At 40.1% G+C, this 71,260-nt stretch overlaps 5 protein-coding genes across 7 annotated transcripts; all 5 read right to left on the reverse strand.

Annotated features, from left to right (window-relative positions):
* Window positions 1-406: 406 nt before the first annotated feature.
* On the reverse strand, window positions 407-17,695 carry stk40 (serine/threonine kinase 40). Of its 2 annotated transcripts, none has more exons than XM_018700017.2 (11): window positions 17,467-17,695; window positions 13,829-13,955; window positions 13,269-13,354; window positions 12,507-12,650; window positions 11,234-11,458; window positions 10,891-10,943; window positions 6,723-6,838; window positions 5,115-5,259; window positions 4,634-4,753; window positions 4,299-4,383; window positions 407-4,024 (listed from the first exon to the last, which is right to left on the reverse strand). In XM_018700017.2, exons 2-11 carry the CDS (start codon window positions 13,944-13,946, stop codon window positions 3,806-3,808), a joined length of 1,311 nt encoding a protein of 436 aa, XP_018555533.1. In that variant the 5' UTR covers window positions 13,947-13,955; window positions 17,467-17,695; the 3' UTR covers window positions 407-3,805. The 2 variants fall into 2 exon arrangements, with proteins under 2 accessions (XP_018555533.1, XP_018555534.1); XM_018700018.2 differs by lacking the exon at window positions 17,467-17,695 and adding an exon at window positions 14,138-14,156.
* A 2,241-nt stretch (window positions 17,696-19,936) lies between these two features.
* oscp1b (organic solute carrier partner 1b) lies at window positions 19,937-27,545 on the reverse strand. The gene is made up of 10 exons (XM_018700077.2): window positions 26,469-27,545; window positions 24,641-24,795; window positions 24,173-24,340; window positions 23,161-23,241; window positions 22,939-23,042; window positions 22,352-22,480; window positions 22,002-22,071; window positions 21,588-21,727; window positions 21,394-21,457; window positions 19,937-20,997 (listed from the first exon to the last, which is right to left on the reverse strand). The coding sequence occupies exons 1-10, from the start codon at window positions 26,578-26,580 to the stop codon at window positions 20,878-20,880; spliced, it is 1,143 nt and encodes a 380-aa protein (XP_018555593.1). The 5' UTR covers window positions 26,581-27,545; the 3' UTR covers window positions 19,937-20,877.
* A 2,940-nt stretch (window positions 27,546-30,485) lies between these two features.
* Window positions 30,486-35,776, reverse strand: mrps15 (mitochondrial ribosomal protein S15). Its single transcript, XM_018700078.2, has 8 exons — window positions 35,518-35,776; window positions 32,516-32,584; window positions 32,347-32,422; window positions 32,174-32,222; window positions 31,922-32,006; window positions 31,758-31,816; window positions 31,072-31,263; window positions 30,486-30,810 (listed from the first exon to the last, which is right to left on the reverse strand). The coding sequence occupies exons 1-8, from the start codon at window positions 35,648-35,650 to the stop codon at window positions 30,703-30,705; spliced, it is 771 nt and encodes a 256-aa protein (XP_018555594.1). The 5' UTR covers window positions 35,651-35,776; the 3' UTR covers window positions 30,486-30,702.
* A 910-nt stretch (window positions 35,777-36,686) lies between these two features.
* Window positions 36,687-46,940, reverse strand: csf3r (colony stimulating factor 3 receptor (granulocyte)). Of its 2 annotated transcripts, XM_018700084.2 has the most exons (18): window positions 46,773-46,919; window positions 45,374-45,553; window positions 44,270-44,379; window positions 43,338-43,412; window positions 42,845-43,132; window positions 42,024-42,156; window positions 41,722-41,888; window positions 40,728-40,897; window positions 40,406-40,556; window positions 40,030-40,112; window positions 39,721-39,928; window positions 39,442-39,630; window positions 39,120-39,221; window positions 38,658-38,804; window positions 38,435-38,575; window positions 38,227-38,323; window positions 38,061-38,139; window positions 36,687-37,514 (listed from the first exon to the last, which is right to left on the reverse strand). In XM_018700084.2, exons 4-18 carry the CDS (start codon window positions 43,399-43,401, stop codon window positions 37,032-37,034), a joined length of 2,502 nt encoding a protein of 833 aa, XP_018555600.1. In that variant the 5' UTR covers window positions 43,402-43,412; window positions 44,270-44,379; window positions 45,374-45,553; window positions 46,773-46,919; the 3' UTR covers window positions 36,687-37,031. The 2 variants fall into 2 exon arrangements, with proteins under 2 accessions (XP_018555600.1, XP_018555599.1); XM_018700083.2 differs by lacking the exon at window positions 45,374-45,553 and having other exon boundaries at window positions 46,773-46,940.
* A 7,923-nt stretch (window positions 46,941-54,863) lies between these two features.
* On the reverse strand, window positions 54,864-56,297 carry LOC108899440 (uncharacterized). The gene is made up of 3 exons (XM_018699878.2): window positions 56,181-56,297; window positions 56,026-56,084; window positions 54,864-55,885 (listed from the first exon to the last, which is right to left on the reverse strand). The coding sequence occupies exons 1-3, from the start codon at window positions 56,207-56,209 to the stop codon at window positions 55,113-55,115; spliced, it is 861 nt and encodes a 286-aa protein (XP_018555394.1). The 5' UTR covers window positions 56,210-56,297; the 3' UTR covers window positions 54,864-55,112.
* Between the last annotated feature and the right edge of the window lie 14,963 nt (window positions 56,298-71,260).

Here is a 71,260-nt window from a genome sequence, read left to right on the forward strand (position 1 = left end):
CCTTCCTGTTTGAGCACATCTACTTTGGTCTGGTCCAAAACCCTGACTCACCGCAAGACTGAGGTGGTTTAGACGCACAGAGAGTCGATTATTCTATATTCTGTTCATTCTTCATACAGGTTTCACCATTTGATGCCTGAGACCACATCATGTAAAAGCTCATGCAGATGGCTGGCACAGAGGTACAGCTGAACATATTCAATAGATTGTATTGTCCACATCTGGTAGAGAAATATGAGGAAGCCAACAAAGAAGAACATTCAGCATTATATCCAGTAAGCGCCAACATTAAATACTGTATAATGCCTCCAATGCTCACTTCAGTTTAATTTTTTAAGAGAGTGCGCCACCTGGTGGTAATGAAAGGAAGTAACAGAATAGACAGACATGAAGAGACATGACAAAGTTGAATGTTTCCATATCAAAGTTTATTGCTGACATGCATGTAGAGATCTGATGAAGTAGAAAAATATGTTTTTTATACAAACGTGTTTTCATCTATACAATTACGCAGTTTTCTGTATCTAGATGCCCATGTCCGACCAAGCAGCTTACAACACATTATCCCATTGGGTTTAAACTACACCATATTCCATATACTACACTTAGTTTCCGGTTGAAAGAGTCAGTATTATATTGGTAATATACTGACAACATCATAACTTTAGAACCAACCCAAAATTCTGAAAAACTGAACTAAATTATACTATTCATCCAATTGGGGGTATATAATATAAAAATTCTTGCTCTGGATTTAACATTTCAGACCCGAATGAGTAAATTATCTTCAAGTTCTCCATCCATTGCTCTGACACACCTTGCAAGTTCAAAATCATGCAACAGTCACGTTTTACACAGAGTTTAACCTCACACTATTTCCATGCTTTTCAGTCCACATTGCAGTCTACCAAAACGACTCTGTAAAACAAACATTGAATGTGGTACAATCCACTAGCTAGAAAGTGAAACACTTTTGGAGTGGGGGTGTGGGGGGCAGATAATAACATCTACATCAAGGGTCTATTGAACCTCTAGTTTCTATTCTGTAGTTGGGCATCATGGAAGATGGCATAAGACATTTCCACAAACGATCACTTAATGTCAGCATTCAGCAATGGCTACGGTGTTCATAAAACACCCTTCTCTGATGAACCTAGACTACTACAATACTGCTCTATACCCATGGAATTCACATTGAGGTGGGAGAAAGCTGACAGCTCTCTTTACATATTATTTTAGCCTCCAGATGTGGTGGTTGATGGCCAACGTGGCCTATAATGCACGTCAATCGGCATGTGTTGAAACAGAGTTGGTGTCTCACTGGGTGGAACTACATACAGTATGACTGGCGCAGTCATGATGGTACATTATTTACATACTGACCAGAGAGTGCAGCCTTGTGTGGGGAATTGGGGGTAATGATAGGAAAAAAAGCACTACAAAACCCTCCCATGAATCAAGATAATGTGCGAGCATCATTTTGTGTTCGGTAAAAAATAGAACTATGCAAAAGTCAGTCTCGTTATTAGTGTAGCTTAAGTTGACCACAGGCTTAGTGGCAAAATGGCAAGAAAATGATTTAGAAATCCAAAATGGAAAACAGAAAGATGCTACTCATTTATGAATGTGTCTGGAAGGATCAAACTGAGATGGTTAAAGTAGAATCAATGTTGGAGCTAACAACACTTCTTAAAGCTTTGAGAGCAAAGAGATTTGGGGCCTGTTTCACTGGCATAAGTTACACCTAGTCTAGGAAACGTAAGAGATATTTGCATTTAAAAGAAACTTTTTGACTGTGATACAAGCCCCAGTGGTTTAAAGGGGAGGTGGGGGGTTAGACTAGTAAATAAATAAATCAACATGAAATTACAAGAAAAAAGTAGATGTGAAGACGTTTGAAAATATTCCAGAGCCTATGTTCATGCAGTTGGTTTGAATATAAATAGGAAGAGATCTAGAGAGCCTAAAGCAGGTACCAATATGCAAAGGCAAGTTTCAGTGTACAGATGCCTAACAGTCACTGGTTAGTAGCTTTGCCATGGTTTGAAGAAACACTTAAAAAGAGAAGAATGCATTAACAGCCAAGAAGACCCAGCAACTAAACTTAAAACAGAATGACTTTGTATTTTCATTTCTCTATTAAATATTACAGTATCGATTACCAGCCACCAGCTTGTCTCTCAGAGAGCCTTTATACTGAGATAATACAAGCATGTATAAGTTGAACCAGAGAGAGGGCTTGAGAATGGCAACAGATATGCAATATTTTCCAATGTTAAGAAAGCATTCATGACCCTTGCTAAAACATTCAGTCAAGCCCGCAATCTCTTTGAAAAAGCCCGCTCTGGTTTTCACAGTGTCTGCCACTGAGGCAGGCCAGATAACAGAACACAAAGACTGGAGGATAGCTTAAAGGGTCTGAGACTGTCAGAGGTTAACAGCTCGACAGCTCCACAGACTCTTATGCCTGGCCCGAAAAATAAAAACACACATACACACTCATGGATACTGCAGACGTATCAAAGCGTAGAATGAAAGTTCACATTCATACTGAAAAACACTTGTCCCATGATCTGTCTTGATAAAAAGAAACAGGGAAGTTGGAATACCTGGAAGCCATTTGATTCTGAATGAGGCTGTGGGTACCAGTTTCCTTGGCTAAGAGTAATTTTAAGACATGTTTTTTTGGCAATAGAAACATGACAGTGCCTGATCTTCACTGTAGTGGCACTGAGGAAGCGTTACCATCATCGTCACCATATGCCTTGGCAGGGAGGATCCAACAGTTTTTCCCCATTCAGTTCTTGGCATTTTGACTTCCAGGTACCTCACATTAGCTGCCTAGATGCTAAAAATAGATTTCCACAGGGGTGAGCAAAAGCTGGGGACAATGCATTCTGTAAATATCAAAGGATGCTTGTACTTTGATATTTAATATCTTCAAAGCGAAGGTAGGGGTAAAATGCTACTTATTATGGTAAATATGATAAAAAGCTTATTCAGATTTTTCGAAACCATTGAAAAGGTTTCAAAGCATTATCACTCTGACAGAAAACATTAATGCTTTATGTCACTGGTGGTATCAAGACTCCATTGTTACAATCCCTTGTCTCAGAACAGTGAGCATGGTTTACCAACAGAGAAGAGAGACAGAGAGGTAGATTGATTTGAAGTCAGAGTTACAGACAGGAGCAGTCTGGATCACTATTGATACAGGAAACAGTAGAGAGGAAGAGGAAGGAGTGAGAGGAGGAGGGTGGAATGGAGGTATAGAGAGGTGATGGCTGTGATCAGGTGATCTGACTTGAGGCAATACCATTAACCACTGGGAAGAGAAAGGGTTGCTACATGATTCTGGTCCTGTATTGCTCAGGGAACCAGAGTTGATGAGTAAAGTGTTTCAGTAGGGGTGGGAGGAGGAGGGGCTAAGTAGTCTCTTCAACACTTGAGACAGAGCCTTGGGTTAGCCCCATGTTGTGACTGTGCCATCCCGTTTGTTGCACAGTGAGATCTGACTGGTGATGACCTGAGGGCAAAGAACCTTTGGTTCAGATCTTCCTCCAGGCCTTTCCATATTTCACTAGAGGATCCAGACATGAGGACTGAAGTTCTGGGTTGGCAGTTTGTTCTAGTACCCTCCTCATGACTGCTCCACCTAGCTTGCCCAAAGCTCACCTATGAATTGGGCCGACTGTACCCTGATGCAAGTTCAGCTTTGGGGCTTATCCTCCTCTGTCCTCTCTGGACTCCGCAGGTCTCTTTACTACCTGGGGAGACCAGAGAGGCTGGGATGGATGGCTTGGGACTACTTCCGGAGGAAACGTTGTGCCAGGATGGCAGCATCTAGCGGGCTGACAGGCTGGGCGTCGTGGCCCAGACGCCGCACAGGTGGGATGCTGCCAAATTGGCGCTTGGTGAGAAAGCTCTTGGCCTCGTGGATAGTGTTCTTCTCTTCAGCCAATAGCAGCTGCTGGCGCATGTAATTCTCAAACTCATACTGTGAAGACTCTTCTATCACCTTGGCCTGAGGGGAGAAAACGTATTCTGTTTAATGTGCTGCAACACCTGGGCTGAATGAAATGGTTTCTAAGGGTATCAAAGAGTTTATGTAAATGTGAGACAAACCATATGAAAAAGGTGAATTACATCAATCCATTTCCATTGTTACTCATAACTGCATCTGACTATTATACCAAGTGTTAATTCTCTATCTTAAGTATCTGTATTTGAACTATTATGGGTTTATCCAACAGGCTCCATATTGAGAACTGTGATGCCACGTTTCTCTACAAATTTACCTCTTGCAGATGTTCTGGATGATTGATCTGGTCATCAATATCTGGCACCACCTGCAGAGGGCCACTCAATGATGAAACCGATTGCCTGTCATTAGGAAAACATAAGAGGATAATTGAACTTGTCAGTGTGGTTAAACGCAGCATACTTGTATGTATACAAAATTAAAGTGCATACAAATACAAATTATAAACGCAAAGCCAACCAGTAGAAACTCAGGGCACCTAGGAGCAGACATTTTACACATATTCATTTGTCATTCATTACAGGCATTTCTAAGCTTCTCAACAATAAAAGATAAATAGTTTTTCTACAAGCCAGCAGGGGGAGCAATTACCATGAGGCAATGATGGCACTGAGCGACTCCAGCACCTCTCCTGCAGTCAGCCTCTGCTGAGGGTCCAGCACCAGCAGCTTTCGGATCAGGCACACTGTGTTCTCTGACACACGACCATCCCTGTGAGGAGGTGGAGGGAACAGGAAGGGACAGTTTTATTAGTAAAATGTGACTACTGTAAGTCACAAGTCTCCAAGGCCTTTACTGACAGATTACACTGCCATTGCTTGAAAATGTGGTAAATTATCTGCATATATTTTTCATTAAGAGAGATTTTTCAGTATAACCAGTTAGAGTTTAACAATTATGTTTGTTATTCTGCTTCTAAGAATAAAATTGAGAATAAATGTTAATCAGAACAAACTGTGTGCTTTTACTCTGCTATCTCTGCAGTGACTGTTGATAGAGCAGTTAAATTCTATTGCTTTGTATACATCTCTACCAAATGTGGTAAAGAAACATGGACAGGACAAGTTCTCACTCTGGGATGGAGTACTCTGCAGCCTTGATCTTGCGGAATAGCTCTTGAGGTATGCTGTCATAAAAGGGGAACTGGCCATAGAGCATGGTGAACAGGACCACGCCAAGAGCCCACATGTCACTAGGTTTGCCACGGTACGGCCGACCTGGAGACAGGACAGAGAGGATCGGGATGTGAGTTTGATATCAAAAACATGTAACCATAGTCTAGTTAAGAAGCAGTTAAGTAATAGAGGTTGAAATCTATTTGTTTAATGCAATGACAGTTTCTGCCCTGTGTGACTCACAGGGACAGGGGTGATCAACCCTTCAACTAGTTCAATTCCTGTCAAGTCACTGGGTCTAATGATTAACAAGATGAGCAAACACAAACACAAGCAATGACTCCATATCCATTATATTTCCTAGAAATTTCCAGCACACTGCTGACTTAAAATATGAGAACTGTTTTTATGATTAACCCTGAGCCACTAAATCAGCCATGGATCAGCAATGAATAAAGTGGAGCTGGTGAGGGTGGAGCATCATAGCTGTGCATGACCATAGGCAGTGTAGTTACAGCCAGGCAGGCGGCGGCGGCAACAGCAGCAGGCAATTATGTTAAAGCTTGTGACACACACACACACACACACACACAGACACAGGCGGGGGATGGGGATGGGAGGGGAAGGGGGTAGATGGGAGTAGTTTCCCTCCAGTGAGTCATCAGTGCATGAGTCACTGAAGCTCTGTTTAATTGTGTGCCTGTCACGTTATGCTGATATACACGCCCGGGTTTTATCTACAGTTTGAGTGGCTGGAGGTGAACAATTTGAAATTATTCTTCTTAATCTTGTAGACTGTCCAGGATGTTGCTCTGGAAATCAATGATTAAATGGATAGAACTACCATAGAGGTGCATGCTCAAGCATCAACATGACTGGTGTGCAGCACTCAGGTTTGCACATCTGCTTTGACAAATGAGCACTGCGGAGCTGAACAATAAAAATGGATTTCCACTTTTTTTCAGACAAAATGATTCACACAAAGAGGAAAGTAGCCTCCTCTGCAGAAACATACCATGAGAAAATGCAACATCACTGTGATAACACAAAAACAGAACGAAAAAAAGCTATTCCTAGCTTTTGTCACTCCGAGATTGCAACATAACTTCTTTCTCGTTGCCTAATAACCGGGAAATTGAACACAAGACTGACTGGGAAACATTATGCAATGGTCTACAAAAGAATCCCGGGATCCCATCTGGACCCAGATCAACCAGAGTCATGCTTTTAACTAGAACTTTCTCTCATATTAGGAAATACATTAGACAATTGTGTTTCACTTTCAGTTAATCCACTTCACAATCCTATTCCACTTCTAACAGTGGACAGTGGCAAATCCCAGGCTGTGAGAAAGGTTTTCACACCTGTGCACAGATGGTCAATTGCTGCAAAAACAAGGTGTGACTGCTGGATTGCCAGTTTTTGAAAGTGACAAAAACTGGGTGATGCACACCCCTTGTGACTGAATGTCAGAGACAAGATTCAGACTGTCTGAAAAACCTTTTGTTTAATGTATATTGTTCTTTAAAAAGAACATGATTGCAAAGTATTGGTTTTTCACTTACCACTTAATACATCAGGGCTGATGTAGGCTGGACTTCCTCTCTGGTCTTTCAGCAGGTCATCCTCACTAACCAGGTGTTTTCCCAGGCAGAAGTTGGTAATAGTAATTCTATGAGTTCTGTAAACACACGCAAAAATGCAAACACACCTGATCAATACCTCATTTTGAATCAGTTAAATCAATTAGATAATGCCTCACGTATTTCCACTTCTAAAGAACACCAACTTCTTGATTCTCTGCTGTAACTTGATATAACCATGGAAAATACAGGCAAAGCAGTCTTACTCATCATAACAAAATGTATGTTCAGAATGTAAAACACTGCATTCTCACAGCCAAAAGCATGAAGTAAACACAGGCTGACAGAGACAGGGAGAACTTGCTAGCATGCCTTGTTTTTTTAATAATCTCACGGTTCACTTGGCCTCAAAATACATCAGTATCTCATGACTACCAGATGCAAAACAGAGTATGCACACCCAGTCTTAATAATAAAAAAAAAAAACAGTCTCCCATGACTTCATGTTATACTTTCATTAATTTCTCTGATTCAACATATGCCGGTTAAACTCCTGGAAAATAAACTCTGGTCTTGATCCTCAGTAGTTCATAACAACAAAGAATAATCTTAATAGTCTACATTTTATTTATTAAAACCTACACCAATCACATGTGAGAGAAATCTTTTGAGACAACCACAAGATAGATTGTGCAAGAGTGGTTGCAACATATCAGAAAGATATCTTTACATATTTTTAATATGTAATGCTATGACATCTGCAGAGGTATAGAAGGGATTTTAAAATAGCGTTTGTTCTTTAAGCATGGATTTCTTATGCAGCCTGATATGTGTGGGCTTTTTGATGTGAGGGCCTTTAAATGCTACAGAAATACATTGACTTCTCTTTAATGTACTTCATGTTCTTATCTCCCTCCGAGTTCTTGTTTTTGTACCTTCCTACAAAAACACTATCTAAGCTATCTAGGCTCTCCATAAAGTTTATTATCACAGACATCATTGTTTTTAGATTGCATCTTCGTACATTGGGCCTAAGACATTTCGAAAACAAGACCACTCCAGACAGAAAGGCGCTTCAAAGTCTGAGAGGACCCACTGCTGTTACCAGTGACGTTTGATTAATTTGGTTTCCGTGGAAACAATGTGGCACTATAAAACTTTTCTCTGAGTCATCAAGGTAAAATTATTTTGGCAGAGTGAAACCTAACAGTATTAAAGCTAAAGGACTATGGACTGTAGCTGTAGCCTGTTCTAGCAGAGAAAGAAAATAAAAAAGCCACACTTTGACAAACATATGAGTCAACCTGTGGTTTGGGATAATTGTCTCGATGACTCAGCCTGCATGGTGATGGGCTGGCAAATGAATATAAAAAGCTGAAGATGATTTAAAATATGTACACAAATGCACAACTTCAAGAGCACCCACACAATCACTCCCATGCTGAACATGCACACACGAAAATGCACTCATAAGCACATGAGCGCACACAAAAGCAGCCATGGTCTAGAGCCTGGGTCCTTCTCTAGATCACGCTTCTCACCCACATCCGCTTTCTAAAAAGCCTGAGGTCAACAGCTTCCCCTATTCTCTCTCACTTTCACACCCTGCTCCATCACACACACACACACACTCACTGCTCCCATTACAGCGTCTGGAGCCAATTCCTGTCAAACACTCAATTTTCAACCAAATGCTCCAATCTCAATCTTCCGTTAGAACATTGAGTCCACATAATTCCCAGCTACTTGTGTGATTCAGCCACTTCAACAGCTTTTGTGATCCAAGCCTCTATAACCATATAGTGGCCTTGTGATCTGCAAAAGGATGGGCCAGAGGAACAGAGTGTGATGCTTCAAGGACCCTCAACATAAAAGCTTCCTTTATGGAGGAGTCTGTCCTTTTGTCTGTGTGCATCACGACCCAGGTTTCTATTCTTGCACCGGAGACTGGGTAAATGAAATTGCATGTTTGCCTCGTGAGGCAAGGGTCCCGGGGGAGTGAAGAGAGACCACACCATCTCTGCTTCCTGGTCACGTGACCTCGGGTAAGTCAGGAAACCAGAAACCCAATGCCCCGATGACTTCTCCTCCCTGTCCGCAACATTTTGCTGAAAATACACCAGCTGACGAGAAAGGAGGTTAAATGCAGGGCAACTTCTGCAGAGACGAGAATCATTTCTCAGAACTGATATGAACTGACGAGTTGGAGGGTTTTGCTAAGCTTTGGTGTGGAAAATGTTTTTATGCTATATTCTATGGTATGTATTACTGCATCATGGCTACTGCTTGTCTAATACCAATTAATGCCTCCTTCACTGGCATTTCATTCCTGATAAGCACAATTGAGAAATTTCACAGTCAGTCAGTAGCGATAATTCACCCCTCAGTCTTGCTGACAGGACCACAGTGAGAAAAAAAAACAGAACAAAATCTATGAGTCTATGAGTGGCCATGTCCCCTTAGAAATGTAACAAGAATGTAGGAAGTTAATACAGTTTTGACATACGTCGTCAACAACCCTGCAGATTGATTTATGACATCCTGCTTTCATAACAGCTGGCTGTACAAGAGGAAATCGCATTATTCTTGCATAAACTGCTGAGCTTGTTGATGGCATCGGTGCATTTCCCAGAGTGATGATGAGCAGCAGGGGAAGGGATTTTGGGATCGGTGTGCCTCTAAACTGACTGTGTCTTTCCCATACTGACTGTACATTCATAGACAACAGGGTGGAGTGGCAAAGGAAACATGCAAGAAAGAAAAGCATGATGCATAAAGGGGGAGGAAAAAGTGAAAAGAAAAAGGGATATGACAAAGGGTACAAAACAAAGACAGCAGAGGAAGGAAAGGGACTGGGGTGTACAAGAAAATAGAGAAAAAGCAGAGTAAAGAGTAAATAAACGATGACTATATGTGTGCGTGTGTGTGTGTGTGTGTGTGTGTGTGACGTGCATTGCGGTGTGAGTCAGCTCTGAGCTATGGGGCCTTTGGCAGGCCTTTCCTTTGTCTCCAGCTGGGACGGAGTGTTCTGCCTGTCTGCTCCTCTCCCCACCACCCTCCTCCCCTGGCCAAAACACTCTCCTGTTTCATCACTACCACTACTGCTGCTGCTGCAGGTGGTGGTGGGGGCAATGAGCACTGGTGCCTGAGAAGCACAGTGTGAATGCGGTAAAAAGATAAGCTGGGGACATGACATCTCAAAGCACGTACTCAGACATGCAGATCATGCACAAGAAGTCACTGAATAGTCTGTGGGCTAACTCTATGATTACACTCACTTGTGCGTGATGCAAGCATACGAGATGTTTGGATGTGAAGGTGTGTGTGAGCAAGCGTAGGTGCAAAGACAGTGTTTATCTGTTAGTCATGTCCCTCCAAATGAAAAGACTGCCTTTGTGGAATGATTATTAGAGTTTCCAAGAATGTGTGTGAGGATTTCTGCTGTTCAGAGACAACTTTCCACAGGATTAATGCAAAATCTGGCAAAACTTTCTCTGAACCTGGACAAATTCATATCAAAAAGCAAATAGCAGCTTAAATAGCAGTGCTCTCAATGGTGAGAAAGAGTGACTTTCACCCCCCGAATATGCACACACCATCTCTCTCAAACACTCTGTACATAGGGTGTTTGGACAGGGCTTTTACAGATGAGTAGTTTTCCATTCTGCAGGGCCTATCTGAACTGCAGTACTCTGTGACCTGAGGTGCACTCAACAGGGTCCTGTGTGCTATGTAACATTGCTTGTGCCCCCCAACTTCAAACACTCTCCCACTGAGAACAAAGCAATGGCATACTCTTTACTCTCTTTTGCACCAGAGTCCAGTTCACATTCTGCTTCCAAAAATCCAGCCGTGGGGAATGAATCATCAGCCTTTACTCAACACACAGGCACAGACCCAGGGTCAGGCACAAGAGAGCAAGGCTTTAGGTTCCTGCGACTGATCTCACTCTTGGTCTGAGAATGTGACCCCTGCTTGGGTTTAAAGCCAAATGCACACTGGATACAGGCTGCTGAGGCCTCTCACACACGTGAGCCGAGGCAGAATGACTTACTGGCAGGCTAAAATGGCTTGACCCTGAATAATGAGAGAGGTTTTTTGCCAGCTAACTGATTGATGAAAGCCAATGAGTGAATGAATTTCATCTTACCGTTTGTTCAGCACCATGTTTCCCAGCTTGAGGTCTCTGTGCACAATGTTTTTCTGCAGGCAGGAAAGAGAGGAAAAAAATTGTTTGGTCATATCGTTACAAGTGAATCATTGGTATCAAAAACAATCTGCTTGTCTCTGGGAGTGGCACACGAACATGGGAAATGAGTAATCAGAAAGGATGTGCAACTAGAAAACAATAACAAAGCAATTTCTCTTCCAGTTGACAAAAACATTGTAGTATCTAAGCCTCCTTCATTGATGAAAACAGAATACTACGTATTCACAGTTTCTTGGATAGTATGATCTTGACAGCAGAGTACATAACACTAACCTAGACTCACCTTATGAAGGGCCTCCACCACACGCACCACATCGTAGAAGATGACGATGGCCTCTCGCTCACTCAGTCGCTTCTCCTTTATGACGTAATGCTGGAGGTTTATTAGATCTGCTGTCTTGTCGCTGAAGTCATGAGCACATAGGCAGTCAAGCACAAGGCAGATCCGTTTCTTCATCTTGCGCACTTTGTTGGCCTCCGTGTCCTCCACTATTTCATAGGCTCGATCCTGGGGAACAACAAAGGGCACTTCTTTTGCAAGTGGACAGAGTTGTTGATATATTTCAGAAGCACTTTCCACCAGCGTCCAATCAATATAAGTTGAGGCATCCATGAATGCATCAAACTGAATGGATTCCTGTACTACACCGGCTGATCAAGCTGATTCATTCAGCTTAGAAAGACATAGATTCAAGCAGGGCAGAGGCTATCAATCAGCAGTCAGCATGTAGCCAATGTGAATAAGACACATCTACTCCTCCACACTGGGTGGTGGAGGATGAATAACAAAGGTCATTCCTCTTCTTCCAACTCCAGTCTTAGCAGAGTCACCACTTCTTATTGATTTCTGTATCAGGTTGTCAGTTTTTTTTTAGATGCAGTCAGCACCTCTAAAAGTGTACATTATTAACTGCTTCTCTCACAGTGGAGATGCACTATAATAATCCAATCAATATATTGCAGCCCTAAATGAATCAGAGTGCATGGCTCAATGCTGCTATTCTGAGAACACCGGCAGAGTGGAACAGACAGGATGTGAAAGAGAGACAAAGAAGGAATACAGAAAGAGGGAGAGAGAAGGCAGATGGAACAATAACAAAGTTAGAGGAGGAGGCAGACGGGAAGACAGGTGAGGGAGGGGAGGCTCATTGTGAATGGATTAGACTGTGAATAGAAAACGACTGCAGATAAATATGGCTATTAATGGTACTCCCACTTCTCTATTGAAACAACCCTGATAAGGAAAATATAAGCAGCTGGCTGGACTAATGACAAGCTTACCTCTGCTATTACTGAGCTGATAAGAGCATGCTGTTACTTGTACTTAAATGGTGACACCATATTCTAAACTGACTACACATTAACAGATACTTCCCCATGGTGGTGTTGGTGTGTTTATCAGTTTGAATTACACAGAATGCTCTCCCACACAATGCTGAGTAATACACCATAAACTATAAGAAACATTTTTTGCCCTTGATATAAATTATTTATCAGATGATACACATCAAAAGAAATGTAACTTAATTGCAAAATGTGTGCAGGTCTCTGTCTACCTGGAAGAGGCCATGGTGGTGGACGACCCCATCCTGGTTGTGCAGTAGAGAAAGGAGGGAGTACTCTGTGTGCAGCAGCATCTTCCCCTGCCTCTCTTCTTGAGTCTCGCCTGCAGAGTCCACTCGCTCCTCCAGCGTCAGGATCTGCCATAACCACACACAAGAGCAGGGCAAATGTTAGAGGTCACAAGACGAGCTCATACAGGATCAGACAGCGGAAAGAGAGCTTTGACCATTTAGTGAGTAGCTAATCTTCAATCGGTTTAGCATTTAACAAGGAGTTACAATCTGTTGAATGGCGATGGCAAAGCAGGACTGCAGCTTTAAAATACTGGCTCATGTACCAGTGCGAAGTAAACAAGCTGGGCAAGCAGACATTGAGGCGCTGTAGTCACGGGTAAGAGAGGGGGGTCACGAACTGACTCACTGCATGGTCGTCAGGGTTAAAAGTTAACATTCTAGGTGGGGCGCAACCTTCCTCCCTCCTTTGTCCCCCTTTCTACTAGTCTTCCGTTGTGTAACAGACACTGGATAGCCCCTATAAACAGATTGCCCGGCTGATGTTTTGTTGTTTGCGTCAGACTGAAACAGGGGGCCATAAAGCTAACATCACTAAAGGGGGGGGGTCAAAGGTTCAGATGTCTACTGGAATATCATAGCTTTGTTTTGACAGATATACTCAAGTTTTAATTTAAACATGCTCTTTACTTGCTTTGTGAGAGAGAAAAACACATACAAACTTGCCAACCCCAACAGACTTACTTTGAGCTGATAGAAGTCATCGGTGCCATCCTTTCTGGCTAGACACTGCACTATGCTGGGCACTGGTGAGTTGCCCAGGCGAGGCCCTGCAAGGATAAGAAAAGGAACAGCTGCATGACCAAAAGGCAGGCTACACGCCAGTGTGTGCTCTCATTGCAACTCATTAAAGGCTGCATGTGCATGTACCCATTAACACCCCGAGTGTAATGTTTTCTTTGGCACTCTGCATTGCAAATAGTGGAGGAGTTGTGTAGTAGAAAACATAAAAGGCTACAAGTATGGGAGACAAATACATTTTCCAGAGGGAGGAAATAACCCTGCTCAGACTCAGACCCTTCTGGCCGATGTCATGGGGATCGGCTAAATTCTTCACATTCTTGTCTCAGGCGTGCGTACACACACAGACACCCCGCGACACACACACACACAGTTTACCGATCTCCCACACATACTTGTAAATCTAGACAGGTTTACAAAAAAAATGCACTCTAGATGCAGTCTCAGCCACACAACTATTTCTACACTTTTGGGGCTTAAGCAAACACCTGTAGCCTTCTTACCAAGGATGAAGGGCCCAGCTCTCTTGGCGTTATTGCCGGATATCCCAGGACACTGCAGCTTGCTGGCCCTGCCTGATGTCTCTCCAGCCCCCCTATCCGACGAGCGCCGCTTGGACATACTGGAGCTCTATGGGAGAATAAATCAGATTAGTACACGGGATAAAGATAGTCAAGTTAAAGGGTAAGTGCATACATGTGACTGCGAGGTTGCCAACTCTCCACTGATGACAAAAAAATAACATAGTAATCTGTAACTAAACAATGGTTTTAAAAATAATCTGTTTAAAAAAGACTTAATAAAGACTTCACCCTGAGCTTTAGCAGCAGTCCTATAGGCTGGTAAAGAGTACACTGATTAGTGAACAGTAGTGAAAGGAGGTAAACTTCAGGGCAGCTCCTCCCTGACTATTTTAAATATCCCTCCCACACATTTACTAACGCCTCAGTGTGAATGTGAGGCCATTACGGCTCCATTCAGAATGATGGTTGTTGGCGTCAAGGGTGACACCTCAGATTCAATCTCCCCAACACAAATGCGAATGTGCCACAATCTGCAATTTAAATGGCTTTCATGTAAATGCATTGCACTAACATACAATTATTTAAACAGAGGCATTTTTGATTGACATCTCAGCACTGATCCATCTTTAGCTTTTCCTGCTGCAGTGGACACGGGTTTAGCAAATCCTTCTGCTCTTAATCTGTGCGTTTTATCTAAAAATCTGTACAGCTGGCTTATCTACGCAGACCTTCCTCTGTGAGGACATGCATGTTCGAACAAGGCTGAAACAACAACAAAAAAATGCCAAGCCCTTACACTATGATAAGGAACCAGATTCTCATGCCAGAAGAACCAGTGACACAGTGTGACACATCATCATTACACAAACTACTTTAACTGCCACAGCAGATCTACCTCCCAGAATTCAGAGAGCAAGAGGTATGCTTTGTTTACGGATACTGAGTTCCTATGTGATGAAACCTCATTTGTTTCTCGTAACAGGGAAGTAGTGCCTTGAACCGAGAGGAATGATTCACCCTCCTGTCATCCTGAGTTTCCATTGGACAGAAATGCTTAAATGTCCAGGTGATGACGCTGATAACGGCTTGAAATGTGCCCCCAAGCCTTGACTGTGCACCATGTAAACTTAAGAAAAAACAATCATAAATAAACATACAAATAAATAAAACACTCCATAGAACTTAGGCTCACAAGAGAGGTGACAGAAAGTGACATATGTGCAGTAAAAATGTGACTGACTGATAGCAGTGGTGTGCATATTTTAGCCAGCTAAACAAGAGAGGTGATTCAGACCAATAAAATCCAATAGCACCTCATAAACTGCAAAGTAGACGATGAATGGAGAGCTGGCGAACGCTAGAAAACTTCAGAATATGAAACTAATCTTGCAAGTGGAACTAACTACAGAAAATGTGTTTTTGTCATGAATTAGACCATCTTCCTGTTTCAAAACTAATCGTGCGCCACTCGCCAGTTGGCGTTTTTGGGCAGAGAGGAGGCAGGACAGTTGGCAGTCAGTATGGGCTGGTATGAATTCTCACTTCCATGAGGCTTTTTGTGATCTCAGACAGCAGACAGTGTCATCATCATGTCTCTCGCCCATCTGTCTCCATCTCCACTAGTCATCACCCACTGAGTCTGATGAGCGGAGGTTTTCTGACAGCATTTATGGCACAAGCCAGAGTGACACCAAGTCATGCTGCCAATAGTAAGAGAGCATCTTACTCTAAAGCATGCAAAGCAACGGATAATCAACTACTGCAATTCATGAGGCTCCTGGGCAGGAAACTGTATAAACTTTTTTTTTCATCCAGTGGCCAAAGTGGTTGGCGGAATCAACAATGTGCATAAAGCTTCTGGTGCTACCAGATGAATATGATTTTAATTATTGCTTGAGTTCTAGGAAGGCTGCAGGATTGAGTAAAAAATGCAGGCAAAGCAAAAACTACATTTTTTGCAGCCATTTCCCACATTTCTATCAAGATTATCTGTGATTGTACCTTATATGCATTTCCTTTCTCTACAGCTACATAGTCATTGTTTAACAACACATACTATCCATACACCTTGTACTTATAACACTGATCTGACTCATGGACAGAAACACACAGCAAATGGACCCAAGGCATTTTCATCTACCTACTAAACACCAGCTCTAGTGCTGTAGAGCCAACCCCCAACATAGCTAAAAAGCAAAGGTCAATGCAACCAACTAATGCACACTGACCTAAATGACATCAGCGCAATGACAGCACACAGCTATCCTTTTCTGACACTGCCATGCCTCTTTGCACAGCCAGTGATCTGGCAAGCAAGACTGCCTCTAACTGCCTCTGCCTCTGACTGTACCAGAGGGAGGACAAGAACAGATACAGCCTCTGAATCATATCACACAAAAGGAGGAGAGACACGCTGCCGGTGCCCACGAGAAATGTGGGCTCCTTAAATAGTATCAGAACAAAACAACCACGTAGGTGTCTCAAGATCCACCCACCCAGACTCCGTGCCACTCGTCTGGCTCCGCAAAACAACTTAATTGCAAAATCAAGATAGTATCAAAATGCACAAAAAAGCAAAATGACACTCGAGCAAGTAGCAAACATATCAGTGGATTACAAATTAAAACCACCGAGATGGTATGATACAGATCATTGGATCCACAAACAGAACAGACACAAAAGTCAAGACAAAGAGGTAAAGCAACTCGAAGGTCATACACGCTTCAATCCTGCTGCTTTAATGAAATGTCAATCAATCATGTTGAGCTCATACATGCTGTCGTGCCTGTAACTGCAGCTGTTGACCACATTATTGCAATCTCAACGCCCTAGACTACACAACAAGGCTGCGGACACAAGGTCACATTGTAAAAATCACTTGACGAAAATAATTACAAATGCACACAGATTGTCACACGTTGTTTGGTGCCATTTTGCGACCACAAGGTCTGGACACCGTTCAGTTCTGGCAGCGATCATCGTAAACGAGACGAGTCGGAGAGTAAAAAGCTGACGTATTGCCTTTCAACTTGTGCAAAACCACTCGACGAGCTGTTAATAACTTGACTAGCCAGGTGCTAATGTGTTTTGACCACAACAATGACTATTCAATCGCCTCGATACGTTTAAAACACACATTAAACCTCTTCACACAGCGTGCGTTAATGTAGACAACGTCTGACTGAGGTGGTTGTTTTAACAGGCACAAACGTACACATTTGTGTTATTTTACAATGTATATTAACGTAGGTTTATAAGACTATGCTTGGGGGCACACATACAAACTTAGTACGGCAACAAAGCTGACTGAATTCCTCGGCTGAGGACGCTGGCACAGCTCCAGGCACACCGGCCACACAAAGGGACCCACAACACAACAAGGAGTTGGGCTTTCGGTGCAAACTACGGGAATCAGCCGTTAGCTAGGTTACGACTACTTCAGCGTGTATCCTTACGTGCCAGAGAGGATTTAATGTGATTGCTGACGGGCGACGTTTGGTAACACCAAGCGGGAGGCTACGGAGCAGCCGGGAGGCCATTTAAACAAAGTAGGTAACATTACAGCTGGCTAGCCGTGCCAGAAGGCTAGATAGCAACGTAGTCGCCACCGCGCTTACCTCGAGCCAAAACCGCCGGGTAAAGTCTGCGTTGTCTTCTTACAGCATGGACATTTCTTGGGTAAACGCTGTGGTGGATGTGCGGAGCTTCTCGCTTAAACAGGAGAGACCACAGAGGGTTGGTTTCGGGTTGTTTAGCCTCTGTTACCGAAATGAGCAATTAAGGATAAGCCTCCGCTCTTCGCTGATCGCATCTTTCCACAGCGACAGCGCCACCTGACAACGGAAATGACGCACACACTTATTTGATTGACAGCTGCACTCGGCCAATGACAGCACCTGTCTGCTTTTTCCCAGTAAATGGTTGCGCACTGATGATGAAATTCTTTCGGCAATAAAAGTTGCTAAATGAAACAGCATTACATCATATTTGTCTGTACGGGAAAAGTTTAACACATACAATTTAAGTTTATAGTACTTGTAAATGTCAGTGCGAACATATAATATCATGATATTGTAGTTAGTTTGTTTTTTATTGTGTCTTATACATACAATTAGCCAACCCACATGCACTTATTAGGACTTAAAGCACAGCAGCACAGGTGAACTGTCAGAGAAAACTTTATTTATGATGACATTGCCAAGTAGGAACTATATCTTCAGTTTAATCTCTACAAATCGGCCACAAAAAAGGTTTTTATAATAATCGAACCAGAAGTCACCAACATTAAGAAACTTCTACTAGAAAGTGTACACATCATCATATAATTAGCAACTAAACATTAAATGGTGATGCCTCCATCACCTGAGTGAAGCCTTTTCTATTCAAAGAAACCACAAAATGTACCTATTTCTATAGTCAATGGTATTGTGCCTCACTGTAATTGTGTACAAGGCTTTACACTGTACTTATTTTTCAGTGAGACACATATTACACTTCATTTAGGTTTACCATATGACTCAGTGAAACTGTGTATCACTGAATTCAATCAGCATTTCACCTGATAAACACACACATTTCTCAATATTTGAGACTTGAAATTGTAATATATCAGGATGTCACTGTGAACATACAGCCAACAATGCAGCTCACTAAAGAATAAATTTCTTACTCAGCAAGTATGGTTTTGAATGACATTAACATTTAGTTGAGCCCACCTGTGTTCTCAATTTAGACTCCATGATTAACCTTACATTCCACCCACAGTCACCAGTTTCAAACCAGTGGGCAGGTGTGACAGACACAGAGGCCAACCTAAATGGCAGAGGGTTATCCGAGTTGCACTAGTCTTCCTGCCTTGACTCAGCAGAGCATATGCCCCCGGCCACATGAAACACTTGTTAGCCTGTGGCTTTACAGTGTCCTGCCCACAGTCTTTAAAGAGGAAACTGAATCATAAGAGCAAGAGAAGAAACATGTTTTAGAGCCTCTTTTGGCTTTAAAGACTTTTTTGTTTGTGAATTTTATTTGATTGTATTATTTGCGGCCCTGATGGAGCAAGCTTAGTAGCACTTTTTTAACTTTGACAGGAAAACATCTCTTAAAGTGACACTTACTCATTATCTTACAAATCACATGTGTCCTGTTTTTTAGTATAAACAGAATCATCTGGGTAATGAAATATATATTCTGCTAATATTTACACTAGGACACTGTTTTCCTGTGAGCTCAGTTGACTTCAGTGCACCCACAGTCTTACAGGATGACTGGCATGAGCTCTAGTTTCTATTTGTTTTACAGGTAGGCTGTATCCTCAGGGCACATAGTGTTTCTTGTCTCTCCTTTGCCAAGACTATTGGGAAGACCTCACCAGAATCCTCCTCCCCCAGATCAATTCAGAGAAATGTCTCAGCATGTTTTACCTGCATGGTATGCACCGTGTTTGTGTGTGTGTGTGTCTGAGTGATGTTAACTGGGGGTGTGCAGACTATCAGTCTCACTTTGACTCGCAGGCAGACTGCACACAAATATCGTGGGTACAGATAGCTGTTGTTGCCATAGCAATTCTCATTGTATATCTGTGGGAGTATTAGGGGAGTCTGATTGTGGATGATATTCAAGCATATTACTTTTGATAATCTACTTGTGGTTAAATATGAGAGTAATCACACATTTGTCCATTAACATGCCTGATCCCCTACACTCTCAAATGTGAATGTGAAAAAAATTAAACAAACTACGGCCTCAGCAGTACACCTATGACCTTATAGTGCAGTTTTACAAAACATGACTGCTGTAGCAATGTTTGGTAGTCAGTTTGAACAGAAAACATATAGTACAGAATTTTTAGACAAGTATGACAGCTCCCCCTACTGTTACATGTTATCAACTACAGCAAGCTGTTACAAGGTTCATGCCATTATTAACATTCTATTGCATCAGTACTAAAGCCAGTGATATAGTTCATACTACAATACATGTGAAAACACAGTTTAAAAAAAAAAAAAAAAAAAAAAAAATATATATATATATATATATATATATATATATATATATATATAGAGAGAGAGAGAGAGAGAGAGAGAGAGATATTATTTAACTATTTATTAAAAATCCTACATTGCACATCCAACAATTTGACAATTGCAGCAATATGCATGTCCCTATACACAGAAAATGATACATTGGAATAAATAAAGTATGCAATAAACATATTTACATATTAGACAATTGGTTATATTGCATCATTTTCTATTATAATTATGTGCTCATGAATGAGCACATATGTGGGTCAAATCAAACATTCAAAGACATCACAGGGTAGTGGAAAATATCTTACAATTTGCTCCTCATACTGTTTTTAAGGTAGTGCAGTGTGTTGTCAGATAAACACATTTCTTACCAAAATAAAGTCTAGAGGGAATTCGAATCATGATAGAAAGAGCACTTGGGTTTCATTTAAATCACTTGTTAATTAGAATACAGAAGTAAACAAACTCCCTCTTCATACTGTGCAATACACAAACATAGAATTATAGACTACAAACCTGAAAATCACCTAAAGCTGTGATGTATTAGTCACATTTAAGAGACATGACCTTGTGTAAAATTAAAGGACTGTGTATTTTATGTAGAACAGTGCAGTCTCAGTTTATACAAACAGATGCTGTGCTATTACCACATACACACGTTCAATGCTCTGATATAGACCTACTGTATACCTTGATGCACTGAAACTCTTCTCAGTTACAGCAAACATACTATTACAGTGTATTACAGCTTAAAGCTTGGCTCACCATACATTCGTTGTTGTTAACTATGCAAATTTGCAGTTGGTCATTTGACAACCAATGGAAACACCTGCTCGCATCTGCATTTTAAAAGCACCCAAAGAATAATGTTTTCTGGCTGCATATGAGGTTGCTGCAGTGTTTTTGCAGGTACAGACAGCAGACTGGTCTACAGTAGAGCACACTGCTGACGATGCATTGGTCCCCACCCCCCCTGGGCATTTCTGTCGGGGTGACATGTCACAGACCGTCCATCATGGCCAGAAGGTCGTCTCCCTTGCTGCTGGCGCTGGGAGATTGGTCTCCAGACTCTGTAAACTCTCCCATGATCTTTGCCAGCTCAGCATTGACCTGTTGGTCCTGTTGAGAGACAATGTTATCCATTAATCACAGTGTCAGGGTGGTCTTCACAGGCATTTATACCATATTACTGACAAAAGCCTCACATATCTGATCACTGACTGTATAACCTTAAACCCATCATTGTAACATTTGACCACGGACTCCAATCATGGGGGTTGATTATCAAGGGGAAAAGACAGCCTACTAGTGACATGTTAGTGCAGACTAAAAGGTTTTTGCTATGATTTGCCTGTCCCAAAGAACTTTCTTAGATCTGAAAGGAAAACATGTGTGTCATTAAATTGTGTAGCCTGCACTTGCCCTTGTATATTCAGATATTTTGTCACTAAATGTGCAGTGAAATCTACATTTTTATTACCTAAGTAGCTGAAATAAACAGTTTGTGAGCTTTACCTTTGTTGCTTGGATGTTTATGACTCCATATGAAAGCTCATCTGGTCTTGATATTAACGCTTCTCTGCAATAAAGGGTAGTTGTTTGAGTAACTACAAGAAGTAAAATTTTTTTACACAAGGAAAATTAGAAGTTTCATTTGATCAAGTGCCATACAACATATGGACAGTACACGCACAAATAAGGGGACTCACTCTTCTTCCTCATCGGTGGCAAAGAGGTTGACTCTGAAGCCACTGTCTGCGTTTCCTGGTTTCTGAACCTCTAACCCTCCCATTAACTTGGCCAATAGATTCAGCTCTTCTTTGGCCAGAGGGTTGGGAGCAGCACTGACCTGTTAACACACAGTGGATTGTTTACTTCAGTATATTTGTGCTAAACCTATTGTTAACAGGATCCTGCTCCCGTTGAGGATGCACCAGGAAGTAGATTATGGTGCTGGACCAGGGTCATCAAATTTCTGTGCATGTTATGTGGACACTGCACAGAGTTAGAATGTGTTGGAGTCAGTCTTTAAGATTTAACTTGCTCTTAAAGTTCAAGAAATGTTGTGTTTTGACAATACAAAATTTTGCATGTTTACAGTGTTCAAAGTAAAGCAGTTTCACCTTAGCGTGCTGAGCAGAATTTTTAGATGTTCCGGACATGTGGGTTTCCACTGGACGGCTTACACTGTACCTGAATGAAAAGATGAAAAAGAGAGAGACAACATTTATGTCCATGCAGCACAGAGTCAAAGATAACCTGCAAAAGTAGCTCAGATACTTAATTAATATTTCTTTTGTATTGTGTCAGTACATACTGTGTTCCATCAATTCAGGCATAAAATGCCAAAATAAATGTTTTAAAAAATGGTCAAAAATCTTGGGATGACTGGTGACACATCGTCCAGATGCCTTTGACAATAGCACTATTAAATATCTAATGAGCTGGATGATAAAGGACCATCAAGTCTTACATGTTTGTGCCTAGTTTGGTGACCCTGTCTCCAAAAATCTCAAATGATCCTTCACGGATAGCAGCTGTGTAGTTTCCTCCATTATTGAACTGCAGTCTGGTCACTTCTTCACCAGTGCAGCTAAACATCCTGGAAATACACAAACACACAAACTTTCTATGATGAAAGTAGTTCCCTTAAATGTCTGTTGTTTTTTATATTTTAACATGATGTTCAAATGTTCAATTGTACGTGGGTGCTTGTTTCCTCTATGCCTTAAATGTTCCACTGTGAACATACAGTCCTTGCATGACCTGATCCAAGCTAAACATACAAGATATCTAAAATTAGAATGCAAATGCTTGTTCAACAAAACCTCTGTAATGCAATTAGCTACAGCTAGGGCTGCTTAACATCAGATTACAGTGTCTGGGTACAATCAGAAAACAGAGCACAAAAAGACAAAAGGGCAAACATTAAAGATCACTGGAAAAATCGAAAGTATTTTTTTTTCTACGATAAGCCACCTGTTTAATATTACTCTCTCCATCATTCTTTAGAGTGAGGATTGTTTGGTTGTGAGGGATAAGAGCTGTAGTCAGCAGTACCTTATCAAGCCAGGGACTTGTGTTCCATGAGGCACAGGACCACTGGTGGGAAGTACAAAGCGACCATTGGAATTCTGCACCTTGTCCTTAAGGAAAATAGACACCTGGCATAGAAGAAGACACAGAAAAAGGCTGAGGAAAATGAAACACAAAACAAGAAAGAATATTTTTTAATCAATACTCTCCCCATGATTTCATGTTTAAAAAAAAAAATGGACTTACCCTTATATGCATGTCTTGGAAGAAGATTAGAAGAGTTTGTCTAATCAGCTGAAATTCACCACTAGACAAGGGTGTGTACATCTGAAAAGAAAGAATAAAAGTAAAAATGAAAAATATCAGAAGCGCTGAAAAAGAAAGGTGTGTGTTCAAGGGCTGGAGATGAGTTTAAACTTTTAAATATTTGCTTTTACGTTTTATATCTAAAATTTTACAAACTAAGTTTGTGGTTTATCTTTTACAACTAAATAGACATTGAAAAATGTAACTACATAGTGAATAATTTCATCTGTTACAAGCAGTGCAAAAGCTGCTGCTGGTGACACCCGACCTACCATATCAGTTATAGGTATATATATATGATTATAATGGTCCGAAAATATGACAGCATACTGTATAACATAGGAATCACCAACAAAACATGAAACACATCCTCATGTACAAGCAGCTGTATATTAACTCCAAACACAGTGGTATAAATAAGTCAAGGCCCTTAATATGCTTCTTCTATTGTTGCCTATTATTGATATCCTGCTTGCAGTTGGATTGGATGTTTTCCCTCTGTTTTCCTTATTTTGACTGGTTTTTATGTGTGGACGTGAATTCTATGTTTGGTCATAAGGCTGTGACCCTTCTAACACCAACATGTGTTTCCTCTGCTTGGCCATGCAAGTTGTACTACATGGAAATTCCTTCAATCCTGCCTGAGGGAAAGCAGTGACTTGCAATGTATCACCAGATATGTCAGTGTAAAGCCAGTTTGTAGTCTACAAAAACATTCCTGTTTTTACATCTGAATTTATTTCCCTCTCTTCTTTACTCATCTTCATGTAGTTAGACAAGTTTTAGAGCCTTTTTGCATTCAACCTCTTTCAACATTTGACCTAGTTCACTTAGTGAGATGAAACCTCAAACATTTTGCAGCACAGCTGCAGGAAACACCAATATATATGTAATGTTGCTATCCATTCCTGTCAAAAAAAAAAGTAAAGACAGCGAAGTCACACGTTCGTACCTCTATGAGCTGTCTGTAAGTCTCATCAACCTGGCTGAGAATGCTGGGAGTGTCTTTCACAAAGTCCTTGATTGCATCCATGTGGTTGAAGGACACTAGGAGGATGTCCTTTGGTCGGGGACATAGAAGCACCTGGTACTTGAAAGCCATGGTCATCAAGTCATAAAGCTGTAAAGAGAGACACATGCCTGACTTCAAAATCCACAAATTGATTCTGTTGCTGTATAGTAAACAGCAGAGGGAGCCACATACAGTCATCAAACACAGTATATACACTAAATACACTACTACTGCTACTGCTATACACTTGTAATATGAAGTATTGATTCTTATGTCTAGTGTGTATATTGAAGAAGCTGTGAGACAAACTGTGCAGTTAAAAGAAAAAGAACAGAGCAATTCAAAATGTACAGGTTACAAAATAGCATACAGCTGTAGGGCCAACATCTGTATACATGAACACACTACCTTGTCCATGCTAGCTTGATTAAGTCTCATTATGGATGCGTGGGCCAGCCTGTCGAACACAGTCCGCAGGGCCTTCTTGGAGTAAAGCTCCTGTGGCTTGAAAAGCTCCTCCAGAAACTTTTTGTTGAACATGGTGGTGATGATGTCATTCATAACTAGTGAGGCAAACAGTACAGAAAAGTCCACAAAAAGTTAACTAAGATTAGACAAACACTGTCCATACTGTACACTCAGAAGCAGGCATATGAGCATTCTATACTATATGTTGGCCAGAACCATTTCATCCAAAGCCTAATCCCAAAGGTCCTAACAAAGCGGCAGCATGGAAAGCCATCAGCATGTATCCTACTTGGCAGCAGGCCCACAGCCAGGTAGGAACATTTTAGTGTTCAAACTCTCTTTAGAAATGTGTCATGAGCTGTGAGCCTTTCTGTCAATTACTGTTGCAACTGACAGAAAGGATCACAATCACTGTTGTGTCAGCAGTGAAATGTGTCAGCAAATGTCACCTTTTTTCCAAACATTTCACATAACATACAGGTCTGCTCTGTAGCTTGAAATACTCTTGATTTGATTAATGGAATTTGCAGATATTGGTAACTGTTTTTAAAACAAGTCCTGTCATTGTTAACATGGCTATACAATCAAGGCCCCAAGAGCCAATTCAATTTGTGTCCTGGACCTGAGCATCTGAGCACCCTGACCACTTACAGTTTGTACCTGGGTGCACAGACAACCAGAGTGCATTCTTTGCGAACTGATCTATGCATATGAGGTCTCATCTGCTGTTTATCTATCAAGTCCTATTGTTTATGGTGAGCCTCGGTTAAGTCTAGAGCAAAGCAGAACTAAGAGCTACTAATGCATGAGTGCATAACTGTACTGAAGCTCTGTAGTAATACCTCTCTTTCTGTCCTCCTCTATCCAGCCAGCTATTGTGGAAACTTTATGAATTAAGAGGAGATAGATAAATGAACTAGTGTTCTGAAAACATCTCAAGACTTCATTTAATGTGATTGTGCACTAAAATTCTATGTATTGTATAGAATTTCTATACACTGTATATACAATGTATGTATGTATATACAGCCTAAATCCATACAATGTGTATATGTATACAGTGTACTGTATATACACTGTGTATATGCAGTACTGTGCAAAAGTTTAAGGCACGTTAGATGTTTCAATTCTTATCTGTCACGCAGTACCATCAGGGAGGTATCTGACCAGGCACAAATTCAACCCTGAACACATATCCAGAGTCATACAAGTATCTTCAGCAACTGAGACAGCCTACATCCACAGAAGAACTGTGACAAGTTCCCTAAGATGCATGGAACAACCTACCTGCAAAGTACCTTGAAAAACTGAGCACACATGTACCTAGTACTGTTTTAAAAGCAAAATGTTGGTTTGAGTTAGTTTTTTCCAGTCACTGCACTTCTTTGCATTCTTTATGAAACGTTTGCTTCATTTGTATGTGACTATGATTCATGTGATATGATTTTAGGATTATAGACATAGAAGTTTCCCATTTACTGACAATGGACCACTGGGAATTACACACTGGAATTCATGTGGTTGAAGGACACTAGGAAAATGAAACTATAGTCTATGTGAGTTATGATTTTATCAAAATGTGTGGATTTACAATAGACAGCCAGTTAACTCAACAACGTTTACCCTTTACTTGTCTTTGAATTGACTGTCTTTCAGTCACCGAAAATCAAACAAGTGGCTGTAGGTGCAAGTTATCGCATTATAACGTTGACGTTTTACTGCAGGGTGACATTTGTGGTGTTAGCTGGATAGCTGCTAGGCTAGCTACCTTTCTTAGCTTTGTCAGCAGGGATATTCTGAGCTCGAAGCCGCTGGTCCAGGATGTACAGCATCTCCCCACCGAGATTGATGAAGAGGAGCGGAAGAGTCCTTGAAGACATGACGGTATTCGGACGGTTGAACGTCTCCAGAAAATAGAGGTAGCTAGCGATTGTAGCTAGCAGGAATGCTTGCTGATGAGGGATCTATCTGTTTGGTAAAGCCTCTTCTGGTTGCCAGGCCACGAAGGAAACAGCCAATCAGAGCGCTGTGCGTCATAACGCACAGGAAAGGGGAGGGATTAGACGAGTGTGAAATTTGCAGTTTAACCACAGTGTGAATTATATTGTGCACTGGGCACATGCAATAAAATCCCAATGAAAATCAGAGATAAAAATACAAATTCAACAAACCTCTGCATCACTAAATTTAGAGTAGTGGTTCCCAAACCATAATAGCCTGTTAAACAAAAAATGTAGATTTTGCATTTGTGAAATACTAGCTACTTTTGCCCCTTTAAGTCTTGAATCCAAGATGGATAAATCACTTCTTGGTTCCTTGGTCTAATTGCTCACAACTTATTTCCACACTAAGCTCTTAACCTGTTATAAGGGTCTTATAAGGTTATACGGCTGGGAATCACCTGTTTAAGTAAGGGTTTATATAGATTTTTTTTTTTATTGTTCTTTGTCAGATCACCCCATAAATCCTCACATCTGAACTTTTTAATAATTCCTACATTAAAAGGTACATGAAATAAAATTAAACTACATTTACACACACACATTTATTTTTATTATTTCATTTTGTAAAAATGATTGATGTTTAAATGCAGTTAATGATATTGTGAGTGAGTCAAAATTTTATTTACACAGAATGGTACTAACACTACACAGACACATATAGTATATGGCTACAGGTAAAATTACATACATTGAATTGAATATTTCATTAGCTGATCTGTATTTGCTGCTTCATTTTGTTGCATGAAAGCCACAGAAATAAACAAATAACTTCCACAATACCAGGAAATGATAAACAAATGTAAAGTACTGCATATAGTGAGCCAGGATTTTTTATATCTTGTTACAGTGAAATGTCTCCATTCCTGATGCGGACTTCTCTCGCCATCCTGCACACCTCACAAAGTCCACAGAAAAAAGTCATGACGGCGTCGTTGCATATTGTTCCCTGTGAAAGAAAGATTGCAACAACAACAAAAAAAAATAAATAAATAAATCACAACATAGAACATCAACCCCCTATCAGGAATCAGGAAATATGCTGCAATTCATGTTTCTCAATTGGAGAGTACACCCAAAATTTCCTAAGTTCATGAAATGTCTTTCACAAGAGCCATGCTAACGGTCAGTCCTCTTGTATGACAGTTAGAGCACTGCCCAGTCCTCTGAGTCTGAGAGTTTTCAATATATCATAATAAAATTGGTTTTATATGAGTGACATACCTGAATACCATAGGTCAATCTCATATGAGTCCTCATGGCTGTTATGCCTCCTGGCACACAACCCAAACAGCAGTTTTCTCCATACTTATTTGCTGTGTAGCAGCTCAATGCAATTGGACAGATGCAACCAAGAGCACCTGCACAATAGAAATGTAAATATATTAAAGAAAATGCTTTTCTTAAAGTTTTCTTAAAGTGGTGCCCAAATGTCTCCTTCTCTTCTAGATGGCCAAAATTTTAATAGTGACAAAATTAAGCATCATTGAATTGTACTCACAGACTAAAAGGTCGCTGCAGCAGGAGCACAGGCCCGTACTCCACTCTCCTGTTTGGACATTTGTTCCATAGCCACCTGCGCCTGGTTGATGGGTGACTACTGGGTTCGACATATTGAATTATTGGATCTGCTGGTTGTTTTTGGTTTCGCTGCCTAGTTAAGAACACATTCAGTTGTCAAGACAGGAACAGAGCAAAAGTGCGGTCTGTTGTAGGTGGAAAGGCTGTGGGAGGAATGGCCTAAATCAATCTTTCCATGTCCCACAGTTGTTCTCACATGTGGTCATATATACTTATATGTGAAACTATTAACTTCCAGAAAAGGAAATGTCATGGTTTGACTTTTCACAGCATAGTTTACAGACATAGTGGAGCTCTCCCATAGGAGAATAACCCTAATACAGATTTCATGTGTTATTCAGACTCCACAGCTCCATCAGCATTAATGAAGCTCCTCTGCAAAGCTTGTGATGTGTCAACTTCTTTCTTAACAATGAATGAGACACTTGAGAGCTTTGAGAGCTTTTGTGATTTACACACTAATGAATTAATAATTTCTCAACACAGTCAGTGTGCAACACTTCAGCATCTCATCCACTGTTGTAGCTCCGAAAATATTTTTGCTTTAGTAGTTGTGTTTTAAAACTTGACAGAGGATTATTAACCATAGTAAAGTATAAATGGTCATACTATGAACCATGTAGGTAAACTATTACATACAAAGAGACATAAAATTAATATGAAGCCACTGGTCAACCCAAAGTACAAAAGAACATGTGAGAACCCATGTTATCTAGCATCAGTGCTATCAAAAAGGAGCTTAATGTGAATGCACAACTTTTAAAACACAACAACTGAACAATTTGAAAATATGGTTTATGAGCATGAATAAATGTCATTAAAACTAAATTAACAGTGAATTCTGAAGTTAATCTACTGCGAGAGGAAAAAGAGGTGTCACTTACCAGAAGACTCTGTCAGTCTGAACTCCTCTTGATCAAACTGACAAACTGCACACCACACAGGAAACTGTGACAAGCGAGAGCTGTGAAATGCTGTTTTGCCAACAAACTGCTGTGTCTGAAGATGACAAAGATCTGTGGTGATACACTTGCAAACTTAGACCATTAAGGAGAACTGCTGTTTTTATTTGAGGTTGATGGTGGGTTTAATATCCAGCAGCTACAGATCATTGGTAGATGTGATGTGTTGGGAGGTTGGATTTCAATGGGTTTTCAATCTCTCATGTTTCAAGAACAGTTCAGAGAACTCATGCAGTTGTCAGAATCTTTTAGACCACACTTTCACAGATCACCCACAAATGCATCAAGTCCCTTGTGTCACTTAGCTTGAGGTTTTAGTCAACCTGTGTTACCACTGCAGTTTGTAAAACAGGAGATGGACTTGCTCAAGCAAAACGGCACAAAACTACATGGAGCTTGAAAAAACGTTTTCCCTGATGAATTAAAAACTCCTCCATACGAGATGGTAATTTTGTTGTTATCCAACAAATTGGATATGAAATGATGACTATGAGGTTCATTACTAGGGCCATATTTTGTGGTTATGCTTTACTGGCTCACATTAAAGTAAGATCTTTGTGGTGTTTGGACATATTAAGAGAAACACTGGAATATAGTAATGCAATAACCCCACTAATACAGCCTTGAAAACAACCAGTTTCATCTCTCTGGCACTCTTTTTAGTGGATTTATCATATTGAAGAAGTGTTCCTGTTCCTGTTTCTGACTCCTGTGTTAAGGCTATTTAATAGCCTTTTCTCCACAGACACTTGAATCATACTGTGATATCAGATGCTCTGAAGAGTATTGGCATCACATGGACTGCAGAAAAATGTACAAACAGTACGCAAACAGTGAGAAGTTTAGCACAAATGTTGCCATTGCTTAATATCTAACATTTTGCAATCTCTTTCTGGACATAAATTAAGGTTTTATTAGTTTCTGATAAATGATAAAACAGCAGGAAGTTTGTCTGTGACAGACACAGGAAAAAATAACAGTTCTGACATCATGGCCGGAGAAGCAACATAACAACACATTTCTGCCATGCGATTCGGAGTTGTATAAACATTTAAGCTGCAGCTCATGGTGAAAATTTCAACTATTTGGTCACCAACTGCCAGATCTTTCGTAGTTATCTAGTGGAGTTCGATACTTCAGAAAATACCTTGCACAAGTGAGATCAGTAGCAGCTTTGCTTGTTTTATGCAGGTACCTCTTGAATATTTCAGCACAAATACATTTTCAAATCTCATTTAAATATCACTTTCTAAGTCACTTTATTCCATTTAATTCTGACATTTTCAGACAATTCTGACATCAACCTGACAGCAAAAACAAATAATATTTCATGATGGTAAAACATGAAGGAAGTAGATTATCCACATGCCACATTACCATATCTAAAGATGTAAAAGTAAAGATGTTGGTCAACATGAGAATTTAGAATTGAACATTGTAATATACAGTATGTTGTCTTTTATTGGGCCTCAGTTTTTGTCTTGGGTGCCTCTGTCTCTTTGGAGGCTAAACTTTCCTTCAGCTTCAGTCTCTGCTCTGCTTTCTGCTTCTGCACTTCTTTGAAGACCTGTGAAGACACACACATGCCCATGAGTCAGGGGAGACAGAACACCTTTGCAAAATCTGACACCCTCAATGTGTTTAACAGTTCAGAGTGTACACATCAACACATCAACATACACTAAATGGACTACGTAGTTTTAATACAAGGAAAGTCTTAGAAAAAGGTTGAAGGCCTTATTATACACAGCCAATGAAAACACAGTGTACATGATAATACATAGAAATTGTAAATGCAAACAGAATACTGGGGTCATTTGTTTGCTACCTTAATGCAGAGAGCCTTCTTGGCCAGCCAGCGACGGGTAGCTCGTCTGTAGTACTCTGGGGGGAAGGTGTAAGTGATGCCCAGCTGCTCACACACTTTCTCAAAGGCATCATAGCGAACCAGCCTGAGGCGTTTCAAAAGCTTTTTCCTTCGGTCAATGTCCATGAGCATCCGCCTCTTGTTAGCTTTGTCCTAGGAAAAAAAAAAAAAACACACATAAAAGAAATGGTTTGGATTTTAATTGTGGTTCAAATAGGTCCAAATGGGAGGAAATGAGGACAACTGAAGCAATGTTTACACACTCATCTGCTTATGAGGGAATATTTAATTAGAAATCTGACAGAGAAACAGTCCAAAAGTTACATAAGCTCTATTCCCTATCTATGTCACTTTGAATAAAAATGTTCAATGTATGATGTAACGTGGAAATTTCCGACCATGACTGTGCTACGCATGTTTTTTATTTCATGTGGGGGAGTACACAGGATATCCTGTAGTTCACGCATGCTTGACACCAGAGGAAGGCAGAGAGGAAATGTGGGGACATATTAATACGTGAGCAGCTCTAGTGGTGCAAGTCGACTGCCCTAAAATATGTTACGTCATCTAAAACCTGACCACAGGGCAAGTTTCCCTGTGTAGCATGCAAGGGAGAAAAATGATGTCGATTCTGCTCCCTCACTCACCTTGTGATGTTGCTGCAAGTGCTCCTGATAGTTTCGGATTTTTGCTGTCAAAATAGCCACTGAGGGGAAAGACAGTGAAAGGAGGAATGAATTAATACAGAATTAAAAAAGGCTATGTCCTATCTTTGTATTTCAGTGGAAACACTGGAAGCAAAGCCACTCACCCCGGACTTCCACTGAGCTGCGGTCATTCTCATCCCTCTGGACTTTCGCAACAAGCTGTTCCTTCTTCAGCTGTAGCTTGTCACTCTGAGGACATGAACAGGGAGTATTGAACTACCGTTATGACTCGGCTCTTCAAAAGTGGCATATCAGTGCACAGTTCAAGGAAATCAATCATTACCATCAAAATGATCAGAGAAGAAGAAAACAGGGTAAAACATGGCAAGGCAATCTGTTGAGATGTGAGAACTTACCTTACGTGCTAACTCCAGTGAAAGAAGTCTTCTGACAACATCATCAGTCCTGTTGACAGACTGATGTTAGAAAGGTAGTGGACTAATCTGATAGATATACAAATACAGATTTATGATGAAATGGAAATCTACATTTTATTTGTCTAATTATATATAAGGTAGAGTATATATACGTTTGAGCAAGGGGTACAGCTGAATAATCCATCCTCAGTGTTGTTGAAGGAATATCACTCAGCTGGCTCTGTGGGCCTGGAAGACGCACAGTATATGGATGAGAGATTATCATCAACATTTTAAAAATGTCAAAATATGGTTTGGTGACAACGCAGCCTCATAACATACTTGGCTTCTTTTTCTTTACACCCCGAGCATATTGTCTCACTGGTGGTGGAACAGCAAAGCTTCCTGCAACTGAAGATAGAGAGAGGAAAAAAACATTATAAATGTGTAATGAGTGGACAGAATAATAGAAATACCAAAAGAAAAACACCTTAGACAAAGGGGTGATAGCTAGTATGGGCTCAGAAGAGGCCCAACAGCTGTCTGAAGAACAGCTGAATCATTACGAAAAACAGTGATGTGATCTAGTGCTGCAGGACAAAAGAGAAACATGACATTTGTCACACATACAAAAAACTGTGATTACCGGTCAATCAAAGGCACTACTACCACTTCTACTTCAGAACTGAGTTGTGACATCTGTGACAGATTCAACAAAGATGCATGAGTGTCACAAGCAAGACTTCCACAAGGAAACCTCACACATCCAAGGTCATGGCACAATGACACAAAATAAGAACCTCAAAAGCTGCAATCTATGCAATTCAGTAAAGGTATGGTCAGTAATATGGTCTGATGAGAGGCTGTAACCTTTTTAAACCACACAGCTTTACATTCAAAGAGAGCCAAATATAGCTTCTCTGCTCAATATATTTTATATGTTTTTAAATATAGTGCTGGATGTGTAACGATGCTAAGTGCCATCTTATTATTAAGTCCAATGAGTACTTTCCATGGCTATATAATGGCACATAAATAGGCCATTTATAGGGCAAGGACCATAGATGCAAACATAGCTATCATGTTTATCTGCTCCAAGATCATAAAGCCCTTTGTAGATTTTCCATGTCTTCACATCCTGAAACTATCTTAAAAATCAGAGGTTGGTCTAATCTTACATTTGGCATAATTGTTAGGCAGCAAGGGTTCTAACTAACTGTGTACAGCAAACATTGTCTGCATTGCAAGCTTAGTAGTGAGAGAAACATCTCTACTCTGTTGTGTGCTAAGAATTTTAAAGGGTGATAATGAAACTGACGTACATGTTTAAGCTGCATGACTCAAAGAGCACAAGCAAGATAATCTGTAAAACATGGCTGTACCACACACCAGATAACATGACTACGCACGTATCAGATGATGAGAGGACAGTGGTTTTCACTATCACTATAAAAATAAATACCATAAAACACTAAATGATATAATTTCCTCAATCAGTAATGAACATGTAAAACTAAAATGACAGTGCAAAGAAACTGTTCTGGTGCCTCAACGCTCCCCAGCCATTAAAACTATTCACATAAAGAGTTAACTTTTCTTGGCGGTGATATAATTTTCTGTACTGTTAAAGTCCTTTATTTTAGTCAGACTAGAAACTGTATAGCAAATCAAATGAACTTCAGCCCTGGCTTATAAATATAATTTATTCATTGACCCTGCGACTCATGATTTCTCAGCACTTGTCACAGAGTTGTGGAGAGAAGTGGTCTGGAAGAGGAAGCCAACTTGTTGCCTGGAAGGACTGTTATTGGAGGTTAGATACATTCTGTGACTGTCAAGAAGATGAAAATAGGATGGAAGAGTGAGAAAATTAGTTATCACATTCTAGTAGACTTGAGGGGGAAATGAAAGTATAGCTGCTCTAGATGCTCTTGATAATGAAGCTATATGCCGCATCAGATTGAGCAGACAAAGACGCACACAGGGGTAAGGCAACCACACACATGCACGGAGTGAAAAAGCAACCAAATCATCAGTGCATGCTCTGCAGCAGAGATGGGTCATATTAGGTTGAGATTATTAGTCAGCTCATTAAATACAGCATGTCAGCATGTAATTAACTTGCAACACAAGATGATTTGGCCACTTCTGCGTTGCGTATTTCTTTGAGGACTATCTAAATGCTGTGTGCTGGGCCATTTTATTAACTTACAGCTGCTACTAAAAGCAGCCAACCTATAGCAATGTTTATAATTAAATTTCCAATCTAAGCCCTTTCAAGTGGGTGGTTACATTATTTATCTATGTGCTGCAAGACTACCTGCTAGGTGTTGAGGATTACAGACTTTGTAGGACCCTTTTAATGTCACTTAGAATGCTGACTGACATCTTTTCATTCAATTCCTAATAGTGCTTTCCATGCCTATATAATAGTCAACAACAACAGAGAAATACATTTTTTATAGAACCGGGAACACAGAGGCAAGATAATGCCCTTTGTAGACCGTCCACCTCTTCAGATCCAAAACTATCCTAAGGAAGCTTATCTGATTTTAAATTTGGTATCATTGCAAGAACAGAGCTGGTTTCACAGGAAAAAGACGACCTTGCTCTTCTTAAGAAAATGATTTTCATATTCTAATACTGATATTTGGTGGTCCAAAAGACATAAACTGTGAACAGCAAACATGTTTACCAACCTTTCAAATTGGGAAATTCATGCATCACATACACTAAAAGGACAAAGCAGACATACACCTGATGAGGCCCACTTTAATCACTTACCACTGTTTAAGTAAGTTCTAATGATCCCTTAACTTAGTTTCTTCTGCAAGTGGAGAACATTTTCAGCTAGTTCCCAAATTCAACAACAGAAATGTTATTTTGCTGCATGCCACTTACAATGAAGGGGACATTTTCTGCTTAACCTGCATGGCTCACAGAGCACAGGCAAGATAATCTGTAACACAATGGTTACATGTTTGTTGTTGTCTCATGTTCAGTTTAGTTCAAGCTAGCTGAGGAGAAAAATTTGACATTCTGGGGGAGAGAAAAGCCACAATATCCACAATTATCAATGTGTCGAAATGACATTCAGACCTTATCAAGCGCTTTAAATTAAAAGTGCTACCTTATGCGTTCTGACATGTAGTCTGCTGCTTTTTCGCCACTGCAGCACTCAGCAGTGCCCACTACTGTTGATGTGAGGTGACTGACGGTGCCCTAACCAAGTGTTGACGGAAAGGCACTGAAAGGCCAAGTATATTGAGCAATATTAGCCAACTATTCACTCCACAAATTCTGGTCAGCTTCAGCGTGTTTTTCTTCTTCTGTCTCGGACTTACCGCAGCTGACTCTCGGTCCTGATAACATAGCCGAGCTGCATGTCCACGGTTTCACTGGCGCAGCGGGGCACAGCTCCCTCAAAACACCAACTGAAGATTTTAGGACGGTCCGCAGAGCTATGCTGGTGAACATGGCTCACCGAAGAGCTAACAAGCTGGAAAATAAACTCCCTAAAAGTGATTAAAATGTGATAGGTAATCGTACTCGACCCCTACATGAGGTTCGCCATTTTGACTAGACCAAACTAGCCGAGTGAGCATGGAGGAAAATAAATTCTAGGCTAAGCTAATGATCCCAGAACACATCGATAGGTCATAATGAGAGATATCCATTTCGGTTCATGCCACGAAAAACAACAGTAAACCGAGACCAGCAGCCTTTATCCACCTTTTATATATTTTAGCACTAAAGATAGTTTTTAAAACAATTAAACAAATATGTTTACTGTTTGTGTGTGTGTGTGTGTGTGTGTGTGTGTGTGTGTGTGTGTAATTACTCATAAAATGGCAAATGGCTGAGAGGAAGACAGACAAAATAATAATAATAATAATAATAATAATAATAATAATAATAATAATAATAATAATAATAATAATAATGATGATGATGATGATGATGAATAATGAAAGTATGAAGTTGTATTTTAGCAAATCTTATGATCTTTTATTCAAACAAAAACTCCCAACTTCTAATTTAGTGAATGTGACTCCATTTAACATCCACATCCTCTATCTTATACAACTAAATGAATGCATAAAGCATTTGGTTTACACTGAAAGTTATGAGGAAATAATAGGTCTAAAATGAAGTGTCTCATCCAACTAGAATATGTGTCCCACTAACCTGTGACTTAACCTTAAGCAAAAGCATATTAAGATTCTGAAGTTGATAAAACTTCTTAGACCTATTTCAAAGAAAAGACAAATAAAAACAACATAAACTTACTTGGATTGATTTGGTCTAAAAACAATTTGCCAAAAAGTATCTCACTTTACCTGATATCACCCCAGGCTGCTTTGTTGAGTGGTGATTTTACAATTAATTCACTGTGTGTTTTGGAAACTGCAGTGCACTCTGCTTTCATTTTAAATTACTTTAGCTGCAGGGAACAGGTAGGTAAACATCAAATGCAGAGGTACAGTGGTGAATGATCAGTCAGTAGGAAAAACACTGTTATTATCTTTATTCAAAGAAACTGTTCAGACTGCGTCCCTTTAGCACAAAAAGAAGTCTTTTTGAGAACATTCACATGAAGTGTAAGACAAAAATTCATCTCAACAATATAATTTCTGCTACAATAAAAAGGTTTTTCTAAAGAGGTGATGTATCTACAAAGTGTGGTAAAGACAAAAATTGGACATCATAATCATTAAATATTAAAGTGATTTTGTAGCATTAAATTTACAGCTGTGCTTTACAGCTATACTGGATCAACTGGATCACATTCAACTCATTACAGAAACTCGCATCTACATGAATATCTTGCAGAGTAGTTATAATCAGGAGAGAAGTTTTAGTCATTTTGAGTATCATTCATGGCTAATGCTCGTAGAAAAGGAAAGTCATCCCAAAGAATGGCTGGGTCTGCTCCTTCTTCGGCTACACAGTCATGGCTGGGTCCAAAAAAACATTGCTCCCTTGGCATCCCATCAGTTGCCATATTCTGGTAGCACTTGGGACTGAAGGACTCTTCAGTCTCCAAAAGTGGCTGTGTGGACTCAGAGCGCAGATACACATGAGGCTCTTTGGGTGGAGGACTGCTGCATGGACCAGAGAAGATGACAGTGGCGTAGGGGACAGAGTCGCTGTTTGAACCAGAGTATCCAGGGATGAAAGGTGAACCACAAATGGACTCTCCCAGGTCACTGGTATCCTCTGCACTGTTTAACCAAAGATCATCCTCTTGTTTGCTTAGCTTCATTGGGAGGTCCAGGAAGCTGAGGTGGGACAGGTATATTGGATTGGGCTCGTCACGGTCCCAGGCAAGATGTGTTTCCTGCCAACAGAAAATAAATTTGTCAGTAGTGTCTTACATGTAACACATTAACATAACATTTACACACTGTGTTAATTAAAGCTGCCTTAATTTTTAATTTTATTTTTTGACCACTTGGGGGCAGTGGAACAAGCTGTAAATACAACATTAAAACAGCTGCATTAATTTTGTGTCATGTTTCTGTTCATCTAAAGATGTTATTCACTGTCCTTTTAACTCTTCTTTGGTCTTCACCAAATCCTCAGGGAAGGTTATGTGGCTCTTGAGCTGCCTTAGCTCCACTTTGATCTAGCTCTAGTTGTTAACGTTGTCTGTCATTTGGAACTGGGATGAGAGTGTAAAGTAGATTTATCAGAACCTTTTTTCTGAAAACAGCTGCCTATTGCAGCTAGAACTACCCTCCACTGAAGATAACTGCAGAGTCAGCGTTAATATGACACAGAATAACATGATCAATTGTTCATATAAAAATACTGAGTAGTGCAGCTTTAAGTGGGTGGCTAGTGCATAAAACCATTAAATCTTGACCAGGTTAATTTTCCATACCTGCGATGACTCTGATGTCCATCTCTTGATGCTGCTGTTAGCCGGATCAGGAACAACTGGCCAAAAACGCCCCTTCAGCCTGGATATGGAAGAACAGAAATAAAATATGTTGAGAACACAAGACATTACAGCTTCACAGCTTATTACAGAGTGGCAATGATCTCACCTTTTGTGGTTGGAGAAACAAGTCAAGACTATGAAAATGATCATCAGTGACAGTCCAACACCAGACGCAGTCAAAATCATCACGACTGTTACTGCATCTGAGAAGAGAGAAATACATATTCTGAATGAAATATCTGATGGGACAATAAACACTCTTTCGTTCTTTCAGTCATGTTTCTAGGAAGCCACTGGCAAATAATGACACCAACCAAATGGTTCAATCTCGAAATGAATCGTCGACCCATTCAGGCTCCCACCAAATGTGCTAACCATCAGGAAAGCCTCATAAAGAGACAAAGCATTGAGGTTTTTCAGGACCACTCTTCTCTCTTCTGTGTCAGCATTCACAACTGAAATACAAGTCAGACATCAGATAGCATTAAATACACAAAGAAATGTTTTAACAAAGTAAATTTTAGGGATTTCACCTACCATTAATGGGTCCCTTCTCATCCCAGTAGAAGACTTTGTAGCTCTGGATAACTCCATTTCTTTGGTCTAATGGTATTTCATCCCAAGTAAGCTCAATATGTGACTGCCAAGTCTTTTTAATTCGTATTTTTGGAACCATGGATGGGGCTTTTAAAAAAAGAGATACATTAATAATCTTCATAATAAGTTATTATTACATTAACAGCTTTAAGCTTTATGAGCTTAAAATTTGACACTTGATGATCCAAAACATTAAGAGCAGCAAAAATCATTATTCACTCATATCCACAAGGGGGCATTATTCCATCACACATATCAGATGGTTTTGATGGATTATACAACATATATATTTTTTTTTACTCATGTGGCACTCCTCTCTCACTTCTTCAAAGTTGAGGCAGTCTGACTCTCACACCTGTGCTTGCTCTTTGTGCGACTCTCCTTGTGTCTTTGGTGACTTACCCTTTTGTCTTGAGTAGGCATTAACAGTCTGAGGAAGGCCTATCCCATCCTTAAACCTAGGATACACAGAGATCCTGTAGGGCTTGTAGGGCTCAAAGCTTCCTATTGATGAGAGTGAAGAGGTTAGAGTGGATCAGTGCCCAAAGCTCCTAACAGTGTGTACAGGCAGGTCATGCACAGGAAAAAGATGATCTCGATTGATTGTTTGAATTCTCATGTTAAGAAGGTGAGCGCCAGATCAGGAAAGCCGAATAAAAGTAAGTGAGTAAAATAAGAAGCATGTGGACCTTAAAACCTGAAATATATATACTATACAAAATACCTGTTATAAGGAGGCTGAATTGGTTTCTGTCTATGATTTCAAACTGAGTGAGGGAGAGGTCTGTTTTTAACAGAGGTCTCCATTCAACCACATGATCGGTGAGACTTGAGGTATCCACGTTTTTCCATTGGACCAGAAGAGTTTGGTCATCACGAGGAACAGCTGTGATGTCTGATATCATCACACGAGCTACAGGCACAAAAACACATCATGCGCGTTACTGTGTAATACCTGAACCATTTCCTACACCAGTTTAATCTTTAAAGATGTCAGTTTTACCTTTAGGTTGGTAAATCCGAACTTCAGTTGGGGAGGATTTCCCCACTGCATTCACAGCGCTCAGATAAACTTTCTTTGCTTTCCTGGGAAACTGGAAAGTACAGTAATTCCCCATTGTAGAGCACAGCTTTCCCTTTTCACCTGGCAGTTTTTGCACTGAGACGATATATGACACATTTTGGCTGTTGGCGCGGAATTGTTTTGATGGCTAAAACAGAAAAAAAAGTGATAAGGCAGACCTCACACACTCAGCCAGAGCTATAACATCAGTTTGTGACAGGTGTCAAGCAACGTGTGTGATGCATGTACCTTCCAAAACAAGTGTACGTTGAGTTGTTTGTGTGTGTGATCCCCTGATAGTCGCATCCATGAGTCTAGGTGTCCAGTGGGAGCTGAAAAGTAAGAGACGGCTGTCAGCTTTGAGGCTCGTCAAAAGCCTGTGTTTTTTCCTCTCACCTTTTAGAAAGTAAAACTTTTCTATACAAGACAGGTCTATGGATTCACTGCCACAGTGTGTGGCAAAACCCAATACATCAATTCAACCAGAGCTATAGAGCAAAGCAATGGGAGATGTAGAACATGACATTAGCATATATTGAAAAGAGCAGGAAATGGAAGAAAAGGCAATAGATTGGAAAATGTTAGAGTGACTGATTGTGTGACCCTGAATTGATCTGAGCCCTACCACTCTCCAAGGTGACTCCAGACTGGCTGCTGCTCCATTCACTCCAGGGGCTCTGCTTGTATCTGACTCTAATCTGGGAAAAATATCGAGTCCCATGGAGCAGGCGACACTGGTCCACAGATCTGGTTGGTTTAACCCGGCTCACCAGGATCTAACATATGTCCGAGACGACACAAACCGTACAGATATGACCCCAGGCACACAAATTATGAGCTATAGACAGTTTACACTATAGTACCATGTGGGTGCTTAAAGCTACTTCATCCAAAGGTAATCAGCTAAGCTTTCAGTTAATATCAACACTGGGTTGATTTGTACTCACAGGCTGTTCACTCCATTGATTACTGTCAGCAGTCTTGAGTCGGACTTCCAGGTTCAGGAAGAGGTTACTCATCCAGGCCTGGTGCTGTGATAAGCTCCACCTCAGCTTTAGGCAGCCATACTTTTTAGGCACTGCTTCAACTTCCAGAATCTTTGGTGGGTCAAACTTAGCTGAAATGAAATAGTAAACAAAGCATGTACCCCATGAAATTAGGATTTTTTTTTTCCAGATCTTTTAGTCAGTTTTTCTAAAAATAAAATAAAATTAAATACCTTTGGGAATTTCCAGAAGGTCATTTAACAAAACTTGAAGCTGTTCTGAAAGTACTTCCAGAATCCTCAGAGACATTTCTAACCATCTAGATGAGAACATATTTAGTCCGCTCAATGATTAACCCAAAGGCAGCTGCCAGAAATAACATATCTTCTTGCTATAATTATAAGATGTGAAAACAAAGGTACATAAGATCAGCAGCATTTATTTTCTGTTTTATTTATTTATAAAATATTATATTATTGTACATTTTGCATAAAAAAATACCAGGTTTATATTTTTCTTGCGTCGCACAAAACTAGTGAGGAGATATGCTATATATTTATACATATGGGAAAAAGGTTAAAAAAGTTTTTTAAATGCAACAGATGGATTATTTTTTTCTCCAGATGGTTAGAAATGTCTTTGAGGATTCTGAAAATGCCCTCAAAACAGCAGTAAGTGTTGTTAAACGATCCTCTAGGCTTTTCAGTGATCAACTCTTTTTTTTTCTTTTCTTTTTTTGGAAAAAACAGGTGCTTAACTCTATGACTTGAATGTAATGGCTACATTAGATTTTGAAAGACAAACACGGGTAGAATTAAGGACTGTTCAGGGCAATATAATAATCTAATTACTAGCCATTATCCACTAATTAAATAGCGGATAATAGCCAGTGAATAACATTTTGGTTACTGCTTGTGCCCAATAGAAACAATCTGTGAAAATATTCAATACATGCCTGCACTGACAGGTTCCAGAACGATAGGTACTGAAGATGCCTCTCCAAGTTCATTCACTGCCTTCACATATATTTTCATTTCAGAGAACAGGACAAAGTCAGAACGAGGAACCGTATAGTGGGGAACTCCTGTCTGTAGCTTGTAAGTGTAGTTCTTGTTCATATCCCTGAAATGAAGAAATCATAATGTGGGAAACATGGTTGTGCAACCTCGCCGACATATTTTGTAAATTACACTTTTAAACATAACCGACATGATGCTTGCTTTCTGGTAACTGTTTCTATGTATTCCTGAATATTACCATATCTCGGTGTGGAGGGTGTACTGTGTGAGGAGGTGGGTCTCCTGCTGCCCAGGGTCCCAGCAACAGGTCAGAGTGTTAGGGGTGGTAAGGTTTGTCTGACAGCTCAGGTTTTGTGGTGGTTCCGGTGGATCTAAACATGGAAGAAACAATATGTTTTTCTTTAATGGAGTTGTTAATGGCGGTGAAATTCATTCAGTCTCTACACCCATATTTACCATTTCTATAAAGTAGGCAAGTAGGCCTGTTTGGATGTATGATTGTATTTATTATTTACTGTATTTAGACCCTAATTCATTGTATTAGTAGTGGTTGTGTTTCTGTCTCCCTGCTCAGGGACTGCAGACGAAAAGGAGCTGTAAGCGTAGTCTGTGTGACATTAATGTTTTTTGGTCCTTACAAATAAATGTAATAAAACTTAAAAGCTTTTGGATTAAAATGTTTTGAAATGCAGTTTCTGTGATATATATGTCTGGGCAAAGAATTCCAATTAAAAAGTTTAAAATTAGTCCAAACTAAAAGGTGCAGCATTTTTTTGAAGGGTCTTTTTGATACAATCTTTGTTTTATCTGTAAACTTCTACAACATGTACAAGATCTATTAAAATGTGTCAGATCTGTTAAGACCATTTGATGAAAAAGTTGTAGTACCTTATAAGTTAATTAAAATGTTCAGTATAGAGGTTTTGTTTTCTCATTTCTTATGTTGAGCTCAACTCAACAATGACATGCTCCTAAAAAATTACATTTAACAAATGTTCATGAACTAGTGATACTGGCAACAACGAACAAGCTCATGAAAGAACTTTAAATCTTTCTCACATCCAGCTCTGATCTCCACTCCTCCTACTACTTGAATGGGAGAGGCCTGGAGACAGCAGGTGAGGAACTCCCTGGTGTGATTGAAGCTTGGTATAACAACCTCAGAAACCCTGCCACTCTCGCTGGACACGGGGCTGCTGGGAATAAAGCGATCACCGAGGCGCCACTCTATATGTCCAGTGCCCAGAAGGCAGTCATCTCTGATGACACAGGTGGCCGTGACACGTGACCCCAAAGGCACCACTGAGCCGGACGTCTGGATGGTCACACATGGTTGTATGACATCCTCTGAAGGTGAGAAAATTAATTTGAATGTGCGATGTTAAAGATGATCTGCGCCCAGCCTTTTATAACTTATAGAGAATTCAGAAGCTTTATTTTTAGTTTTGACAGGATCCAAGTTAGAGGAAGAACAGGTCTCATGACAGTTGTCTTGGTAACTGCTGGTTAGGTATTTCCATTTAGATTTGTTATTTCAGAGAGCAACACTCACCATTCCTCGCTCCATTCACAGATGCCACCAGCATGACAATCACTGACACCCATGTGGATATCATGATGATAAGACCTGTTAGGCAGCAAAAATGAAAAGCATTATTCTCAAATTACAAACTTTCATGCCCTATCAAAAACAATATTTGAATTGCCATTCCTTCCGCGCCACATGTCACACTGTGTGAAGGAGGAATCGAGAGTGATAAAGTCTGTCACTTCAAAAGACATCATCAGCGCAGTGTTTCAAGTGTTTGGTATGGCAGGCCGATGTGAGCAAGTATGCGATCTCCATAATTCATAATATTTCAATATAAACAGACAGCTGGAGAATGCATTTGCTGCTTCCCGAAACAGTGGGGAAAAATAAAATCTGCAGCAATGCCTGTGTAAGCTGTTTGTAGAGCATATTCACAACAAACCCATACACTGATATATGACACACTCATGAATAATAAAAATAATAATAAAAAAAACTTTCACGACAGCTTGGGTCCACATTTATGTACCATGATTATACAAAGGATGTGACATTTAAACCTTTCCTAGTAGTTACAAAATGTAATTTAAGTCCTCTGCAGACAGAATAAATAAGTATCCTGTTCATACACAGTGAATCTTTCCTATTATACCATTCTATTAGAGGGATAAAACTCCTCTAAGCAGACAGGAACATTGTAATTGCCAGTTGTTAGAAGGTAACCAGCCTTGCTGGGCATGTGCTTCATAGCTGATTGGTCATGTATAATGAGCAGAAGATGGGAACTTGTAAGCTAAGCAGATGGTTTAATTATTATGTGGCATACTGTACTTCTGATATTAAGTCAACAACCTGCTTCTTAAATTTGATAATCAGTTGGAACCATCACTTCACATCACAAGGACGGACAAGAAGCATGAATTTTGAAGACTGTGACTTTTTGAAAAACTCACCATTACACAAGCAGGAAAGTTTAAAATTCACTGAACTCTGGTCGCCGGCTCACAAAGCACCACAGACAAGACACAGGCATGCCTTCGCAGATCAACTGTGTCTCTCTGTACTGTAGAGGAGGAAAGACAAAGCAATTATTAGTTTGATATAGTGCTGAAACAAATAACTGGCTAGCTGAGTAACTGAATATTAATGTACGACAATGTTGCCAAAACAATAAAAAGCATGTCAATTTATGACATATGATCTTACATGTGAAAATTTAAACTATAGGAACAAATGGTTCTTAAGGTATTTCACAAGGAAGTCACTCGATGAAGAAAGATGTCACATGAAATGTCATGTCTTGTAAGTGACACACATGTGGCTTTTAGACATTTTGCAATATATTATATGTACATACATATGAAAACATGTTGTTGTAAGACCAATTTATCGTTTATGTGACTTATCAAGCAAAAATACATTTTAAAAAATTAAAAACCTGCAAAAAACAAAAATACTCCAAACCTTTGTGAGCTCCTACTTATCAGATGTGTGCTTAGATATTTGCTAATCTTTTATTTACAGTATTTTGTGGTACCAAGAAATCTAAGTAATATTAGTAATCAAATTCCAGTAAGAGCTCAACAGGGAGGAAAGTTCTCATATCTTATCTAACAGTGTGGCAGATGACCACACAGACATGTTCACAAGCACACATGTAAGGAACACACAAACACATACAGTACACATATGAGCACAGAGCCAGTGAGACCACAGCAGTGAGAAACTTCCTGTAGTCTAGGTCCCTTTGTCTGACTCAGATGAGCAACTGAAGAATCTAAAGGCCATTATTTATTCCTCAGGCTAAAACATCTACATTTTTATTGTCAACACACCCTTGAGAGTTCAATTCAACTTATTTTTTGAAGGCAAAAAGGGAACAAATTGAAATGATTTGTTATTAGATTTCCATTAAACCCGCTTCAGAGTATTTCTTGTCTAGAAAAACATTCTACCTTTGAGCAGAAATTTTTATGCCTGGACTATCAAATTGCAAGCGACCCCCATGAGACATGGAAGTATTACTTTAATATTTTGTAACTATCACTCAAACTCACAGTCAGATCACTGCCCTCAGTCCACAATAACCAACTATTTGGTGAAGTTGGCATTTAGCGATGTGAGGGAAATGGAATTTCTCCCTGTTTCTTATCAGCGGTGTGCATAAAGGCCTCCATTTTCCCCTGCTTTCCTTTTTACGGTTTCTGCACACTACTAATAGGTAATTGCCTGTGGCTCTGACAAAAGGCAATTGGGAAAAAGAGAGGGAGAGAGAGGAAGAGAGAGGGAAGGGTGGGTGGGGGAGAGAGAAGGAAAGAAGAGATATACTATTAAATTTGGAGTGAATTTTGTCAACAAACACAGTTTAGTATGCTTAAAATAACTGTATAAATTAAGAGTGGCCATTTTCAGCATATTGGCCAATCATGTTGCTAATATATCCATACAAACATGTTATCTAGATTCATTTTTATGTATCTGTGATTCATGTCACAATGTGAAAAGAAATGTTTTGCTATAGCCACTGTTTCCTTTCCCGTTGAAGGTTACAAAACGCCCACTATCAGGATTTGGCAATATCCTTGACACAGAGTGCAATGGCAGACTTGCCACTGTTTCCCCTTTTTTGTCCTATTTCTCACACCAAGCACAGTACTTTAAATAGGGATTTTAAGAGGTGTAAAAGACGGTTACATTTGTTTGTTCAGAAACATCAACACTTCAGCTAATCACAGAAAAGTTCCTTGAAGTTCAGACACAGTGACCTTTTGTGTCAGCAATTGTAAAACTCCCAAAATCTAAATAGGAGGACAGTAATCTGTTTCACATCCTCTTTTTGATTGGATGACCACGGCATAAACATGTTTTCCATATCTTAAAAACTAATAATTCCATAGTGACATTTGGAAGAATGTCACAATGACAAAACAGCTGAGAAAACTAAAATCATTCTATGCCCAAAATAAAGCTAACAAATCATTGTTTTCTTTTTTTAATCTCATCAAAAATGCTTCAATAGAGGGTTTTAATCAGTTTTCATTTGACATTTTTTGACCATTAAACGTCAAGTGTCTTTATTTTTAAAGGATTATCTTATCTTGGAATTCCCCTTTTAATCCTATATGTTTGAAGATCCTCTACAGCTTGAGTATTTCATGGTTGTTAAGGGAAAAAAGGGCATTATTAGACAGGAAACTACAAAGGATGATACATGGCACAAGTACAATAGAAAATGGCCCAAAAAATAATCTGATTAAGCAAGAGTTTTAAATGAAATTAAGTTGATCAGTCCTTAGGCTGGATCAGGATGTAGCTCTCCAGCCTGAACATGTTTCATCCCGAAACAAGTTTTGCAAAGTTTCCCTTTTCAGTCTGGCACAAGTATCAAAATGAAAGGAGCAGCAAATTGCTTGATGTGAAGATAAAGGAGAGCCATCAGAGAGGGTTGCCACTCACCACACAGCAGCTGCAGCAGACCCAGAAAGACGAGTGGCTCTCATCAGCCCTGATAGCACCAGATGAAACAGTGTGGCTCAAAGCAGCTCAGATTGGAGGACATATGCGTGTGTTAGCCAAGCAGCAGCAACAGCAGAAACATCCTTGTTTTGAATTTGTGAAACTTCACTATTTTCCAGGAAGGACCACATGACTGATGGGGCCCAGTTATGGGCAGGAAATGTGGGTTTCACACAAGAAGACAGATGAATAGCTGAAGTAAAAATAATCAAATTACATTTTCATTAATCTTTACAGGTGATATTGGATATTTATGTTCTCTCACAATATACAGGTATTCTGCCGTACATAGGCAGACAGTGGTGACTGCAGAAATGATGAAACTAAGAAAAAAACATGGGTTTGCAGTTTGAGGGTGTCTTAACCAAAGTATTTAACAGCTGTTAACAACTTTAAGTTGTAAAACCGAACCTTTATGCCTTTTGGGATGATTATCCTATTAGGCAATCTATGTTTGGGCAATATAAAGGGTATCTATGCTAGTTAGCATTAACGTTTCTCTTTTAGCAAGACTAAAAGGTAATGTTTTTTTTCCCCAATTATGGTAACATTTCATTACTGCCTTATTTAATTGATATTACAAACTCAGTTACTAAGATGATGGCGCATCAGAGGGAATCATTTAATTACAGACAAGGGGTTGAAAATGTTGACAGATTAGCTTTAGCTAAGGCTAACTGCACTCCAACTAGCTAGCTTTGGTTTTTACCTAGGTTTTGTAGTTCAAGCAAAGGCACCATGTTGTTGTTTTGTTATCCACAATTACACATTTTGATGATATGATAATTTTTATATATAGTAAAACGTGTCAGACTGTCAGTTTTGACCAAATATATAGTTATTGTTTTGGCTTTGCAGGATAGCACTGCCTTTGTTGTTACTGATGGAGTAATAAAAACAGCCATTACACCTCAGTTTGAAGCAATTAAATGCCAGTTTCTGATATGAACAGGTGAGGTGCTCTTTGCTCGAACAAGAGTACAGTGGAATTTCAACTTGGTCTTCTTCCCGCAAGGTGTTGATATGGTGACTGTCAAATGCCCTACAATCTGTCTCCAGAGAATAGTCTACAGGACTGCAATAAGTCTGGTTCAGCCTGACCCCTCTGTGTTGAGTGTGACCTTTGAAGTAGCAGATCTGCTGTATCACCGAGGCTGCCTCAAAACGCAGTCATCTCCCTCTCTGCGCCTGTCCAAGGCTTTGTCAGCTTGGTAATAGAACAAGCTTTTAAATGGGATTGTAAACTGTGCTTTGACCCCCCAAGGGCACTTGAAACTACTTGCCATATCACGTTTATTAGCTTATTAAATTGTAAAATGATTCTCTGACTGAGGCTTCATTTCAAATGGTGCGCGAGGCGAGCCAGTGAGCTCACCCACTCAACTTTTAATCTAACAGCTGTATCCCTGCTCGGTCACTCTGCCGCCCTCAAAAACATAATGGAAGCTAACTGTTAATCAAGAGGCCGCTGGAGGAGGAATTAAATGCACACAGTGGTAGGCTTTTGAATAGGAATCAACAGGAGAAAGAGAAAAGCAAGCACTAATTAAAAATACATTAACTGGTTATCATGCGTTGACATATTTTGCTTGATCTTTTCTTCTAATCAGCAGTAATGAACAAAGTGTTCTCCATCCACTGGGTATTACATGCTACGTTTCAGTGAGCAGTAAAATTAGCTGAGGACCCCGAAGCTACATTGAACTGATGATGCTTTGCTAGGTTTGATTACGGTTCTTGTACTGTACTTAATAGAACACTGTCTCCTCTTTAGATTCTTATTCACATTAGAGATGTGACTAACCCCAAATTAGTCACTGCTGGAAATATCCTCTCATATCTAGCTACTGTTACACAGAGAATTACAGTAGTTAACTGCAATCACAACTGCTGTAATCATGGCTTTTGCTAATCATGGATGCCTACATTCAAATCTAAAAATGTTTAGGGCCACCTCTTTTACTTTGTTGAACAATTACCAGTCCTACTACTCCACTCAACCTTATTAAATCAAAATGAATACACTGTACCCAGGGTTTCACAATGAATTAAACTACAGACTGCATCTTTAAAGAAATAATAGTGATCATTTTCTAACAGTGCTTGTAAGTGTTGTCAAATTAGCCCTATAACCGCAGAACTATGTGTCACAGATATTTATGCACTTTTAAACACTTACGTACTGATGCCAGGCCAGCTACAACTGGACCTGTGTTTGCCTTTCAATACTTCAGTGAAAAACTAATAGAATTTGTACGACAGCCTGTTAAAACGGGATGATATAGTTTCAGGTATGGCATGTGAATGGTAAAAAATATGTATCTTTTATCAAAGTATTAAAAAGGTTTGGACAACACCATTACAAAAGGGTTGTGCAAAGTAATTTGCTTAAGTAAAAGAGAGTGAAAATTTAAAATATGTGATGAGATTATGATAACTTTACCTGGGATAAAGTATTTCACAAAAAAAGTCATCTTCACTCCACTTATTTGCTTCTACCAGTTTCAAATCATGAAACTATCCATCTCCAGGACAACTGAGAAGAGTCTATCTGCTGGGAAAGAGATGTGGTTGATCTGTAGATGTTTAGCAAGTATTATGTTTATGCTCATCTGAATTAAGCATGCTAAGATGCTAAAATCTGCTGATTAGCACTAAACACAAAGTTTAGTAGTTCTGTAGGCATTTGGACATAAACAAAGTACTGGACAAATTACTGTTTGATCTGATGATGGCGCTAGACAGAGTTTGTACAATTAGTCCTGACAGGGACATGAATGTGTGTACCAACATCCAATCCAAATGATTTTACAACACCTAAAATGTCAAACTCATCATGGCACCAAGGAAAAAGTCAGATTCAATAGTTGTTGAGACTCAGTCTGGACCAGAATGGCGAACCATCTGACTGATAAACAGACACTGTCATCCCAAGAGCCACACTGCTAGCATGGCTAAAACTTCTGAAACTGACATGTGGCCTGCAGTGTGTGTACTGTAGTAGCTGCCCACATTATCAGAATTCCCAGACGGAGCAACCATATGTCCTGGAAAGTGGCAATGTGGAAGGTGCATGTGCTTTTCTCTCTGTTCCTACCATCACTGTCATAATCCTAACATGCGTATGGATGCAGTTTGCATATGTACTGGACAAAGTGTCCGGTCACCCCATATGCATTTAATTTGCGCTATTGTATGATAATGTGACAGGACTGTTAATGTTGCTGGGATTTAAGATTGATTCTAATTTAGTTAGAATCATCTGTCATATTCAACTTTCACACTGGATGATGTTTAATAGGTCTACATATCCCTGAGTTGTTGTACACAAAGGAGTGTGGCCTCTTGCACTGCTGTTTCTACCAAAAGGGTTGGTCGAGCGAGACATTGAGACACTGTGAGAGAGAGAGAGAAAGAGAGAGAAAGAGGAGGGGGGTTAGACAATCTCCGACTCTGACGCTCCTGCTCCTTACACGCACCCAATCCACTCCTATCTAGTACCTGTCACACGCTGGCTGCAAAATGGAATTGACTATTGATTTCCCCCTTACCACAGGTCAGTTGTGCTGTCAGGCTATAGTGGGCTCACTAGAGAGCCTTGTGTGGGACAACAAGAGGAGAGGAGGAGAACACGAGGAGAAAACACACACATTACAAAAAACACACATAGACACACAAGCACACGTACACATCCTCATTAACCACCGTATTCTCTGGGCTTGTGTAAAGGAAGACAATGAAGGTTGCGTTACAAGATGTGCATTACAACATGTGTGTTATTTGTTTCTGTGACTTATACATTTCTGGTAACCTGACTACATGTCCTCCTTGCAGGCATAAGACTAGTGGCAGAGCAGTAATTAACAATTAACTGGCTATTATGTTTAGTCAAAGTAATTGTTTTTGGCATAAAAACTACACTGAGGAAGAAGTGATTGCAATCACATGATAAACACACTTGATCATAGTGTTGTTGTAGTATTTGTCCATATACTGAAAAGTTTATGACCTCAAACCTCAGAAACTGACCTCTGCAGGTGATTGCCACAGGACACAGCTACTGGCTCAGACTAAACCATGGGTGCAGTGTCTGAGAACAAGTGATCATGTGACTTTTACCCAGACAGCATGGGTTTAAACCCATCTTAAATCTTAAACCAAAGCTAAGCAAATGACAGAGCTGATAAACCTGTGTGTTGTGCCCTTAAAGGGTGGGATTTGTTTTGTGAGTCAGAATAAATAGACATATGTGTGAAATATTGGAAGGTATTCTGGATTTGCTAAGCTATTCTATTTTCTGCACTGAAAAAGAGCAGTGGTTCCCAACTTTTTTGGCTTTTGACACTTCAAAATGATGTCTATTTGTGACCCCTTATCAGAAGTTGTGGGATTATTACAGAGTTTGGCAGAAGTGTGCCTTCTTGGACAGTTTCATTTGAACTATTTCTAGTGGCCTGATAAAGTGAAAGTATGCAGTATTTCACCAAAAGAAAAACAGAAATATTTTCCTCTTTCTCATCCCCTTAATCCTCAGTTGACCCCTCAGATTTATCTCTGACCCCACGCTTGGCAACCAGTGGAACAGGACCACAAAATATAAAGCTTTTTATTAAGCCTCTGTTTTCTTATTGTTGAGGCCCTAAAATTCAGAGGGCACAGGGTTATTTTTTCATGTCAGGAAACAGCAGGGCAATAAACAATAAGTTGTCCACAAGGCTGCGTAATGGCTCACATTTCACTCATGCTGAACGCCCACTGAGGTGTATTTTTACACTTCCTCCTTTTTATGAATGTAACTACAGTGATTGTGCGTTGGGCTCTGATCACTGCCAAAATGTGGGTGACCTACACTCAATACTGTCCCTGAGCACATTCTGTGTATTCACAGACAGAGGATTGAAGCCACTGCTGCTATGCTGCTGACATGCTGCTTTCACTACGCAGGCTTATATCAAGTTATATACCACTTTTACGGTGGCGGTGTTAGCTCAGAGACACACTAACGTATTCTGACATCAACAGATGGCGAAAATTAGCATTGACATTTCCCAAGGCATATAGGTTTGTATAGATTTTTCTAGTGACATGGATTTTTATAGATATATGGATTTTTAAACAGAAGCACTTTTCTACCTCTCAGAACAACTTAGAGTTGTGTTGAACCAAAGGGTAAATGTTTGAAAACAGCAATTCTAGCATGGCTACCCAATAGAGGTGTACAGTACAACTACAACTTAGTGCAGTACAACATTTATAGCACAAAGCTCTTGAGTCTCTTAGAGATAACCTTTATAGTGTTGAGGGAACCCACACCCACTCATCCTATTGCTGACTTGTGTATGATGAGGTTCAGTAACCAACATAAGTACCTGTTCTTTTAGATTTTGTACTGGCAGGAATTTGCATATGTGCCCTTAGCACAATTAAATACTTTGGTAACATCATATTTTAAAAAAAAGAAAGAAAGAAAAAAAAGAAGGTCAAATCATGGCTTATGGGAAACAAGTCTAAGCTTGCCATTCAGGTCACAGTACAGTTTGTATGTAATTTGGTCAGATTGGTTTTTTGGATGTTGGACTTGCAGATTACTGGAGTGACAGTACTTATGTTGGTTTATTAGTAGTATGTCCCCAAGTCACAAGTGCATGGATTACCTGCAAGCTGAAAAGAAAACACTTCAAAAACTCTGTACCCTAAAGCTGACAACAAGAGCAATACAAGCTCCACTGACTGTTAAGTTGAGTGGCACGACTTTCTCCACAGGCTCTATAAAGTTTTACTGTGTGTTGGTCTATGAACAATAACCTGACTGAAATAAAAACTCCACTGGTCTGTGGACCATTTTGTTGGATTCTGTTGGGGATGTGAGCACACACTAGGAAACCAGAGGACTTAAGACTTTATTCAATGATAAACTGAAACATTAACAAGGATCCAGGGGACTGTGTTTGTTGTTGTTGCAGTGTTATTTATTATTAGCTGCTGCTCATTGCTAAATGTGCACAGTATACCTGCTAAGAGAGCTACAGAGGTATTTTGGTGGTGTTCATTGTTTCATCTGCACCCCTCAAAAGCACAGAAGTAGCCATTGTTCAGCTTGTGTAAAGGAAAATGCATTGGCTCAATGACTGCACATTTTTCAGGCAAGGAGAGATGCATTTTGTGGGCAGACATGACAAAGAGCACAGACTTACTGCCAAGTAAATACGCTCACTTTTCAAGCTAGGCTCCACAAAACCTCACACACAATGGATAGCGGTGGGGAACAGACTGTGTGAATGTTTCGGTGGTGCATTGTAAATACAAGGGGGTGTACAAATGAATATATACAAGATAAAATTCAATACAACAGCCCTGCAACAGATGATACCTGTTCAATTTTTGCTGAGACTGTTAGGGAGGTGTTGATTGAACTCTGTCTCAGGGCCTTAACACCTCACAACAGAAACACAATAGTCCATCAAATGGGAAAAATGTTGTTTGAAAAAATAGTAACAAAACAGTAAATAGTAGTACAACACCACAAACTATGGCCTCTAAATTCACAGTAAAGTTGAAGTGAAAGCCCTCTCACAATCCCTCAACTAAGTGTCCAACACTTCATTAAAAGTATTTATTGTGTGTCTACTGTATTAGATTTCATTATATTTACTAGTCAAATGTTGTTCTTATCACTCTGTGAAGTCAAGTAAATGCTAACTCAGACAATACATCAGTCCCTCAGGTCATGAACTTAAAATGAAACTTGTCCCAGTGGGAAAGGATTACTAGGTTATGCTGCAGTCTGGTTTGTTGTCAGTCATCTTATCTGACTAAATCTTGAGTTTCAGGGGAGAGATTCTAAAATAAAGAGATGTCACTCACTTCATGCTAATAAGCCCTTTGTTGTGCATGTTGTGACATCCACCCAGCGAGCTGCCAGCAATATGCCGCTCTTGGCGTATTAAAGGTAGCGCAGGTTCATCTTAGGTTGCCACAGCCCAGATGTTTATGCACAGTTGATTCTCCTACCTGCTCTCACTTTCGCCTTTTCTTTTTTCAAACTGTACAAGGGGTCAATAAGTCACTGATCGAGGGTAAAGAGGTGAACCACTGCAGCGTGTCGTAGCAGTGTGTGTGCAGCAATCGTGACAGCTAAGACTGGCTGGAAACCTGTTTAGACATGTTTTTCCATTCGCTTTGTGGTTCACGTGGCACTCCGAGATCAAAATAATTCATGCAACATGTATTCTATTTCTGGGTTTTGCATTTAGCCTGACATCGCCAAGAGTGTGGTCTCCAGGTGGGCTTCAAACTCACTTTCTCCTGCTCCTTTTTTCTGCCCAACCTGACATCCTTCTTTATGATGTATGGCCTTTCTTGCCTGCCTTCGCTCCCCACTTCCCATAAACAGCTGATTGCTTTACTTTGTTCTGTCACTCATTTCCTTATTCGCGTTCTGGATGAGTGCTCATAACTGACACACTTTCCGGCTCCTGACTGACTGATTTATGGGTCGATCAGTGGCTAACCTTACCCGCCTACCATTTCACACACTAACTCTCTTTCACTGAGAAATCAGAGCCAGGTGTTGTCATTTGAAGCTTTTCTTCAATTAAACTTGTCTAGAAAATCCACCTGTGCTTTTGAATCCTGCTCTTCTCTGAAAAAGAATTCAAATTCAAAGAAAACATGTTATATTTTCTGACAGTTACCCAAATTTAAACCTAAAGCTGCTTTTTTACCTCTATTAATAATGTTAGAGCCCAAGTGAAACATGCCATCACTGAAAGACTAAGGCTATTTGGAGAAATTAACATAACCAGTAGTAGTAGTTGCAAACAACAGATTGTAAACAGATTATGGGATTTGTCAAAGGCTGACCTTCTGTTAAGCAGCACCTGTGTATAACAATGTGAGCCAAAAAGATATCTACCCGTTAGCACCAACAGATGGCACTCTGGTAACACCCAGACCTCTGTGAGACGTTTATAATGAAGGGGGGTATTTAAAAAGAGAGAGAGAGAGAGAGAGAAGAAGCAGCACTGAGAATTATAACCATTTGTAAATTTTATATTCAAGGAGGAATAGTATGATGTGTCTTGTTTAAGAACCACAAGTGAGGAAGCAACAATACAGGAGTTGGTACACAGAGAAGTTGGACATTGCTTCGTTCAGGAGAGGTTAGAGAAAACCAGACAAATAGATTCTGAAATCATGCTGTCTTCCTTTAAAAAATGCTTACCTGTTAACTTTAACTCCTCACAGGCACACTATTTGACAAGACAGCTGAGCTCGATGTCAACGACTTATTCTATCTGATTTTGGTTTTGGTCTAAGAACAGGGTTACCTTGAACAAACTGTCTGACATTGAGGTTTCTGAGGAAGGACTGAGGAAGACGGTCACGGAGCACAATCCTCTGTCTACCAAATACAGGAGTTTGGCCAGTCATTGCTCTGACATGGCCTTTGTTGGGGAAACGAGATGAAGCGAGGACAGGAACCTCTCCTCCTAGGCCAAATCCAGTTAGACCCCTCTGGTAAGTGCCATGACCCTGGCTTTGGGGCAGGGGGAGTCCACTCAGAGACATGCCACGTCTATTTGGGACAGACTCATCAACGACAAGGTCATGCTTATTGTAGACAAATGAGAACGGCTTGCTGCGACCTTGAGGATCCCAATACACAAGGTCAGACAGGCCTGGGGCTTTAACTCGTGTTTGTGGGGCAACATGCTTGACCTCCTCAAAATTTGACTTGCGGTTACTGACTGACTGTCCTCTGGGAAAGCTGAGCACTTGGTTGGTGGTGTATTCTCTTCGAACTGGGTTGTGAGTGCCAAGTGCAGATTCAGATCTCCTGGGGTAAGCTTGTTTATGTGCACTGACAGCTAAGAGTCTCACTTCTGGTTGAGTTTGTCTGTAGGAGGCCATGTTAGGCTCAGTCTTGTCTGATTCAGGATCATTGTTTTCATAAGGCTGAGGTCTTAACAGCATTGTGCCAGGCTGCATTTCATAAAAATCAGGGGCTCCATGGACTCCAGGATAATCCAAACCCAAGGCAGCAGCACGAGCTACAGCAGAACAAAATGCAGAAGTATTAATGAACTGTATTTATTCTCTGTTTGCCATTTTATTATTGTGAAATGTCAAACACACCCGCTAATTGGTAATTATAAGAAAGCAGTAACATCAATCAAAGCGCACTACGTACCTCTTGCTGTTTTAGCACAATATGCACCTCCAGCTGACACAGAGTGAAGCACAAGGGCGCTGGAAAAGACAACAAACACCGTAAGCCCAAACAGCACAGCGCTGAGCTGCAATAATGTGTTTTTTAACCACAGGAAACATTCAGGCTGAAAATACCTGAGAAAAACCACCAGAGGTACGCACATCCCTGCAGTTATGTCAGCACAAACTTCATGGCAATGCAATTACTGACACACTTGCCACTTTTGACTCCTTTTACAGCCTCTCTGACAGCCCCCGAAAACCTCACCCTGGCTTGATTTACTAATTACATACAGCTGGTTGTCATGGAGACCAAAACTCAACCACTGAAACCAGTCAGCCACTGGCAAATTGCTTCATTATAAGCAATTAGTTAAAATGCTTACAAGCAGCAGAACTCAACAAAACAAGACATTTTCTTTACTTTTCATTTTAGTGAAGTGAAACACACATTTAAAACATGACAGCATGAGCAGTAGGGATAAGAGTCATAAAAATATTGATCTTGTATTTCTGTAATCTGTTATTTCTACACAGTAGCAAATGAAAAGTTTGCATAGGCTTGGCAGAAAAAAAAGTAAAAAGGCCTGAGTGGAATTCTTTGGTGTGATTTGAATATGATTCTCCCAGCATAATCAATAATGTCACCTTAGAACTTTAAATTACCTTAACAGGTAGCTAATTAAAACTTCTAATTCACTAGACCTAAAACCGTGATAATGACATACAATTTCTGCATGATTACCACAACCGCCACAAATTCATAATAATCCCATTAAGCTTGACCTCTTTTATTAAACAGTTCAAAGAACACAGAAAACATTTGGGAACTTTCAGAGGTAAGGGTGGGTAATTTCTCTTTTGTTTATCATAAACACGTACAGTTCAAGACAAATTTTTAAACAGAACATTTAATAGTTTTATTTGAGAGAGAAAGGAGCAAAGCTGGGATTCTTGCAGCTGGGTATGTATGAGCCAACAATGAAGCAGCTCAGAGCAGTGGAAGCATTTAATAATTCACCCAAATTATTTCTGTCAGGACTGACAAGCTAAACGGGGGCTTGATTTAATTCTGTAATTGCACGTTCACCTTTACCCTGAACCCATACTTTGGTAATTAATAGGCCCGAGCTTTATTTGAAGTGCGGCACAGCAAGTGATGGAATTCAAATTGCAGGTGATGTGAAACCAAAGAAGTGAATGCCTGCTTGGCCAAGGACCTCGTGTTATTTTCGCACTATGGTGTCACCCAGGGGGAGAGTGATGCCATCAAGTGGCACCAACCCTCAATCAACCAACTTCTTCGACCTAATCTGCTGCTCCTGCACTTCAGAGACCATCTGTACATTGTTAAAGATGGACTAGACTTGTCTTGATCTTTGCTATTTGACTTTTGGATTTGTCTACAGGACACAAACTGTCTAATACACACTGTGGTGGTGGCTTGCCTATTAGTTAAGTAGCTGTATTCGCCTTGCACTGGCTGACATTTCAAAAGACTCTAAAGAAGACCTATATACCATGTGGACGGGGGTTGAATCGCTTGACACACAGCCTCTGGAGACAGGTGATAGTATACGAGGTCAGCATCAGAGGATCGGTGCTCCACCTCTCAACCTCAGGGTGACGGTGAGACCCCCCCCGCTCAGCTCTCTTCTCCCCCTCTGGGCCTCATTTGTGACGAGCACAAGGTCTGCAGTGTCATTTCCACAAGATGTTGACACAGACAGAGCAGCCTCTCTGGACTGCCAAATGACCACTGAACTCTGACACCGCCACGGCATGGTGCTCCAGTAATGGTTGTTTCAACCAAAAGGTGGCATGTAATGCAGAGCTATTAGAATCATGATGAAACCACTCACATTTGTTTAGGACTAATTTTCTAAACTTGTGTAAATATGTATCAGAATCAATTAGGCCTAATAATATACAGTCCTTAGAGGATTCACATCAAAGCACATAAGCGCACAATCCAATTAAGAGTGTTTACTGTTTAGATTGAAATGCTCAGCGTTCCGCTCTTAAACCCAATCCGCATATCAGTATTTGCCAATGTGTCTTTTCCAGTGGTTGTGTGGGTGTTTGCGTGCATGTGTGTGTGTGTGTGCATGTGCATGCATGTTTTTATGTATGAGTCGAGAGAGATAAATAGAGTGAGTATATGCAGCCTTGCAATCTTTAATATGTTTTTGTGCGTTTGTTTCGCGTGTTAGTGTGTCTCCAGGACACCAATCCCTGATAAAGAGGTTGCAGACCACAAGAGAATTGATAATCAGAAATAACAGATATTTTGTTTGCATTTTAAAATGTTACAGCTAAAGGTAAGGGACATATATTGGTACCAGAAAAGCTACTGTAAATCTACAACCAAACCTGTTTATTTCTTATATTCATTATAATATAATGCAATAGGTGGATAGCCAGTAGAACACTGGTCCCAAGTACTCATACTGTATAAGATACAGAGGAAGGAAAGTGACGTGCAAGTGACAGTGTTTAATAAAAGAAATGATGGTAAGTCATAAAGGTTTACAATGACAATGGTAGCTTAGAAACAGTGTAATCAAATTAGTTTTTTATATATATTTTTTAATCATGTTACCACTACCAACCTCATGTTTTAGACAGATAAGAGTGCAGGGTCCTGGCAATCTTCATTTTAATGAAAATGGCCCACTGTTAGATGAATGAACTGGCATGTAGTAGCAGTTTTACTGAATTTCATGCTCCTTTTCCTTCACATTTCTACTCTTTTATTGCAGTTTCTCCATTCTTCCTCTCACCACTGTGAACAACAGATACTGAACTCTTTAAACTCTAGGGCTCAGGCTATCTCCAAAGCACGAATACCAATCAGCAGAGGGAGTGAGGGAAAGGAATGGAGGAACAGAGAGAGACACACACACACACACAAAAGAGCAACAGTTTCTGTGAGAAAGAGATGGTCAAAATACACACTGAGTGAGATATCTACAAAATAATGGAAGAGAATGATTGTGTACAGGAGGAAGCAAACCATTTGTTTCCACGTTACCAAATTAGTGAGCCCTCCAATTCATCTCCTGTTCATACAACATTCATCATAGAGGCTTGCCTGTACCAAGCATGCTGAGCCTGCGATTTGAGACAACAATTAATTTGGGCTTTTTTTGGAGCCTGCCTTTTTCATCTTTTAACTAACTGCACATTGACTGTTACTTGCAATCTGCCCCTCTCTCCAGGCTTTCCAAAACAAGGGGAAAAAAGCGACTACAAAATGCTGTAAAGCCTAAAATATAATTAACAATGACACCACCAGGATGGCTCCTTTAAATTCCATACTAATTAGGGGAAAAAAGCAGTCAGCAAATATTGCTTGTGATATCCTAAACAAATGCCCCTTGTGGTTGCTTCCAGGATGCATGCAATGGCTTGCATTGGGGACACAGTCAACTGTCATGCCTCATTTCAATGTTGTGGATCCCACTTTGCATGGCGCTGTCCCAGACTATCTCCCCACGCTCGGCTCAGAGTCAGGGATTAATTAGCTATGTCTGGATCTACACAGGCTGGGAAACCCAAGCAAGCAAGTCAAGAGAAAGAAGGGAAACGAGCAATGATGAATAAACAGCGGTGTTTTCCTCGCAGTGCATCTGCTTTCCAAGCAAAAGGCATCACTCTAATTCCCATGATGCTCAGCAGTGAATTGTGACAAGCTGAACTGAAGTAGCAAATCAGCGTGTACCAAATCCACATGCGGCTCTACTGTATGGTTTAAGTCTGATGAACCAATTATTTGAGTAAGGTTATGGTTTCTAAAGTCTCCATTGTATGCTTTCTTCAATTCAAATTATTTGTGTATTTTACTGCAGCTAACTGCCTACACACAGCATGTTTTCCTAATTTTCCTTCAACACACACTGAATATATGTATACTGTCTACATCAGGAGTCCCTAATTACTTCTCTTTGAAGGCAGCATCCAATTTAGTCACCTGCCACAGTCTGAGCCTCACACTTTCATAAATATAGCATCTCTCTCATTATTTCCACAACAATATTAATGATAATAACAATTACAGCAAATAAGGCAGTGGTCATAGCATCACCGAGGTAACTTAAGTTCCCCAACACTTTCTGCTATTACAGGATTTCAATTTAGTTTCATTTTTTAGTCTTTAGTTTCATTTGAGTATGTTCTTCCAGTAATTTTGAAAACATCTTTATCAAGGCAGCCTCTGTGAATTTTGAGTTTTGGTCCAGTTTAAAAGACTCTAACCAGTAACTTTTGTTTCTCTAGAGGTCATACATTTTATACTACCACTTTTATAGCATCACTTTATTTTGGAGTCTTGCAGATTAACAGATTGTACAGCAAACAATGTTATGATCAGTAGGTCGGGTAAAATGAACTAAAACTGATTGGTTCAGGAGAAGAGGAATCGCATATTTCAACTACCATCGTCACACCTTGTAGTCCTCTCCATGGATTTTTACACAGGCAAGAATTTAAGATTTATATTCAGTGATCTACAGTGAATTAAAGGTAGTCTCAGACAGCGAGCGGTTGCTGCTGTGTCTGCCATCTGGCAACGTCAGTGTTCTGTTGTTTGAATCGGTAGCATCAGGGCGCAATGCCATGACAGCGGCTTCTTTCTAACAGCCTGCACCATACAACACAGACTGCTCATACTCACCAAATGTGGTCTCATCATGCAGCTGAATAGAGCAGGTTGTAGCTTAACAGAGAAAACGGTCAGCAATATGGCACTATTAATATGGCAAGCTTTGCTCACTGGCGTTGTTTATTGGCCCATATCAGATAATCAAACATTGAAGCAGTTTCTCTTCATTCTCTGTTGATGATGAGGTGAATACAGTAATTAAGGGAACTGAGATACAGTAAAATCAGCGCCTTTATAAACTGATCAGCATAAATATTAAAACCACCTGCCTAATGCCGTGTTAGTCCCTGTTGTGACACTAGGACATTGGCTTTGGGTTCCTGTGGGTTGTGGGATGGGGCGTTCATGGTTTGTGACTTTCTGGCGCATCTCACAGATGCTCGACCGGATTGGGATCTGATGACTTTGGAGGCCGGGTCAATGCCTTGGGCTCTTCGTTCTCTTAGTAGAGCCATTTCTGAGAAGTTTTTGCAGTGTGGTGGAGCACATAATCCTACTGGGGGAGGCTGCTGCAACAGTGGTCTACAACAATGTTTGGTGGGTGGTACGTGTCAAAGTAACATCCAGATGAACATCAGGACCCAAGGTTTCCCAGCAGAACAGCAGAACAGCAGCTGAGCAGCACTACTTCTTCATTACCTTTTATATTGTACTGAGGGCAGACTGGACGCTACAGTGACTTACTATTGCAAAGCGGTATTATGAGAGGGATGGGTCTGGGCTAGCCAATTAGGATGCTAACTTCAGTAAAGGAAAAGATGTGACAGTTTACAATGGTGTTGTTTTCCACCATTGGAGAGTTTTTGGTGAGTAAAGGAATGAAGTTTGATACTGAACTAACATTGAACCAGCATTGAACTAACAGCTGTTAGTGCCAACGCTGGAGATGAAGCAATAACAAAAAACATACATGTAGCACCTTTAAACTGTACTGTTTCCATGTTCTCCATGTACTCACCCTAAGCCATTTGATCCACGTGTTTGTGGGGGCTGACAGATGGCGTAAGGCGTTTTTCCTGTACAAAAGACATCAGTGATGAATACTGAAATTGGTCATAGTGGTGTCATGTCTTGGCACTGAATACATCAACTGCCAAGGGCACTATCATAGTTATGTAACTTACCATCTGTAAAACTCAGTTTAGGATTCAGGCAAGATTCATAGACGAATCCAGTTTCTGATTCTGCAGAAGAGGTGGTGAACTCCTGTGAGCAAGTCAGCGGGGTGGAAGTTACTTAGACCTGGATCAACTTCGAATGCTCCATAACGGAGAGCCCAGGAGCGTGTGTTTGCTGGCTGTGACACCCAGTGAATCAGCTAAACGTCTGTGGGTGTAGAGCCTGGTGGTAACGCCAGTCTGATCCTCTGCACATCTGGACATGCCCTGCAGCTATAGCCATGCTGCTGGTGTGGTAGGTGGCCAAGTTCTGAAGGCTTTTACAATGGAGATGTACCAAGTGGCACAGAGAGGGAAGGAGGCAAAGAATGGCTGGGGGAGGAAACGAAGCCCAGAAAGAAAAAAATAAGCCTAGAAAGGGAGAGGAAGGAGAGAAATAGTCAGAGAGCTCTTAGGCTGTGATGCCTGATCCTGGAGATTGCTGCCATGCCTTGATTCTTCCATCATCTCTATCTCACTGAAAACTTGACAAATATTTTGTTTGCTGGCAAAGAAAGGCTATAGAGTTTTTTTTTCTCCCCTCGTTGAAACCTGCCTTGACAAAAGGGGACTGATGGAAAGTCAAGGTGAAACACTCCTTCCATTGTCTCCTTTTTGGCCTGCAGATGAGGGGTGTGTCTTTAGTGAAGGGGAGGAAGGTGGTCTGGGTGGTAATTGGCCTCTGCCTCATTAATGAGAGCTGGACAGCATTTGTAGAGGGCAACGCATCGACCATATTGATCGTATCAAGGGATACACACATCACAAATAAACCTTATAGCATTCACATGCTGCTGCTCTGAATTCCCACACACGCTGTGTCCTCACCATACAGCAGTATTCAGGTATCACCTCACCGTGTTTGATACTGCAGTGAAAAATGTTATTGCCTAACAAGCTTCACTGATTCACTTATTATACAGAATTAGATGTTTTCAACAGTGGGACTCTCAGTATGAATCGGGATACGATTTAGCACGTCTTCTGAGAATGCCTAACACGGTTGCCATTGTAACAAAAATAGATATTCAAATTCTTCACTTGCTATCACAGCTTCAGTGTCTGTTTTTTTTTCCTTACAAAGCTGCTGTGTGGCAGGAAAACAGGATGAGATGATGGCGGGTGGAGAAGGGTGGAGGGATCTTTCAGCTGTACTCCATATGTTGTGTCATTTGGGGGCTTTCTGGTGTCTGTGTATGCTTGGCAGGTCTTGGCTCGTTCCCTCCGTTCATGGTGTCTGTGCACCCGTCTCTGTCAGCACCCACCTGCCCCTCTGCCTCCAGACCTGGCACGGCACCCCATTTTACCGCTCAGACACCATGAAAGTGAAATGAACTTGAAAACAGACTTTCTCTGAGAAATTACAGCAGTGATGCACTTTTATGGTTCCTTGTCATGTAGAAATGTTGTGTAAATTGGTTAGTGGTATACTCTGAATTCTATTCTTCTTTAAAGAATGCTTTAAATGCTAGTGATGGACAGGATTGGTACAACAGAACCAGAGATATCATCATTTTTATTCCAGTCTGTCAAAACCTACATGCAACTAGCAACTAAACTGTTGACAGTTAAGACGGATATTTGGGTGTGTTCTGCTAGTAACGGCTAATGTATCCTCAAGCAGAGATGAGAAGTGGGCTACACAACTCTGGTAAGCTCTAATTCCACACCCCCATTTCTTTCTTCTGTATTTTTTTCAAACTTGTAGTCTTCAGCCCCCAGTGACATCGCTCAAGGCAATTTAGAAAATTTTGCACAGCTCCCTTTGGACTAACAAAAAGCTGTATGCAACTGCAGAAGTACTTCCCAGACTTTGATGTGTAAAATTGGTAGTTGTCTTTAATTCTTTAACGAGGACAATTTAAGGTCATCAAATCAAAAACACATTGACTGTACATTGCAAAGAATAATAATCTAGCCCATAAAGAGCTCTTTAAGATGTCTGCATATTACTGCCTACTAAGTGTCACATGTGACTAGCGTAGTTTTATTGCAGCAGTGGTCACATCCTCCCCTATGGTGCATTAAACAGATCTGTCGACCATCTGGAAGCCAAGCCCTGAACTTTTCTGAGGAAGTTCATTCCTCTGTAGGCTTCTGCACAGCAGTCAACAGTCATTTGCTTTTGCTGAATAACACAGATTTGGAGTTTTTAATTGGCCAGCATCCTTGCGGTGAAAAGAGACAGTACTGCAAATACAGCGGAAATCTACTCCAGGGAACAACCACAGCGTCATGGGGGCAATGCCTTATCTTGTGCTGTCAGGAAATGTCAATGCTGTTGAAAGAACTGTACTTAAAGAGGCTCTGATGGACTAATACTCTTTAAAAAAACAACAGTACTACAACAAACATTGGTTAGCATAAACATTAAAGAAATGTATATCTGCTGCTTACAGTTATTATGTATGAAGAATTCAAAAAGAATGAATGTCTCTAACTCTAACCCATGGGTCAGGGCCTACCACCCACCTTGGTCTAACAGGCTGTGGATGAGTAGCTCCCCTCCAGGTGAGGTAGCAGGTGCAAGGTCAACTAAAATGTGTGAAACATGGCCTGCTCAGGAAAGCTGGCCATAACTATGAAGTCATCTAGATGGAAGAGGAACTCATTCCCTGCATCCCAGTTTCCTATACTACTAGTTTGTTTTGCCATTTACATTTTGATGGGAAACATGATTGCCACCTAGATAATGTAATCTTGGCCACACTTTTTCTAGTATAGGGAGTACTGCATTCATATAGTACTGCATAGGCACATGTAGCTGAGACCACAATCTTTGCGACTTGGCAGATACATTAACAAACAATGTTTCCTAATTATCCTGAAAAACATAATCAAGGGAGTATCATGTTTCTTCAAAATGTATTTGCTGTATAAACAAACTACTACGAGACAGGATTGTTCACACATGCCTTGGGGCATTGAGCTGTCCACCAAGAAAAAAAGAACTAGTTTTCTGGAACCTGCTCTATGTCTGTGCTTAGCCCTTCAACAATGTCCTGTTGCAGCTCCTCAAAACACTGAGTTTGTGGATGTTGTTAAAAAAAACAAACAAGGGAAGATGTGCCACTTGGCTCTGACAGCAATGCCTAAATAGCTAATAATAACGGTGTGGATTGTCCCAAAATCATGGCAGAATCTAAACATATCTGTGAATGTTGTATTGGGTTACAACTGCCAAACATAATGAAATAAATGCAAATTTCAGAATTCTACCATTAGTTACAATGCATAACTTCTTCTCCTTTGATACTCTAAAACTTAGCCAACATCATACTTGTTTACTGAAGCGTTTGATTGACTCAGTCTGAACTACCATACACAAAGATGAAGGGAAAAAGAAATGTGATCTGAGTGAGAACCTATACACACACCAGTAATGCATGTAAAACACGCATGGCCACAGTCCCCCGATCAAACAAGTGTGGAAAACATAATGACATCAATTAAAATCTAAATGACCAGAACAAGTTAAGCTACTACAATACTCCCACATGCCTCTCTCATTTGTAATCAGGTGTTTGTTGTGGTAAATTGCCTCAGCCTTAAATAAAAAACACACAACCCCCTGACAAAAAAAAGCTTTTCAAATCAGCACTTCAATATGGTAACTTGTTCTCGACAAGCTTGTATTTGTAGAAATAAACAAAAGAGACCAGACGGGATACAAAAAATAAAAAAACACCACAGACAAAGACAGAGAGCAGATCTTAATTGCTGAGCAAACACCTTACGAATGATGTCTTAAAGTGGTGCCTAATCACAGCTGCCACTTTGGCAGTCACTGTATGATAAAGCATTCCAAATTACCCCCAAATGAAAAAAAAAGTCAATCATTCAGTGTTGCAAATTGCACAACTCTTGATTCAGGACAGCAAAACATTTACACAGGTTGGTTTGAATGGACTGGTATGTACTGAATGAAAAGTTATTCCCCCCTGAATTCAGTATCTCATGACTCATGACAAGAGTGACTTGTCTGATTTCATCACACACTTAACCACTTATTTAAAAGAAAAAAACAAATGTGACATTTTAAATCATTAACCAAACTGTTTTCAGAGGAAAATGCTGTGTAACAGGTATAATTTAACCATATTCCCCATCTTAGTTTAGCATGTTAGAATGGTAACATCAGCTAATTAGCAATAAACACAAAGCACAGCTGAGGCTGTTAATAATGTCATTAGTTCTGCAGCTATTTGCCCATAAACCACACTATCTGACTAACTGAAATTCTGACCTGACGATGATCATTAAAGCGATTACAATCCATCCTGATGGGGACATTAATGTCTGTGCTATATTAAATGGCAATCCATCCAAAACATGTTGAGATATTTCTCTCTGAGTCCTTTCACAACAGTGTACAAAATAATTCCACCTGCTTCTTTGCAGTGCAGAATTTCAATTCTTATTCGTCTTTTAAAGTGATAACTTGTCATTGGAGATTTTAGAGTTTTGATGTTCCTATTCTGGGTTACAGCTTGAGTATGACAGCATGCCATACTTCACTTCAAGATGCGGTGTGCACTTGTGTTTCATTAACAAGTGAATAACAAACTCCAAACAAACAATTCAACCAACTGTGGATCTGTGCGCCTAGAGATTTCATCAGAGGAATGATGGAAAGGTGTTTAGCACACAGACATTAGCATGCAAACACAGTGTAAGTGTGTGTGTGTGTGTGTGTGTGCAAGCCAGCTGGAGAAGGGAGCAGTAGTGACATTGGCTTCAAGTGGAGTTAATGCTGAATATTTCAGCTAGTCTTTTCACACTGAAGAGCGGGTGTTCCCTGGAGAGTAACAGTAATGTGCTCTGATTCTGAATGGCGATACCTGCACTTTCACATCAAGGTAAGTATGAGAAGTATTGATCTGAGAAGGAATCAATCTCACTCATAAAGTCTGTTAGTGTATTATTCATAAATTCATCTGTCAGTCTGTTTATCCAGCCATATATCCGGTTATCAAAGGGTTTTCCCTGTCATTAATTGAAATCATCTTGAATTTTTCATACGTTGTTGCCTTTCTTGCCTGGTGACCCCACTGATCCAGCATGTGTAAGGGTGGGATATGATAACCTTTGCTGAGGTCTCGTTCTCTCATTGTTAGTCAAAGCTGTAACCTTCCTGAGCTCACCATGTAGAAAAAGTCAATTATATTGGCACTATGACACTGATAAAAGAAAAAACAAAGCTAAAATTAATTTCTGGCAGAAGGGATCATAAATATTTATTACTCTACAGGTCTACATACTTATTACTTCTTTATGGTTTTCAGCATGTTCACTGGAACATGCGATTACCCCGAATTTATTGATGACTAAGTGTTTCCTATGAACTACAAGAAATAAGTGCATAATATATTTGACAAAGAATGGCTGCGCCTAACTTAAAATTAATCTTTTTTAATTCCTAAACAGCAGATGGCTACAGTTTGGCAAACAAGCAAAACAAGAAGTGCCCTAAATTTCTTAAATGTTGTGGTAGTAGTTGAAAAATAATTTATTCTTTACTTACTGCCAACTTATTGGATGCTAAAAAAGTTGTTCTGACTCAGTAAACCCCAGTCATGGTACTTCTAGCAGCTTCAAACCTCTAAAACACTAATAATATGCAAATACTATTTGACCCAGGTATAATTAACATGCCACGCTGCATACATATTCATGAGGTCCTCTTTGCTTAGAGGCGCAATAACTAAGATATTTATTGGCTGATAGAATAAAATGACCACAATATATCTGCAGGGCTGGTTCTTTGCCAGCTGGCGAAGTCTGGCTTTTAAACCTTATTTGTTTTAAAACAAAAACACCTCTTAAGTCGCTCATATTTTCATATGCTCAATGATGCCAGAGTGCACTACAAGGGAATGACCTGCATGGCAACACACATTGTGTTCAAATGATAAAAAATAAAGAAGTGTTATCTATTCACAAGCATTATTATTCTTAGAGTATATTTCATTGCGCAATATTATCTCTTTACCAGACATTACTCTCAGATTTCAGTTGTAATTAGCTATATTTCATTTCTTTCCCATGAAAATTAAATCAATGAAAGGTCATGTATGAGATTAAGTTGATTAGATTGATAGATTCTTTAATCAATATCATAAAAGAAAGGAAAGCAACAGCCAGTTGTCCGCAGTACACAGTAGTAATTATAAACTTGAACAATTTCAGTAAACAGTTGAACAGTCAGTCAAACATACCTTTCAAGTGGCCTCAAAGAGAAATAAACAAGCTCCAATTCAAGAGAGGATTGTGATTTATTTATGTAGCATATTGTCACCTGCTGCACTCTGCCTTACACTCACAGTGGCAGCAATGCTTTCTTGAGAGTGAATGCAAAGTAAAATGTTGATTAGAAGCCGAGGCAGTTAGCAATCAGAAAGGAAATTACTTTTCCTATGAATGAATGGCAAATCAGGATCAATTAATGCTGTGGTATCTTAATTAACTCACGACAGATGAGAAATGAATCAACGTTGTGGAGTTCTGAAAAGGATTCAGCTTGTTGAAGCAATTTTCAATAATATATAGAATAGATTAAGTAAACTGACGTTCTACTGGATTTTAAGACACCAAAAATGTATGTTTCTTGATGCAAGAGGACGCTGAAGCTGATAAGCGAATACAGTGTGTAAATGTGAATGATCTGATGACTTTGCAAATCTAAAGAGCAACAGGTGGTTAAACAACAGTGTTTGCATTGTAAAAGAAAAAAAATTAAATGTTGCAACTGTGATACCGTATATTTTTAAATGTTTTTTTCAAGTTACCTATGTAAAGGACTGTGCAAAAAAGCTGTAAATGAAATGCAACTAAATCACATCCAGTTTGTTTTGCTCCGACTTGTCTCTATTAATCCTACATCAGTTCTGGTCCATAACAATTGGGTTCAGTTTGTTAGGTGAGAGCCCTGCCATATGGTGCACACTGCAAGTGAGACTGAAAGAACTTTGTCTACCGTTATTGAGAGATCTTCTTGCACATTTCTAATCTGATCCATCCTAATCAGATACAAAACAAATAAAAACAAGTTCCGAACACAATATGAAACCGCATCTTAAAATGTTCAGAGGCTACCTGACTGAAAGTGAACAGTGTGACACACTGGAAGCAGTTCTCCATGTTTTCCCTCCCACTTCTGCCTCTGTGACACCAGGCAGTTACCTAGTCAGAGTGGCAATGCGTCCAGGGCTCGTGTTGCTGTGCTGATGCTCCCTCTGCCCACCTGCTCACAGCGTGCTCTCCAGAGGAAGGCCTCCCATCGACACTGTGCACGCACCTCCATGATTTATGAGCCATCTGTCGCGTCTGATGTTCCTGTCGCCTAAGACAGGATGTTCCCGGCTGGCATTCTGCACTGCTCTGCGTGGGCACTGCCTGGGCATGCCAAGGTCCACTGTAATTAAATTACACCAAGTAGGGAACAGAGTGGTCCCCATAACCCAAAAAACCTTCAACACGACACAGACAAAGTGTATCAAAGAATATCTGTGTTTAATGTTAGCATGTGTCTGGAGCCATATTGATAGAATGCAAGGGTTAAATAAAAATCATTATAAATTTTTTTCTCTTGAATGTTGAAAAAAAATGTGATTTTATCATGAAATTGCCTGATAAAATGAAAAATGCTAATTAAACTAAACCTCCTACAGGAGGCAGAGAGAGGCATCAGCATGCACAACATGGCAGCTAAAGAAACACAGATTGGAGAGCCCAAATCCCAGAGAAAAACAAACACTGACACGCACTGCAGTGAGAGAGCAGCATTGCTCACTCCCCTTCTCAAACAGTTGTTTTACTTGCCATGGCACAATATAACTGGGCAACAACTGCCAGCATGATGATTAGTGAGATTAGTGAGCGGTGTAGTAAGCTCACGTTTGTTAAGCTGAGGTAGCCACAACTAACTCAAATGCATTAAAATGGTCAATGGTCTGTTATGTCCCACTCCTGTCTTGTGACATCCCACCTTGTCCTATCCTGTCCTGCTCAGTGATGCAGCGTGTGTTGACCTGTTGTTTACCTGTCTTGTCCTGTGCTGCCCTGTCTTGTCGTATCACGTCTTGTCCTGTGACTTCCTGCCCTGTGAGGAATTGACCTGGTCTGGTCTCTAACACAAGTGTGACTTTGCCTGTAATGTTGATGTATTGTCCGTATTGAGGTCAAAATAAAAGCAGATTTATCCTTTGACCCATGTAGCTTAAATCTGGATCAATTTCAGAGAGACATATTGGATAAAAATAAATGTACTTGCTCAGTCCTGGTATTAATTGCTCATTAAACAATCACAATCATAACTGACCTTGATTTGTTTGATTCTCTGGGTGGAATCAAATCATGTACCAAATAAATCCACCAATGTGCCAATATATATACATTTCTATGTATACAAGTATGGAAGGGTATGCAATTTTTATGTTACTAATGACAATTTCATATATTTTTATTCTTGATTAAGTTTTGCATTTGTTTATACCTTGGCATTATTTGATTCTTTAAGACAATGACCATGGCCATTTTAACAGAATGACTGAAATAAAAACAATAAAAATGGCCTAACAATACTTAACATTATGACTTGATTTGGTGAGACTTGATCTGTTTTTTCAATTAAAAAAAGAAAAAGAAAAAAAAAGTTGTGGATTGCTCTTGGTCATGGTGACTAACATCTGGCAGCCATGTAAACACATACTAGATTGATAGGTCCACCTGTGCACAGTCAAAAACAATTCTCTTAGGAAAACCTTAGTTAGACTTTAACAGCTTTTCCTCTGAAACTATCTGGCATGATACTGGCTGCCTGTTTTTTTTTCCCATCAAAATACCATGTGGCTACATTTGCCATTATTCATCCAAAACATGTCAAAGTTAACATATCTGCTGCCTTTGCTGTTAACCATGGTAGTTTAACACTGCCTGTTTTGAAGTGGTCAAAGGTGACAAATTTTTTTAGGTGGTAAAGAAGTAATTTCATCACATCATTTAGTATCCTGAATTATCTTGGATTCAGAAAACAAATAAAAAAATCTCTCAGCAAAGCATTTAGCCTGACCTTGCACATCTATAGGAAGCAGTTAATGAGTTTTCTTTGATAATAATATAATACTCTTCACTCCAAGGGGAGTGTCAATTATTTTTTTCAAAAATCAAGTTTTAAGTTTGTCATTCTTTAAGATTTTCACTGAAGCAAACTTTATTTCCACAACATTGTGAGATTTTTTTTTTCATGCTGGGAGACTGAAAATTGATACAAGATATTTGCAGCGGTACATTAAGTCCTCTTTGCAAGGGAGGTTAAACACTTTTCTACAAGAGCACAGGAGCTCATGAAAAACTCCTCTGCAGAGCTGTGCAAAGGAGCGCAAAGATAGGTTAAG

This window comes from Lates calcarifer, linkage group LG15 (assembly GCF_001640805.2).
Source record: "Lates calcarifer isolate ASB-BC8 linkage group LG15, TLL_Latcal_v3, whole genome shotgun sequence".
Classification (NCBI taxonomy): domain Eukaryota; kingdom Metazoa; phylum Chordata; class Actinopteri; family Centropomidae; genus Lates; species Lates calcarifer.

Bases quoted from the DNA above. Each gene is read 5' to 3' on its own strand.
- stk40 (XM_018700017.2), bottom strand. From the start codon at position 13,946: ATGTCCAAGCGGCGCTCGTCGGATAGGGGGGCTGGAGAGACATCAGGC. The intron at 6,839-10,890 runs GTAAGATGAAAT...GTGTGTTTACAG, and splicing joins AACATGGTGCTGAACAAACG to AACTCATAGAATTACTATTA. The intron at 4,754-5,114 runs GTGAGAACTTGT...ACCTCCTCACAG, and splicing joins GCAGAGTACTCCATCCCAGA to GGATGGTCGTGTGTCAGAGA.
- oscp1b (XM_018700077.2), bottom strand. From the start codon at position 26,580: ATGTCTTCAAGGACTCTTCCGCTCCTCTTCATCAATCTCGGTGGGGAG. The intron at 24,796-26,468 runs GTAGCTAGCCTA...TTGCCTCACTAG, and splicing joins TGCTGACAAAGCTAAGAAAG to TTATGAATGACATCATCACC. The intron at 21,458-21,587 runs GTGAGTCCCCTT...CCTTTATTGCAG, and splicing joins GCCACCGATGAGGAAGAAGA to AGAAGCGTTAATATCAAGAC.
- mrps15 (XM_018700078.2), bottom strand. From the start codon at position 35,650: ATGTTCACCAGCATAGCTCTGCGGACCGTCCTAAAATCTTCAGTTGGT. The intron at 32,223-32,346 runs GTATATATACTC...GTCTGTCAACAG, and splicing joins GCTGTACCCCTTGCTCAAAC to GACTGATGATGTTGTCAGAA. The intron at 30,811-31,071 runs GTAGCAAACAAA...GTGTCTTCACAG, and splicing joins AGAAGGCTCTCTGCATTAAG to GTCTTCAAAGAAGTGCAGAA.
- csf3r (XM_018700083.2), bottom strand. From the start codon at position 43,401: ATGATATCCACATGGGTGTCAGTGATTGTCATGCTGGTGGCATCTGTG. The intron at 42,157-42,844 runs GTGAGAAAGATT...TTCCATGTTTAG, and splicing joins AGTGGAGATCAGAGCTGGAT to ATCCACCGGAACCACCACAA. The intron at 41,889-42,023 runs GTAATATTCAGG...TCTTCATTTCAG, and splicing joins ACCCTCCACACCGAGATATG to GGATATGAACAAGAACTACA.
- LOC108899440 (XM_018699878.2), bottom strand. From the start codon at position 56,209: ATGTGCGTACCTCTGGTGGTTTTTCTCAG. The intron at 56,085-56,180 runs GTATTTTCAGCC...TGTCTTTTCCAG, and splicing joins CCTCTGGTGGTTTTTCTCAG to CGCCCTTGTGCTTCACTCTG. The intron at 55,886-56,025 runs GTACGTAGTGCG...GTTCTGCTGTAG, and splicing joins TTGTGCTAAAACAGCAAGAG to CTCGTGCTGCTGCCTTGGGT.